Source organism: Rhipicephalus microplus, chromosome 7 (assembly GCF_043290135.1).
Source record: "Rhipicephalus microplus isolate Deutch F79 chromosome 7, USDA_Rmic, whole genome shotgun sequence".
In the NCBI taxonomy this organism is placed as follows: Eukaryota; Metazoa; Arthropoda; class Arachnida; order Ixodida; family Ixodidae; genus Rhipicephalus; species Rhipicephalus microplus.
The window spans coordinates 45749472-45821560 of record NC_134706.1 but is presented as its reverse complement, the minus strand read 5'-3'; the positions used below and the strand labels follow the sequence as shown (position 1 = coordinate 45821560).

Here is a 72089-nt window from a genome sequence, read left to right as displayed (position 1 = left end):
TTCCGTGCACGCCAAGGTGGGACAGTTCTCTTAGAATTCCACAATGCCATGTTAAATCATAAGCCTTTTCGATATCGAGAAACACAGAGGGAAAATATTGTTTATGGACGAAGGCGTCTCTGATCTGTGCCTCGATACGGACAAGGTGGTCTGTGGTGAATCTACTCTCTCAAAACCCGCACCGAAATGGGTCGAGCAAATTGTTTGTTTCAAGCAAATGTACAAGTCAGCAGTTTATCATTTTTCGGAAGACTTTGCACAAGCAGCTTGTGAGCGCAATAGACCTATACCTCGAAGGTAAAGAAGGGTCCTTGCCTTCTTTCAAAATGGGAATAATAATAGCCTCTTTCCAGGAGGTAGGGATAGTGCCAGAAAACCAGATAGCATTGTACAAACAAAGTAGGATTTTTCGTGTTTCGATTGGCAGGATTTTAACATTTCATACACCACACGGTCAGAACCTGGGGCAGAAGTACTGCAGGAGTTTAGAGACGTTCGTAGTTCAGCTAGACTGAAAGCTTAGCTATATGCCTCGTATCTAGTGCATTTGTATTCGAGTTTCTGCTTTTCTATTCTTGTTCTGTATTTTTGGAAAGTGTCAGTATAGTGGGATGAGCTGGACACTTGTTCCAAGTGTGCACCGAGGAAGTTTGCCTGATCTTCCAAGGTATCACCCTGAGTATTTACGAGTGGAAGTGTGTGTACTTGTTTTCCTGCTATCCTACCGACCATGTTCCAGACTTTAGCCTCCTGTGTGTATGAATTGATCCCTGACAAAAACTTCTGCCAGCTTTCTCTTCTGGCCTGCCGACGCATTCTCCTGCCTTGAGAATATTTTCTTGAAGGTGTCAAGATTTTCGGCTGTCGGTCAGTTCCGATGCAGCCTCCAAGCTCTGTTTTGCTGTATGCGCGCGTTTCGGCATTCAGAGTTCCACCATGGCACACGCCGTTTTCCAGGGTGTCCATTTGTTTGTGGGATGCATTTTGTTGCAGCATCAATCAAAAACGCTGTGAAGTAGTTGACAGCAACATCAATGTTCAAAGTACATATGTCCTTCCAACCTAGACGAGTGATGGTATAAAACAGTTCCCAGTCAGCTATATTTATGAGCCACTTGGAAACACGTGGTGGGCACTCAGTTACTGTAGTTGTGCTCAAAACTACGGGGAAGTGGTCACCTCCGTACAGTTTATTGACAACTTTACGCTGGAGTAGAGGCACAAGAGATGGAGATACTATGCTTAGGTCTATGGAGGAGTAGGTGTTATTAGCGATAATATAATAGGTTGGTTCTTTTCAATTCAGGAAACACGTGTTCGACGAGAGAAGGAACTGTTCGATCAGTCGAAGTCGCGCGTCATACCGAGAGTCACCCCATAGCCTGCTATGCGCATTAGAGTCTCTAAGGAGAACATAAGGCTCCGGAAGTTCATCAATTAAAGAGTGTAAATCACGTTTTTGCAGCTGATAGTTAGGAGGAATGTAAATAGTGCAGATTGTGATCAGTTTATCAAAGAGAACTGCTCGAACAGCCACTGCCTCAAGGGATGTTTCGAGTTGTAAGTGTGTGCATGCAATTCCTTGATTCACTATGATGGCAACACCTCCGGATGATGCCATGGCATCAACACGGTCCTTTCGGAAAATAACGCATTTACAAAGAAAAATTGTGTGTTTTGAATTAAGGTGTGTTTCTTGTACACACAGCACTTTTGGTGAGTTTTCGTGTAAGAGTTTTTCGATGTCGTCAAGGTTTCTGAGAAGGCCCCTGACGTTCCATTGTATAATTTGAGCATTCATGTTGAATGTAAAATAGTTCTGTGTGTACGAAAAGCGAGTGGCTGTTTAGACAGGGAGTTTGAGTTCACTTAACAGGGCTAACCGGGTTCACTTAACAGGCCCTGTTATCTGCTTTTTTGTTTTCTTGGCGCGCTCCAAGGAGCCGCGCCGCTCTTTCGGCACCAAGGGTACCGATGTATCCATTGCCTCCTCGGAGGCACTGGATGCCTGCACGTGCGGGCTGTTAGTTCGAATTTGGGGCCTCGCCTGGTGAGGTGAGGCCTTGAGACCCCAGGACTCTGGAGTCTCCGGTCTCTGTTTGGGAGTGGGCGGTGTAGCCTGGGCTACAGCCGCCTTGGGGGCAGGTGCCATAACTACTGGCTCGGTATGCGCGGGCCGAAGGAGTGGCGAGGGCTGGTGCGGTGGTGCCCCCTGACGCGCCGCATCAGCGTATGTAGGTCCATAGAATGCAGCGACTCTTCGCCGTGCTTCCTTAAATGTAATGTTCTCCTTCACCTTCAACGTAATTATTTCTTTTTCTTTTTTCCAATATGTGCAGGAGCGTGAATGTGCGGCATGGTTTCATTCGCAGTTTACACAGTGTGGCGGTTGTTTGCAGTTCTCAGACACGTGGCCTAGGACTCCACATTGTGCACAAGTCTGGCGACCACGACAGGTTTTAGAGCCTTGGCCATACCTCTGGCATTGGAAGCAACGACGAGGGTTTGGTATGTACGGCCTGATAGATGTCTTCGTGCACCCTGTTTGAATAGATTCCGGTAGTTTACTGGATGAAAACGTGAATATTAAGTGTTTTGTCAGTGTTTCCTTATTATCTCTTTTGATGATGATTCTCTGTACATTAGTGACATTTTGGCTCGTCCACCCCTCCAAAAGTTCAGTCTCAGTCAAGTCAATTAAGTCCATGTCAGATACCACTCCGCGAGTTGTGTTCATTGACCTATGTGGTGTTATGGTTATTGGTATGCCACCGAAATCTGAAAGACGGTCTAGCTTTTCAAATTGTTCTTGTCACGGATTTTGAGGAGAAGGTCTCCACTAGCCATCTTGGTTACCTCGTATCTTGTGGCAAGAGTTTCGGTAAAACATCTAGAAACTGGGAAAACAGAAACGGTCCTGGCTTCCTTTTCAGTTTTTTCACAGTGGATAACATGAAAGTGAGGATATGTTTTTTTTTTGGCTGGTTGAAAAAATTTATATCATCGGTGCGTACCCGCTTTAAGCCGGTACGATCAGACAGTAGGGGGAATGCTCTATGCATGCTTATCCTATTTTTGTTCAGCAGCGTTGGCGGCCACCCACCCCGGAGCCCAACGAGGGGACGCTAGAAGTTTGCGGATGCTGAAACCTGCAGACGCCAGCCGTACAACGCCACTATAGCCCAATGCGCCTAGACCAAGGTAGACTATTTGCACAGGGTTAACTCTAGTCGCCAGGAAGTTTGAAAGTAAACGGAAGAGAGTAGAAGACAGGACAGATAAATAGTAAGAGATAAAGACGAAGATGTAGGGAGGGAGAGATAGGAAAAGACGACGGCCGATTTTCCCTGGGTGGGTCAGCCCAGGGGTGCCATCTACGTGAAGCCGGGGCCAAAGGGGTGTGTTGCTTCTGCCGGGGGGCCTTAAAGGTCCAATCACCCAGCGTCGGCTCAACCCCCAGGATCCCTTTTTCCGCGGACACGGCAAAGCCACGCACGGATAGGCGTGGGAGGGAGTAGAAACTCCCCCGTTAGCTCGGGTGCGTGGTGTCGCTACACACCAAACGCCTACTTACGCAGGCACCCCTGCGGGGTACACACTGCAGTTGAATGAGGATATTGTAGGTGGCACTGTACTATTACTCTCCGATTTGCTGCAGCGCGGGCTGTGCCTGGGTACGCGGAGATCAAGTGCCTCTATCAGTCTCCTGGATGGTTGCCGTACGTTGCGGATAGTTGGTGGGGCATAGACAAAGAAGAGCCATGGGTGCATTGAAAATGCTTGCGCTAGGCTTGCTTGGCTCGCGCCTCGTTAGTGTTACCCGTGCGCCGTCTGCATTCTCGATTGCGATCGGACGCAAGGACGCATACACGGATGGGCGGACACAGGGACGGATGGATGAACGAACACGTTGCCCCGTTCATCATCATTCACTCCGTGAATGGGCTGTGATTTTTTTTGCTTTAGCAGTCACTTCTAGCGTAATTGAATCTGAGAATATTGAAATAAATGAATGTATAATTATCAGTATGATAATAAAAAAAATCGAGTTTGCACTAAGCAAATAAAAAGATTACACCATCTCCCACTAATAGAAACGATGTGTTGATGTAAAGCAGCCGGCGCTAACGCCTACACTCGCGGCGATATGACCCTGGCGCTCATCGCGTCATTGCGCAGAAGAGTGCAACGAGCTGTATAGAGAGACAAAGCTCTAGACGAGACGCTCGCGTTTCTGTACGGAAACCTGCGATGACTCAATCTTCATCGGGCAGTAACGAGGCCGCTTATGCAGTCACACAAAAAATGTATTTACAAAAGACATGAAAGGTCTAATAATGAATGAATATAACGTGCTTGGAATGCTGGTGTGAGAGTCACAAGGGCATAAAAACAGAAAGAGTTCACCAGAGAGGAAGGCGGTGGTCAAGTCCCGGTGGCAAACTCAGCGCTGGGAAGGGACGGCCGACGCTTGGGTAGCCTGGTAAGTCCAATGACAGCCGCGGCCAAGAACATGGCTCACTGCGGAGGTCGTTGACCTGGAGCACGCTTGGCGTTTGCCATGCCTATCTCGAACGCTGGCTGACGCTCGCTGCCGTAGGTGCCGGACTCGCCTGGCGGAAACGTCCTGGCGACGTTTCGCCCACGCCAGGCCCGAACTGCAAGGACGGCTGGTATGGCCCCACGTGGGAGCCTGCTGAGACCTCGAGTCCGCAAGCCGACGGGTCACTGCTCCCACGCCCTGGTTCGTTTGTTTGTTTGTTTGTATCCTCTAATCCATGGTTCATACCCACTCTGGGGGATCGGCCAAGAGAACATATAGTCTCATATGGACGATAACTGCATTATTGCTTACAACGAAAAAATAATAGGGGGGGGGGGTTGGGGGAGTTGTATAGTGAAGACAGTATGTTAAAAAAAGAAAGAAACCAAAGATTTAGATAGTGAGAAAAGAGAATCAACAACAAAGTAGACACTAATAGCTACAACTTGATTTTAGGAGCCGACCACACAGTTGGTTTTGCCAAACCCGATTAATTTGGTATGTCAGGTATTTATCCAGAATTGAAAATTACTTTTTGACCCGTTTTTTTTTGGGGGGGGGGGTATCTGTTAACGTGGGCTTTATGTTGAAAAGCGTTTAGAGTCTTGAATAAAATTACACACCGCATCGAATGCATCTCTGTGGCAATTTACCAAAACAGAAGCACCAAAACTTAGAACATTTTCTCTGGTTAAATTTAAACCTAGCTTCGCAAATGGAATATCTAAATGTCGTTTCCTAATTATTGCATAGTTACGACATGAGCCAAAATAATGTTCAATAGTTTCTGATTATTTGCAGAACGGACAAAGGGGGAAAGTGTCAGACCAGCTCTGTGTAAATAAAAATTTAATGGGGGGGACACGGCACCGGAATCTGGAGATTATAATTTCGAATTTTCTTGACGGACTCCACTGGGCTTTCCATGGAAATTTAAGGTGCTGATAATTTGTCCATTGTGTGATATTTTCTAAACTATCTGTAAAAATAGCGAATTTCCTATATCTAACCCCTGATAAGTATTCTAACTCTGGAAGTACTGAAATTACTGGTCCATCGAGTGATGCTCGTGCCAAAGCATCTGCCAATTCATTTACTTGTAATCCGCAGTGACTTGGGACCCACACTAATTTGAGGAGTTTTAAATGCGGCGTTGCTAATGTGTGGAACGCTACTAGGGCACGAGATTGTTCAGAGGTTGTCAGAGCTGCACACGCCGTAAGTGAGTCTGTTAGGATGATTGCACTGGTCTCGGTCGTAGGAATTTTACGAAGAGCTAAAATAATAGCTACTAGCTCGGCTTCAAATATAGGAGTTAAATCTGGAAGCCTCACTGAAAAAGACCAGCTTAGGAAATCAGACGCAATTCCTAAGCCTGCCTTTTTATTGTTGACAAAAGCATTTGTAGCTATTACATTTTTTGTTTCCGCATGTACCAAGTAATCGTTTAATGTAGTGGTCAAAAATATAAGAGATTGCAACTTGGCTTGTGGGGGAAGATTTCATCGTACTCTATTCTAGTGTTGATGGATGAGGAATTAGTTTCAATTACAGTGCTAATGTCTACATTTATGCAATCCAGTTTTTTATAACAAAAATTTTCTGAGGAGTATGAAATCGAGGCCAATGTGCAAGAAAGAAAGAGTCAGGGTCGCTGATAAATGCGTACTCTGATCTTCGCGCCGGTAAGCTGTAAAATTTTAACAAGGTTTGAACCGTTAGAATGCTGAATCGACAGAGAAGTTTATCGTGCTTCTTGATACAATACATTATTCGCCATGAACCTGGGAAGTCCCAGGCATATTCACAGGGCTTCTCGCTCTAACATTGCTAGCGGTTTAATTTTATAACCAGCGGCCCCCGAAAATGATACACACCCAAATTTCAATATTGGTCGCACATACATTTTATATATCATTAACATCGTGTGTCTGTGCAGCCCGTATTTTCTGTTGCTTAACCTGCGTAATAAACCTAACGCCCGTTGTGCCTTTGCTGTTATATATTCAATGTGTGGGCTCCAATTTAGCTTTTCATTATAAATCATTCCTGAGTACTTGACTGAATCAACTTGTGGAATAGGTTCCCGATTATACAATACAGAAATTGAAACTGTATCTGCTATAGGAAACACCAAGAGCACACTTTTACTGATGTTCAATGACAATAAAATGGATTGCAACCAAATTTCTAGTGTATTATTATATCTTTGCAGTTTTTGATATAGTGAGTAAATGTCGCTCTCTGCAGCAAAGAACGCAATATCATCTGCATAAATGTAGACAGTGACATCCTGAACAATTGGAATAGAGCTCATCAGTATATTGAATAATGCTGGAGATAGGACGGACCCTTGGGGAACACCACGTTTGTGTTTGAATTTATGCGAACAACAGCCATCCTTCACGCAGTACAATTCCCTTGATTTTAGGAATTCTGCTATTCACTCAATAATATACTGAGGAAACTTTAGATCCTGCAAGGTTTTCAGTAGAATAGAGTGCTCGAAACTGTCGTACGCTTTAGCTATGTCGAGAGTTACTAATGCGGCGTACTGTTTCCTATTACGAGCAAGCTGTATTTGACTCTCTAAATCCGCATGGGCGCACCAAATTGAGCATTCACAACAAAAACCAATTTGATTTGGCTTTAATATGACCTTATTCGTCATCCAGGAGTTTATTCGGCCCTTTAGAACCCTCTCTATGAGTTTCACTATGTTCGAAGTTAGCGAGATGGGTCTGATATTTTCTATGGTAAATCCTTGCTTTTTTAATAATTAGATTACCTTAGATATTTTCCAGTCATACGGTATCCAGGCATTCTTTAAAGAGTAGTTTATAAGATTGAAGACGTCGCCGGGGGATAGCTTGAATAAAATTTTAAACGTAGGAACTGTGATTCCATCTGGACTAGGAGCTGACGATGGTAGATCTCGAATGACTTTTGATGCTTCAGACAGCGTTACGTTTTCGAAGTCAGTGCTTATGCTAGACTTTTGCAAGTTGAAAGCCATAATCGAAGAAAATCTAATTTCTAGACCTCTGCCAATTGACTCTAAAGAGTTTTTCGTTTCTTGCAATGATAGTTTTTCATAATCAGTATTTAATGTAGAAGGCATTTCTTATTTTTGGATTTCGAGAGAAAATCGAAATGTCTTTTATCATAATCTTCTTTAGCTTGGGCCACCGTGTGTTTAAATACAGCGGCAAGAAATTTATAATCTGACCAGTTCTTAGGGGACTGATTATGTATTAGCTTCTTCCAAGCTGCCTCTCTTCGTCTGTGATCTCGTGAACAGTCGGAATTCCACCAGGGGCTATAGGGTATTCTCTTCGCCGATTAAACAGTAAATTCAGCGTTTTTGTATGCCCTTTTAATTACTGCGCTTATTTTCATAGCTTTAGTGTCATCTCCATCCAGAGAAAAAGCGTCTAAAGCAGTTTTTAGATCGTGTTGAAATTTTGCATAGTTTATATAGGTTTGGGCATGGAAGCATGATGGTTTGACGGGGCAAGCGATCTCGAACATTATTGGAAAGTGGTCACTGTTGGAGGCGCAATCAAGGGCTGTGTACGATGTACTAGCAATGGCCGAGCTTACAAAGCTTAAATCTAAGGCGGAGCGTGAATGACCTCGAATAAATGTGGGAGCTCTAGCGTTAAGGCACAATAGGTTGTTGTCTACCGACCAGTACCACAACCGTTGTCCACACTGATCTGTTCTAAAACCCCAGCAGGTATGGTGAGAGTTGAAGTCACCAACTATAATTTTTTCTTTACAGCCCGAATTAGCAGCCATATCTAACAGTCTCGTGTCTTGAACGCCTACAGGAAAGTAGACGTTTATTAGCGAGAAGGGCAAGTATCCTGGCAAGGTAATATCTAACGCGAAAATTTCGCATTCAGAAGACATACATTTGTATGAGTTTTTGCTTTTTAAACTAATTTTATTGTTTATAAAGAAAGCTAAACCTCCACCTTTGGATGGACGATCTAGACGAAAGGTTTGGAAGTTGGGTAGGTGAAATACATGATGTGTGGATAGCCAAGTTTTTTGTAATGCAATAATAGCCGGATCAAATTTGGAAGACAGGTATAACAGATGTGTTATGGCTGAGTGAAGAGATTGGCAATTCCAATGTGTAATTTTAAAAGACCCTATGATTTCGTTAAAATGGTTTCGGCAATCACCTTATCTAAAATAATTTCTTTTAGAAAATTGGTTTTTGAAAGGTTGTCTTGCTGGTATTTCTTGCTTTTTACATGTTTCGGCGAGCTAGGTTTTTTCGATGCAGGGGATCTAGAACACTTTAGGCATTTGAGATCTATGTCCATATCTTGTGTGTCCTGAGAAGCTTCCTGTGCACCCTCGCCTTGCCTCTGAACGCCTTCTCCAGAGGGCTCTGCAGACTGTGCATCTGGTGGAGTTATCTCAGATTCTGCCTCACTTGTCGGGTGTGCAGACTTAGCATTTTTTACAGCCGTACTTATATCTATCCATGCTCCATAGATAGACTTGTGCGATTTGGTTATTCACAATGTGCGACAGCGACTCACATAGGGTTGTAGCAAGGCGTTGCATAGCCTTATCCACAGCCTTCTCGATCATGTCCGCAATCGATAGGGAAAAGGATGCTTCCATTGCTTTGTTATGGCGGGCAGCTGCTCCGGCATATCCTTGAGTTCGGGCTTGGATTTCAGCAATGGCATCCTTTCGGGAGCATCGCCTTCTGTCTACAATTTCAAGTATTTGAATTTCACGTGGCTTGGCTGAGCAGTTTGGGTTATCAGCGCAGTGTGCTTCATGGCAAAAAGAGCACTTTTCTTCATTACTTTTACAGTCGTTGGAGTTGTGCGTCTCACCACAAATTCTGCATCTAGGTACTTACCTGCACCCTTTCAATGTGTGCCCATAACGCCAACACTTAATACAATGTAGGGGATGAGGTGATAGTGGCTCCACTCTGTATATTAAAGGCCACGCTTTGATTTCGGTTGGGCGATTTGACCCGGCAAGTGTAGCAATCACGGACTCCGTTGGGACCTTGTTCTTGTCCACAGCTCGACTACATCTATAGAAAGCGATCACACCTGCTTCTGAAAACATATCTAATATCTCAGTTGGGGTCAAGTTGACATCGACACCCCGAACGAGGCCTTTGACGCAAGCTAGGTGAGGTGGAATGAATGCGCTCACCGGGTTGGTAGCGAATACCGAGCATTTCAGTAGGTCTCGAACACAGAGCTGGTCAGACGAGAAGCAAAGAATGCCACCCTTGCCGAACTGCCTGACCTCTGTGATGCTTTGGTAGTGAGTTGCAGCAGCTCTCAACTCCGTCTGAATCATTTTTGTATTCTTCATCCGTATGATACCATCGTTTCTTGGGACCAATGCCACAGGAACGGATGAGATGCCATTGCGTAAAAACAAGTCCACAGGCAATTCCTGCGAAGGAAGAGAAGCAGACTAAAAGAAAGCCCCTGGTCCAGGTGAGAAAATGGCATCTGCCTGGTCGTACTATCTGAAAATACACTCGCTAATCAATAAGGACACTATAAAAACGCTTACGAAAAAAGAATAAATAAAATCAGTCACAACTATTGAATTCTTGGCCAAACCCTCAGAGCAGGCAAACGTCAGTCGCTGTTCGAAAGCTCGAAAAGCTTTCGTTCTTCAACCTTGCTTCTTCCTCCCAGCCACGTCTGCCTCACTCCTTCTTCTTCGCCCCACCACCTGCCCAGATTTTTTCCTGCGTCGTCTTCTTCGACTGTCTCTGTGGCGCGCACTTCAAACACAATTCTATCTTAACGATCACGCACGGCCACTTCACTCATCACAAAGAGAAGCCTGGCAAGCACAGAGCGCGCAGTGATAAACAGGTGTTTCTTACAGGAGGATGCTGATCGCCACTAATTGGCAGTGAGAGACAGAAGACTCCGACTGGACACAGAGACTGGCTGTCCACTTCGAGTTAACGCGCAGACAGCGAACTTTTTTTCTTCAAGAACACGCAGGAGAACTTCGAAAGAGTCGACTGTTAGGCGAGTTAGTGCTTTGACCTAGAAATCATCATGAGGGCGCAACTAAACGCAATACACAGGCAGATACAGACAAAGACAGGCACCTCTCCTCGTCTGTATCTTCCTGTGGGTTGTGTTTAGTTGCTCCCTAACGATGGTTTCTATGTCAAGGCGCAGGAAAAATCTTCCACCGGCACTACGTTGGAGTATAAGAACCAGTGCCTAAATACACGTGGTGGCCAGTGATCGGTTGTGCAGCGCGAACAGTCAATTTTTTTTCGATCAAGAAAGTCGCTATCAGATGCTAGCTGCTTCAGCGTTGCGAGCCGAGAGAAGGCAAACATAGGAGAGGAAAAAGCGGGGGGGGGGGGGGCTGCATGCTAAATGCGGGTGTAAACGCCACGGCGAGAAATTGCTATAGGAGAGGAGGGAGCGAGCGTAGGTTAGCATATGCTCCCGGCGGTGGCATTGCGACGTGAGAGGGACGAAAAGCAAGAGCATGTGGTAGAAAGAAGTAGAGAGAGTGAATGCAGCTGTTGGAGAGGGGAGGAGGAGAGTTGCCCATGCACAGTGTCAGTGCGGACGCCGACGCCGGCACGTGTGCTCAGATTTGGGCGCACGTGAAAGAACCCCGGGTAGTCGAAATTTCTGGAGTACTCCACTACGGCGTCTCTCATAAGCCGACGCCGGCATGTGTGCTCAGATTCGGGCGCACGTTAAAGAACCCCGGGTAGTCGAAATTTCTGGTGTACTCCACTACGTCGTCTCTCATAATCATATGGTGGTTTTGATACAATAAAGCACACATATCAATCAAATCAACTTCGCTTCGCATGCCTAGTTCAAAAGATAGCAATACATTAAAAAGCAGCACTAAAAAGACGCCTGACGAAAGCTGTGTTTTTTTTTGCGGAGGGGGGGGGAGGGTGAAGACATAGCTGCTAATGATTCGGATATAACCTTAAAATTGAAGAAATCGACCACAAAATTGAGCAAAATCCTCATGTTGTAAGCGACGCACACTGAGTGAAGCCAATAGGACGGCTTTACGCTCTCCCATAGTAAGAGTACCTCGTAATCTAAATCGTTATCCCCCTTTTTTAAACAAATATCTTATTGGCAGATGTAAATTAGGGAGGTCAATGTGTAGGGATTATGTTTTTTATGAAATAAATGTTGTCTCTTAACTATGCACTTTGGGTTAACCTGTACGTGGTACTAAGCCCTTATACTTCACTTTATGGCGGGAAATTTTTCCAAAAGTTCAACAATTTTCTCTGTTCATGTCATATTCTCAATAATAGCTTCGTTATTTTTGAATAAATCACTAAGGAACTTTGAAGTCCTCTTGTGCAACATCAGGACAGCATGAAAGCACATAAGAGCTGTAGTATCAAAACGTGTACATGCCGTTGTCTTCGAACACAATATGGACAAGAAAAATAGCACACCAATAATATTTACTCCAGTATCTCAGCTCCTTTGGGACATTAGTGCCTGAAAAATGTGACAGAAATACGACCGAATACGATCTAAGACCACATCTTTGACGGTGACACACTAGTTGTCTAATTATTTTGGTACCTGCACCGAAATAAAAATTGTGTTCAACAGAAATGCTCAATCAGTGAGATATATATATATATATATATATATATATATATATATATATATATATATATATATATATATATATATATATATATATATATAAACGTTTATTTGAAAAAAAACAAGGAAAAAATGGATACAGGGAGCATGTGGCTGGGGCCCCTATTCCAGGGCTCCACTGGCTTTAGCGGCCTGCTGCGCCTGGTCGTGGAGCACTAGTTGCACTCCCAGATCCTCGCTGGCGAGCAAAGTCTCCCACTGCTTCCTTGCGCAAATTTCGCCGGCTATCTGCGGCGAGTTAATTGTGGTTGTCCTTTTTCGACAATCCACGTTATGTGGGCGAGAGTGGGCCTGCCTCCACACCACGGACAACTATCGCTGTACATCGCAGGGTAAATAGCATGCTTCAACGAAAGATTTGGATATGTGTTAGTTTGTATACGGCGCCAGTCATAAGAGTTCCGGCCGGGTAAAGCTGTGTGTGGTACACTGTATCTTCGTCGCTCAAGCCATTGGTTTTCAAGGATATCTCGCAGTAAAAAGGGGCTGTCGTCGGATTGGTAGGCCACTCGGTTGGTTAAAGCACGAGCTGCGCAGTCCGCTCTCTCATTGTCATCGAGTCCTGCGTGACGCGGGCACCAGATGATAGCATGGTCCTGCGTTAGGTCTGGTCCTAATAGGCGAATGGTGTTGTGTGGTAGTCTTCCCGTGAGAAAGAGTCTATATGCGACCATGGAATCGGTGAGAACAAGGGACGATCGTCCCGAAATATCCATAGCTTTAATAGCAAGTGCGATAGCTAAAGCCTCAGCGTTATTCGCGGACGCGGCTCGTGCCGTGGCGCAAGTCATAAGGCCTTGACCTGGGGCCGCTCCTACGACTGTGGGCACGTACTTGTTCGTGTTACATAGGGTAACATCTGTGTACACCGTGTCCAGATTGTTCCCGAATCGCTGCTGTAACTTACGAGCTCGTGCACTCCTACGACCTTTGTGATATTGGGGGCTCATGTTTTTGGGGATAGGGGATACTACAATCTTTTCACGTAAATGTTTAGCCAAGGAATCCAGTTTCTCTCCCGCATACTGAGGACGTGCTGGGTAAGCTACACGGCGTAGCAATTTTCTCCCAGTAGTGGTTAAGTTAAGCCTCTCCCGTTGAGAAATGAGCACCGCTGCGCGTAACTCCTCATAATGATTGTGCATACCGAGGGCTTCGAGTCGTTCTGTGGACGTTCGAAGTGGTAGGCCGAGAGCCGCCTTGTACGATGTTCGTATCAACGCATCTAGGGCCTTTAAATCAGTTTTATTGTACTCCTGGAAAGGAAGACTATATGTTATACGACTGAGGACAAAAGCCTGAACCAGCCGGAGTGTCTCAGCTTCCTTGAAACCTTTTCGGTGATACGTGCCTCTATAAATCATACGGGAGATCTGCTTCACCGTTGTTCTGAGGGTTTTTATTGTGTGGTTCACTTGCTTGTTGCTTTGTAGCCACAGTCCGAGGACTCGCATTTTCTGTACCTCTTTTATCTTGTGGTCTCCTAGAAAGAGGTTGACAAGCTTTTGAATGCGGCGGCTTCTGCCTTGGATTCTAATAAATTTACATTTATCGCGAGCACAGCTCATTCCGCTCTGATAAACGAAGTCATCAACAGCAGTCACTGCGTCTTGTAGGATTTGCTCTTTTTGTCCCAAAGAGCCACTGTTGGCCCATAGGGTATGATCCGCATAGAACGCGTACCCTAGTCCTGAAACGCTGTCTAGTCTTCTTGCTAAGCACCGCATGTCGATGTTGGAGAGAAAGGGAGATAGTATCGCCCCTTGTGGTGTGCCTCTATTAGGCATAGGAAACGGATCTGAGCGTGTATTGCCTAGGCCTGTTGTAGCAGTGCGAGGGGTTAGTAAAGAGCGAACGTAGTCATATATATATTGCCCACAACTGATGTCATTTAGCTCAGATAAGATGAGCTCATGAGACATAGTGTCAAATGCACTTTTCAAATCAAGAGCTACGATGAGATGTTCTGCACCAACCATGCTATTGCAGAGTACCTCTTCCCGAAGTGGAAGGAAGACGTCCTGCGTTGACAAATGTTGGCGAAATCCAAACATGCTTGTTGGGAAAAGGTTCCGATCTTCAATGTAAGTCGTGAGACGTGTGTGAATCACCTTTTCGAATAATTTGCTAATACAGAATGTTAATGATATTTGTCTTAGATTTTGTAGGTTGGGTGTATTTTCTAACTTCGTAATGAGAATAAGTTTGGCTTCCTTCCAATGTTGAGGAACCACGCCCTTCTCCCATACCTGTTCATTCAAATACCGAGTAAGTTGTTGCAGGTGTTCATCTCTCAGATTCCGAATAATCACGTTTGTTAGCTGGTCAGGTGCGGGGATAGTATTGCACTTTGCTGCTTGCGCTGCCGCGAATAGTTCTGCCTTGGTGATCGGTGCGTCGAGCACTGCGTTTTCTTGGCCTTGGCATGCTGAAGTGCATGGGGGAGTTGTGAACGCGCGTATGTACTTGGTTCGGAGCTTAGCGAGGAGGGCGTCATCTGTTCCTCGGAATTCCCCAGCGAGCTTCTTAAGAGTTTGGCTTGCTGCCGTTTTGGTTTTACCAGGTTTAATTAGGCTGCACAGTATTGCCCTTGTGTAGGAAGCATGTAAGGTTCCTCGAAGTTAGTCGCGAAAATTCGCCCAGCTCGCCGTCTCCAACAGTTGCGCGTAAGCGTTTGCCCGCTCAGATATCTGAGCAATTCTATAGGGCAATTTTCTATTGAGTCGCTGTTGTTTCCATCGCTTGGTCAACCCTCTCCTGGATTCCCACATATGTATCAGATGGCTATCGACTACCGGGGTTTCCGCTGTGAGCGCAACCCGCATAAAAGTTGCTTTGTGAGCCTCTCGTATGTGCGTTGCCCAATCTTCAGCACTATCCAGTAAAAGTTCGGGCATTGGGACTTCACGATAAGTTAGTTAACCTGTTAATACAACATGGCCATGAGACTGCCGAATTTTGGGGGAGGCAATGGACACGCTCAAAATATAATGGTCACTGCCGAGATTCTCTTCTAGGTTGCTCCAGAACACCTCGTCAACATTATTTATGAATGCAAGATCAGGAAATGTGTCTGCGCTCACGCTGTTACCCAATCTTGTCGGGTGTTGCGGAAGTATACGAGAAGTTGGAGCTCATGCGCATCAACAACTCGCTCGAGTTCCCGGCCTTTTGGGGTATCTTTTCTGTACCCCCCGGTAGTGTTAGGGGCATTAAAGTCCCCGAGAAGCAGTAGTCGATCCTGGATGCTGGAATTACTTTCGGCATACCAAGTGAGCGCGTCAAAATCGGCCCTCTTTTCTTTAGGGGAGCTATACACGTTCGTAATTATGGTTTTGCCTTAGCTACGCTTGTGCGGTAGTATACTTATGATTTGGTGGTTAATGCTGCTAGTTACGAGATAATCTTTACTAGTCGCTATTTCCTTAAGAACCAACGTGGCGACTTTAGGGTAGTCTGGATTTGATATCGTGTAGTAGCCACTCAATTTGACTGGTTAATTACCAAGCTCTTTGTAGACAACTGACATGAGGTTTGACTGGCGCCGTATTAAGGAATTGTTGTAGAGCAGCCGCACGTTTGAGGAAGGTGGGGTGATTCCATTGCCAAATTTCGAGATATTCGGTGTGCGCTCGTGTTTTACTCGCCATGGATAGTGCTATCGCTGTCCAAGGGTGGGGTTGCTTCGGACGACGGATATATGGAGCACCCGGGCTGCTTTTAGGCCGTTTAAGAACAGTGGCTCTTATGATTGCAATAGATTCGTCGACATAACATTTTAGGTTCTGAAATTCGGTAAACATTTGCTGCTGAAAGCTTGGCATGCTTTGCAGTTGCTGTACTACTTGTTTAATGTACCTTCCATAGAATTAGGCTCAATCGTAACCTCGCCAGATGTTCCGGTTGCTTTATAAAGTGTTTTTGGCTCGATTCCGTACCGCGGTTTGCTTTGAGGGCGGCCAACTCTCGTTTTATTTCTGCCAAGCTCTCACGGAGGAGTTTGTTCTCGTTACTAATTTTTTGATAGTCTGAATTAGCCGTTATAGGAGCAGCGGGAGAAGCAACTCGTACATAGCTCACCTCGCCATGTTCGGGCGCTTGCTTGATCGCTGAGCGTGGAGCCCAGAATTTAGGTGACTTGTGTGAGTGAAATTGGGGTGGGGTCTTGTAAGTAGAGTCCTTCCGGTCCCGCGATCTCGATCTAGATCTGTATCTAGAGCCGAACCTTGAGCGAGTTTTTGGCGACTCCGGACAGTGGTCCAGAGCAGATTGTTCATCATCAGAACTGAACCAGCGGGGGCGTTGAGGTGACTTTGGTGAGGTGTCATTCAGAGTAGGCTGGTGCACAGTAGCCCTTGAGGTTTTTTTCTGTGGATAATTGAGTCGTTTTCTGCAACTTCGGTAGCCTGTCAAATGACCCTCACCACAAGCTACACACTTCGGAGAGCACTCATTTCCGGATTCAGGGTCCCGTTGTCGACAAACGTGACACACTTGAATGTCCGCTGGGGGCAAACGTCCGAACGGTGACCAACCTGATGGCACACTTCGCACACCCGGGTGGTAACCTTGTAGGGGTAGCAAGCAAGTTCTCCGCCGTTGTAATAGACGTACTGAGGTGTAATCCCTACAAAAATGTTATAACGGCCGTCTAGGTGCTTTTAAACATGCGTGCTTTTAAAATTTGACCACTTGTGTACGTATGCGGAGATTGCCTTTTAGCACTTCAGGCGTCGTGTGGAGGTCTAAGCCGTGAATGGCGCCCTTAGCTTTCCTTTCGCTTGTCGCTACATAGGCATTGACTAAGTGTGGCTGGCCTTTGATCTTTAGAGTGGTAATACGCCCCACGTGGTCCACCACTGTTTGGTGCGGCGTCAAAAAAATGAAGATGCTAGAACCTCGATTGATGTTGAGCGAAAATTCTTCACCAGATATTTGTTCGCTACAAGCTGCTATAACGGTATCTGCCAGTAGTGGGCTAGTCAGGTTCTTGACCGGTAGCCCTTTGTTTGGTCGCACCACTATCTTGAAGTAGTCTTTGGACATGTGGGGTAGCTGCGTGTATTGCTTCAGCAGTAGATACTTGTTAGTGGTTCGAGGTTGTCAAAAAATCCATAGATTTGGCCTTCTTCTCTTTTGCAAGAATTTTTTTCAGCCGCAGAGTGAGCACCATTTGCGAGGCTATCCGCTTCATTTTGGCTGTCAGTCCCGGCGTTCTGATCGCTAGGTCCATTTGGCGTTGATATGAGTGCGCATTTGATTTATACTCGTGTTTACTGTGCACTACATCTATTCGCCTTGCAACATTGTGCTGGTTTTAAAATGACATACCAACCTTCCTCATCCGTGCTTCGCATATCATCGATTCCCACTGTACCTGGGATCTGCCAATTTTTAGGTTACTATCTGCCTTATATTACATTTGTTACGAATCAAATTTTAAATCTGGTATTGTGCGTTTTTAGTGGAACATACCCTGTTAGGACTGCAAACTGCGAATTTTAATTACCACCTGTTTTCCAGTAGCAATAGGTGTAAATATAAGGGAAAAGTCTAGAAAACACGTGAGCAACATAAATACAGGTGTTCTTTCTCAATGTTTGTTGGCATTGGTTCTGAGTCAGTTAACTCATACTGTTAATGCTTTCACCAGTTAGAGCGTACGCCTACGTTGCATCTGTACTTTGTGTTCCTTATTAAAGAATTATTCTACAAAATCAGCCCATAGATATTTTTTATTTCTTCGTCTTTTTTTCGTCTTTCTTTAAATTTGGACAATCTTCAGTAACTAGCTTAACTTCAGGCTTTTCTGATCCGCATATCTTCTTATATTTTCTATCCAAAGCGGCCAAAAAAGAACTGTTTTTGAGTGCTTGTCTAACGGCGAAGCCTTGTACGTGGAGCTCGCACCAAGGTTCCGCTGCAACAGAAAAATAAAAAAAAGGTTTAGCCTCGTAACCTAGAGCCATTACACTGTTATTTCAGTACTTCGTCCGGACTGCCCTAATTGCAGTGATTTTAACCACGTGATCTGGAGATGCCTTTATTACTAGAAAACATCAAGAATTTTCCGAAAATGCATTTCGTTTTATGCTCACGAGTGCGGTCCTCATACAAGAACTCAAGGGTGTCCAGAAGGTTCATGATGCGGTAGTGAGGCTAGGCCTCCCTGTCCTATACGCCGGAGCCCCCTATAAAACGGGGGTGGAATCATTCAGGACCCCAATAAAATTTTTCATCCATCCACAAAGGAATGGACCCACGTTATACTACAGCCACGCTAGTCGCTAGTCGGGCTACTGTTATGTATAACATGCAACAGGGGTGATTTCGTAATACAGACATAATCGGGATGGATGTGCATTTTCTAAACTCATCTCCTTTTGATGCCTGCTTCTAGCGATTCTTCTGGCCGCTCCGATAGTTAAGTTTGTAAGGTAGAATGATGCAGTAGCAGATGAATGGTTTACGTCCCTTTAGTCATGCATTCTTCCGAAAAAAAACATGAACAAAAGAACCTTTTTAAATGCGAAGCGTTTCTTAGGGAACTTCAGCGACTTCGAGTGCGTCTATCTATCTATCTATCTATCTATCTATCTATCTATCTATCTATCTATCTATCTATCTATCTATCTATCTATCTATCTACCTATCTATCTATCTATCTATATATCTATCTATCTATCTATCTATCTATCTATCTATCTATCTATCTATCTGTCTGTCTGTCTGTCTGTCTGTCTGTCTATCTATCTATCTATCTATCTATCTATCTATCTATCTATCTATCTATCTATCTATCTATCTATCTGTCTGTCTGTCTGTCTGTCTGTCTGTCTGTCTGTCTGTCTGCCTGCCTGTCTGTCTGTCTGTCTGTCTGTCTATCTATCTATCTATCTATCTATCTATCTATCTATCTATCTATCTATCTATCTATCTATCTATCTATCTGGGTGCTTACGTTTGGGTGCTCTCGCAGACACCCCGTTAAATAGGCGTAAACCAAAACTAGCATAAAAGGGTAAGATAGTTTGACAAATATCACGCTCTGGTCAAGACATGAATTAAGTCACAATTTCGTCGCGTACGTTGTGAAACACTTCCAGAGGGACAGTGTTACATACCCGAATACCAGCGGCATATACTCGCCAATAAGTGTATGTGCCACAAGTGATTGACATTAAGTATCTACCCAGGAACGACGAAAACACACATGGGTATTATTATCGCACGAGCGTTAAGAAATACCCGACTTCGGTGGAAATTCAATTCGACAACATTTTTCCTAATAATGCCAAAGTACTTCTCCATAATATTTTGGATGGTTTACTACAAGATCACCTGCGCCGTATTACAACGAACGTTATTATTGCTACAGACGCATCGCAATACGACGAAAAATCAGGGGTTGGTAATTTCAGCCCAATTTTAAATTGAATTTATTCGCTTCGACTACCCAATTTCATACCCGTTTTTGTGGCTGAGTTTCTGGCAGTGGTGCTCGCCTTAAGTAAGTTAGATACAGCAATTACATCAGCTGTCATAATAGCAGATTCCCTATCTCTCTGTGCGGCACTTTCTGTTAGTTCTGATAATCACGTAACAAAGGCGTTCCGTGCACTAGTACCTGCGCATTTGAGAAAAGTACGATTAGTTTGGGTGCCTGGACGTAAAGGTGCAGGCACCCAAACCAGGCACCCAAAATAGCCGATTCCTTAGCTAAGTCGCTAATCAGCGAACCAATTGTACCGCTCTGTCCATCATCCGCTTATGTGACTGCTGCTCGATTCCGCAGACGTACGCTTATGCAAGTCTTTAAAGGTTCAGCACTAACAAACTCTACAGAATATCGCATTTATTATATCCCTGGCGAAGAGACTTTTGCTGCACTCGAAAACAAGAAGTAGCTATCAAAAGGCTGCGTTGCCGGGAACCAAATCTAAATTTCTATAAACACAGGTCTGCTCAGGCACTTTCGCCACTGTGTGCATTCTGTGATGAACTGGAAACAATAGACCATTTCGTTTTGACCTGCAGGCGGTTTAACACGTTAAAAAAACCCTATTCCACCTAACCCTAGTCCATACCTTTACTTGGTATAGGTATGGACTTATCTCTGCCTGTCATTTTGTCTTTTGGAGCTTCCATTTCTGATTTCTCTAATGCGACAGTATTCGCGGCCGTCCGGGACTATATTGATGAAACTAATAGGTTGACTAAATAACCAGTTTCATTATTCTAACAGGTCTACATATTTAAATACGTATAAAATCAGATTATTGCTCTATTCTAATAATAAATTCGTTTATGTAAATATTTGTATGCATAACATTAGGCACCACACTTTCCAAGGCTATCGGTAATATTTCTGTTAAACCTCCATCATTCCAAATCTGAGCAGTAAATTTTGAAACCACTCGATTCTTGGCCAATCCCCCACACTAGGTATGCGCCACTAACAATAGGGGAACAACAACAACAACAACAACAACAACAACAACGGTGGCGTCGACTCCACGAATGCAAAAAATAAATATCAGGGTGCCAGTTGCAATCAAACCCAAGCATTCTGCATGGAAACGAAGCATTTCACAGCAGAGCTACGCCAGGTCTCGAAACTACTTTTCAAATAGACGCTAATCTTCGTGAAACGTCAACAGTGGTTGCAGTGCTGCCTACCAAATTTTTTTAAACTGACATATGCACTGCTTTGATACAGTCGTCGCGTCAGGTTAACGTAAATTGTGGTTAGTTGCCATGCGCTGAAGTTGATTTGTGTAGCAGGGTACAAGGCTAGTGTCCTCGCGAGCATCAGCGCTTCTTATCAGCTTCTGGTGTTGCCAATATGCATGTTCCAGTTGGCATCGTTGCGCAAGTGCGGAGAACTGGTTATATAAACATCTACTGCTCTTCGACACATGTCTGTGCGTAAAACATTTGTACATACATTCAGCGTCATTTCATAAAGTGTCGCTCAATAAAAAATTTGGCCCCATACCTGCACCAGTATCATACCTTCGTCATCCATTCATGACCCGTAATACCAAATTCAGTATAAGTGAAGCTATCGAAACGGCCGCCAGCGCATTATGAGCGTGGCATGTAGTGAAGCTGTTACATTAATTGATTTGTGGGCTTTAACGTCCCAAAATCATCATATGATCATGAGAGACGCCGTAGTGGTGGTCCGCAAACTTTGTCCACCCGGGGTTCTTTAACGTGCGGCCGAATCTGAGCACATGGGCCTACGACATTTCCGCCTCCATAGGAAATGCAGCCACCGAAGCCGGGATTTGAACCCGCCACGTGCTGGTCAGCAGCCGAGTACCTTAGCCACTAGACCACTGCGGCGGGAAAAGCTGTTACATTACACGCATGTCTTGATTTTCATGATAGGGTCTGACGCTTGTGTTCGCTATGCAATCGGGTCATATCATACCAGTTTTACAACACGCCATGTCAACGAAAGCACCCCAAGAGCCGCAGGACCTTGAAATGTAAATCAATATATTCATGACACACTCGTGATGATTTTCATGTCATGACTAGTGAAACATGTTCTTCATACAGTCATGTTATGCCATAACAAATTTGGTACGAATACTAAATAGGAACGGCCAAGAGAGCTAAAAGTCGTAGGCAGCTTGATCGATAGATAGATAGATAGATAGATAGATAGATAGATAGATAGATAGATAAATAGATATATAGTTAGATAGACAGATAGATAGATAGATAGATAGATAGATAGATAGATAGATAGATAGATAGATAGATAGATAGATAGATAGATAGATAGATAGATAGATAGATAGATAGATAGATAGATTGATAGATAGATAGATAGATAGATAGATAGATAGATAGATAGATAGATAGATAGATAGATAGATAGATAGATAGATAGATAGATACGTTCGAAGTCGCCGAAATTATCTAAGAAATGCTTCGCATTTAAAATCGGTGAATGGTATTCTGGAGGTGCTGCGTTAGAGTGCCTCGAGCAGGCAGTGGAGGCAAGCGAGCGCATAAAGCCATAAAGCCACGTCAAATGTGAGAATGGGTGCTATCTGGTAGTTACACAGGAAAACGAAATGCGTGGCATGCGTGCCGGTCTCTGAAGTGATAAGGTGTAGAACGCGAAACAACGGGTTCTACACCACCATGTCATCTTAGCAAAGCATTGGAACCACTTGCGTAATTACTTATGTATGCCTCTTCAATTAACAGACACATACAGAATATTGACATCTTGTTATGGTGCCTCAGATATGCGCAATAATTGATTTTTAATTGACAATCCCACAAGTACGAGCGCTCAATCTTGAGCAATAGAGATAAGTGCTGCTGATGGGGTCGGCCGTTTGGAGTATCGTTTGGCCACTTTGAGACCGTTTAACATACTGTTTAGGTTGGAGAAACAGACCGAAATTTTTTCGTCCGATGTCCCCATAAAAGGCTATCATCTTTAAAAAAATTGGCTCCGTATCTGCATGTTACAATGCAAATGTTGTCGAAAGACGATAGTATTGCATCTGAAGAGAGTGAAAAAAACGTTTATTTGATGTTCTGCGCAAGAAAATCGATGAATGGTATTCTAGAGGCGCTGCGTTTGAGTGCCTCAAGCGTCCAGCGGAGGCGAACGAACGCATAAAGTCACGTCGCACGTGAGACATGAGCGCTATCTGGCACTTAACTTGGAAAACAAAGTGCGTGGCTCTGAGACGGGCGTGCGCGCCCGCGTCAAACGTTATAAGGTGTGGAACGCAAGGTGACCGGTAGGTGTCACCACCATGTAGATTTAGCAAAGCACTAAAAACACTTGAGTTTTCGTGCAAGCGTTCCGTGGTCAGTGCAGTGTAATAAACGCTACGATGCTTAGAATTACTTATGGATGCTTTTTCCAGTAAAAGCCGCACATACAGATTATATACCTGTTGTTATGTTGCCTCAGATATGCGCAGTAATTGTTTTTTAATTGACATTTGCAGAAGTATGAACGCTAAATCTTGAGCAATATTTGTGGGCGCTGCGAATAGGGTCGGCCGTTTGGGGTGTCGTCTGGTGCCTTTTAAGGTACCATGTACCGTTAAGAGTAGACAACAGACAAATGTACAGACAGACAGAGAGACAGACCAAAATTTTTGCGTCTAAGGTCACCAAGAAAGACTATCGTCTTTAAAATTGCAACACGGTTACCTTCCATCCGCATGTTTCGCATAACGCCGATTCACAGGTACGTGTTATCTCTGTCTTACCGGAGTCCTTCAACTGACAGTGATGGCTGTTGGCGCAAGTGCAGCGCTTCTCCTGTAGCGCAAAGGAACCGGGCTCGCTGCCTTCTTTATTTTCAACATTCAACATTGTTTATTTTGCAGGAGAAAAAATACAGCATTTTGTTCCTGCGGGATGCAAGGACTAAAGGCTAAAAGCCTGACGAGGTCTCACCCCCTATTATTTGTTTTCAAAAATAGTAAATAGGATATAAATATGAGGTCATTAGCAACTGATGACACGCACTATACTATGGCGCAATTTTCCAACAGGTCACCATCGTAGAGCACGTCTAAAGCGACACCATGCTTTTCCTAGCGTTGTTATCACCAATGCCGTCTTTAGAGCGAAATAAATATCGGCATATGGCTCCTAAAATCATTCATCGAGTCCGTGACCCTGTGCCGCCAAATTGCTAAGGGCCTAACACGCCTTTTGACATATCATGCTTTTTCGACGCAGCTGTCAAGGATGGGCGAGTCCTTCGAAGGCACGGCACTTCTCCGGCGGCTAAGGGCAAGAACTGGCTCACATTTCAACGCAGCACTGAACACATTTCAAAATTTAGGCTTGAAACTGCCTAAACGGCGCCATATGGACCCGCCATGCTCTTTTGTGGATGTTGCGTGTAACTTCAGCGTACCCACGCTACAAGCAAAGCGCACCATTTAGCAACAAGCAAAAAAGCGCACCACGCTACAAGCAAAGAGCACCAAGAGATGCTCAGGCGCAAAAATTGCCGGCCATTCAGGCCAAGCTAACCCCGCCTGCTGCAACACCGCCACCACCACCACCGCCTGCTAAGGGCTTGCGTCCTAGCACGCGATGCACTGTAGGTTTGTCGCAAGTTTGAACGCGTAATGATTCCTTTAGCATTCACTGCTGACTCGTGCAAAAATGCAACGCATGGCTCTTTTATGACATCAACGTGGAAAGTGTAAGCTGAGAATCACTGCAGTCTCGAAGGCGTCTTGGCTGCTGTAGGTACGTTGTCATTATTATCTTAACCCATTGCAATGCCAAATCCTTTTCTGAGGTTCTGCCAAGCAACCAGGTCCTGTGCTTGGTGTGACCACGTTATACCCAATTTCTGAACCTCATTGGCCCACATAATGTTCCGTCCTTGCTCACACGTTCCTGTTCTCTCGGAAACCACTCAGTAACTTTTATTGCCCAGCGTCCTCTACTTCCACTTCCGGGCAACGTGCTTGGCCAATGTTCAATTCTTCCTGATTTCAACGATCAGGTCTTTTACCCCCGTTTGTTACCTGACCCACCTTTTTCTGTTGCTGTCTGTTACACCTGTCAGTTTCTTTTCGATACTCTCTGCGCCGTCCCCTATTCACGTTGAACCTTCTCCGTCATACCTATACACGGGGCTTAAACTGGTGGCGTCACCAAATTTGTGGCATGCGTGTTCTTTGCTGTAAGCATCTCGCTTAGTTCCAGGAAATATGATACACACACCAAGATTCGTGTATTTTCGCTAAATAATTTATTAATGCTTTATTTATGTCGACAATTTTTGGTTTCGCTTTCGCGGTGCCGAATTGGGCAGTGACGTCGATGCATGGGTGGCTTGGTCACGTGAGAACACAAGGCTGTGACGCACATCGCGTTGAGTTTCGTCTGCTCTCATACACATGGACCACACCAAGCACCAGCGAAACAAACGCACTGACAGCTGCTATGGCCAGCTGCATTAGCATCGAGGCAGCGGCAAGGCAAAAGACAGCAAGAAGGAAACGAAGCGTTTATATTGTTACAAGAAGGAGATCGACTTGGAGGAGTAGGCACAGATGTATTCTCAGCCGGTTAAGCGAGCATCGCCAGCCACAGAGATTAGCTCGCGCCCGTCTATATGCTTTGTCTTCTTCATCTCTATGCATTGGCACGTCGCATCACCCCAGGTGGCGGAGGCAGCGTCTCAGTGCTTTAAAGGTCGTCATCTGATGCAATCTTGTAGGGCTTGATCCACCAGACGTGTACAATATCACTGGACCGCACAGCAGATGATGATGGATAGATGGGGCTGATCTCGTAGGTGACAGGTGTTACTTGACGCAATGTAAGGTAGGGTCCCGTGTAATGAGACAGAAGTTTTTCTGATAGACCCAGCTGGCGATGAAAGGACCAGAGTAAAACGAGGGTATCGGGAGCAAAATGTACGTCTTTATGTTCTGCATCGTACCGATGTCGTTGGTTGGGTTTCGACGCCATCAGCCGAGTGCGAGCGAGCTGATGGGCATGATCGGCTCGCGCAATCGCGTCGCGGGCATACCCACTGGTGGACGAGGTGTGAGCTGAGATGACTGTGTCCAGTGGCAAAGTCGGCTCTCTTCCGTACATTAAGTAAAACGGCGAATAGCCCGCTGTGTCGTGACGGGATGAATTATACGCGAAACTTGCGTAGGGTAAGGGAAGGTCCCTGTCTCGGCGGTCGGGCGACACCTACATAGCGAGCATATTTGTTAGAGTACGGTTAAATCATTCTGTGAAGCCGTTTGTTGGAGGGTGGTGAACGGTTGTCAGTGTGTGTTGCATGGAACGAGAACGCAGAATGTCGGCGATGACTTGGGATAGAAATGTACAGCCACGGTCTGTGAGAAGTTGTCTCGGAGCACCGTGAATCAATATAACATCCCGTAACAAGATGTCAGCGACGTCGGTTGCACAGCTGGTCATAGAGCTCGCATAATAGCGTAGCGGGTAGCGTAGTCTGTAATCACGGCTATCCAATTGTTTCCGAATGTTGATGCGGGTAAAAAACCAAGCAGGTCCAATTAAACACGGTAAAATGGTTCCCCGGGTAAGTCGATTGGTTGAAGATGGCCAGCGGGTAGCAGCGACGGTGTTTTACGACGTTGGAATAGATCACACGTGGCGGCGTATCGGCGTTACGAATGAGCAAGGCCTTGCCAGAAGAAACGGCACCGGACGCGCTCGTACGTGTGGGTTACGCCAAGGTGTCCAGTCGTGGAAGCGTCGAGAAGTTCGGGGAGAACACAGCGGCGCAAATGCTTAGGCACAACAATGAGAAAATCGGGCCCGTCTAGTCGGAAATTGCAGTGGTATAGCACACCCTTTTGAATGACAAAGTAGCGGATGGAAGCATCATTTGGGGAGGATTTCATGCGACTGATGATATCAAGCAGCACTGGATCGCGCTTCTGTTCTTCCCCATTGTTTAGGAAGTCGGACGCTGACAAGATAGAGTTCTCCGTGGGCTCGTCAGTGTCCTCAGCATCGTGGACAGGGTACCGGGAGAGGCAATCGGCATCGTTGCGTAGGCGGACAGATTTGTAGACCACCGAATGGGAAAACTCTTGCAGGCGCAAAACCCAGCGACCAAGGCGGCCTGATAGATCGTTCAGAGAGTTGAGCCAGCAGGTGGTCTGTAACTACCGAAAATGGGCGTCCATATAAATAAGGTCGAAATTTCGCCACCGCCCGTACAAGAGCCAAGCATGCACTCACGCTTTGTGACCAAATAGTTACGTTCAGAGGCGTATAGGAGGCGGCTGGCATATTCAATAACGCAATCATGTTCATGTTGTTTCTCAGCCAGCGCTGCACCAATCTAACGTCCACTTGCATCTCTACGAATTTCCGTAGGGGCAGCAGGGTTGAAGTGTACCAGATTCAGAAAAGTAGTGAGAAGAGCGATGAGAGTCGAGAACGCAGAAGCCTCTTCGGAGCCCCATGAAAACGGGACGTCTCTCTATAGGAGCTGCGTAAGCGGCCTCGCTACGTGCGCAAAATTTTTCATGCAGCGTCAGAAGTAGGAAGATAGTCTGAAAAAGCTGCGTGCATCCTTCGCAGATCATGGTACAGGCCAGTTTTTGATGGCGCTGGTTTTCGCCGGGTCTGGTTGTACACCGTTGGCGTCTACAAAATGGCCAAGTACTGTGATTTGATGGCGTCTGAAGTGACATTTGAACGAGTTGAGCTGCAGGCCAGTGCGACGAAAGATGCCTAAGATGGCTGAGAGGCACTCTATATGAGTTTCAAATGTTGGTGAAAAGACGATGACGTCGTCCAAGAAGCAAAAACAGGTTGACCATTTGAATCCTCTGAGCAGGGAGTCCATCATTCATTCGAAGGTGACTGGAGCATTACGAAGGCCGAAAGGCATGACCTTGAACTGATATAGGCCATCAGGAGTGATGAATGCCGTCTTTTCACGGTACATTTCATCTACCTCTATCTGCCAGTAGCCGGATTGAAGGTCTATGGAGGAAAAATAGTGGGACCCATAGAGGCAACCAAGCGCATCATCTATTCATGGCAGAGGGTACACGTATTTTTTGGTAATTTTGTTGATGTGTCGAAAATCAACGCAGAAACACCATGCACCACCTTTCCTGCAGACTAGCACTACAGGAGCAGCCCAAAGACTGCAAGATGGCTCAATGATGTCCTTGGTGAGCATTTTGTCGACCTCACTTCGGATCATGTGACGCTCGGCCGCCGACACCTGATATGGACGCCTGTGAATAGAATTCTCATTGCCAGTGTTTATGCGGTGGGTCATGTCAGTAGGCTTTCCCCAACGGACGGCCGCTGAGGTCAAAAACGTCGATGTAGGACAGCAGAACCCAATGGAGCTCGTCAGTTGCTGCGGCGTTAAGTTGGCAGTGATTATCGACGTAATAGCGCTGTCGGAGAAAGTGTCAGATTGATGTTGAGCGTGGGGGTCAGAAGGAGCGGCCATCGTGAAAACATCTACGGCATTGTATTCCGAGGTGCAGAGCAACGCCAAAGAGATCCCTTGTGGCAGCACTTGAGGTGTCAAGCTAAAGTTCACAACTGGGAGGCACGTAGAATTTCCGGCGACGGACAGAATGGCGTGCGGTAATGTAATGCCGCGGTTTATCAGGACATCGGCGATAGGGGTCAGAAAATAGTGACCGTCGGGAACTGGTGGTATTGAGACGAGCTCTACGTAGGCCAGTGTCCGTGGAGGGAGGCGCGCATGTCCGGTTGTGCGGAGGCAGCTCGGCCGTTGTGCAAGAGGTTCTTTGCGGGAAAGTGTAGACGGAAAATACTGGTAGAACAGTCTATGAGGGCAAAATGCGCCGACAGGAAGTCGAGGCCTAAAAATACGTCATGGGGGCATTTATTAAGACAGTGAAGAGAACAATATTTACAACATATGTACAGAACGTGGACGAGGAAGCCACCAGACGCTCGATGCGCCGGCCTTTTATTAGCGCCGAGATGCTGATGGAGGATAAGACAGCTCTGCTGTTGGACACGCACAGCGTCTCTGAACGACGCGTTGAGAGTTTTTTTCAAAGCACTCAGAGCCCTTGACGAACTCACAGTGTGTCTCAGCAAGGTACGCCAGAACACTCGTAACAGCAGGCATGCTAGTTATCTTCTTGTTCACAAAAGACGTTTCGGAGATGGCAGAGGTCACTCACGTCACTACAAATCTGGTGTGACGTTGCGGAAACTGCTGTTGCTTCTCCTATTCTGAGACGTCAGTGTTGCTGCGCAAGTGATTTGCCTAGATCGCGAGAGTGAGCATTCAGCTACACAATTAGAAGTGAATTAAAATATATTCGCGTTTTTTATGTCCGAGTCTTCGTTTGAAGAGTTCTTGAATACAGACGAAACTAACAACAGACTTGAAATAGCCGCGAATTGAGGTGTCACCACCCCTTTGAATTTTGAGGAGCCCGGCCACCACACGTACACAAGTCTTATATAATTCATGAAATCGGAAAAGCAAGAAAGGCAGCTTCAGTGTCATGAAGCGCACACAGTTTTTCATATACGTAATTCCAAAAGTAAGCCAAAGCTCACACTCTTTTCTTTCGGGCGCACAATTACATAAAAAATAAAATGACTGCGTTTTTTGGACATGCCTAAACACGGGCAGGCTACGCATTTCGGCGGGATAGATCAGCTACGACGTGAAAACCGAGGTACAGTTCTTGCAGAATATTACAGATTGTTTCAGCCTTACAGAAACGTATGATGCTGCAGCACGCAGGGTGTGATGGAACAGAGCATTCGACTTAGTTTGCCAGTGAGCATAGCGTCAAGGCTGAATATGTGGTACCGTACTGTACTCCATTGCTAAAAACCTCAAGGACTATAGATCATCAATGAAAGTAACTTGAAAAATGACAGGAACCACTCCACCAAATTTTCAGAAAATTTTCTTCTTAGTTAGGTGCTGTCTGTCTTTATATCTCTTAATTAAACGCGCAGTTTGCTCATGAATCTGAGGTTTAGAAAAGATCAGCTTCTTCACATTTCGGAATGACAAAGAAAATTGAACAATAACAGTCACGGCTGTGAATTCTAAGCTGTGGCTGTTATTGCTTTGCACACATTGCAAAGATCTTCTTTCAAGCGTTGATTAGGGCATAATATTAATAACAGAACTACAACTAGATAACGCAAAAATTAAAGGATAGAATCCCGAACGAGGCATGGAAGTCAAAAATAAATAAGGACGTAGCATGTTGGCACATAAGTGCGTTGGTGTTTAGACCACCAAAAACACCTGATTTGAACATTAGAATTGCCTCAAATCTAAGCTGCTAAATGGGTATTTGGGCTGCTGACGAAAGAGTGTATATGTTCAGTGCTGAAAAAAAAAACGCCACGCATGCGCGGTAGGCGCAGCATAGTCACAGCGATAGCTAGAAGAGCGGCCTTTAAGAGCCTTTTCAGAACACTCAATGGGTAACTACTGCAAATACACTTGCTTACCCACTAGGGAATTAATGAAAAACATTTGGGTAGTAGGCCGGCATTCGATATGCTATTTCTCATCGTTATTCTGAGAAGCGTAGTATCCGCTAAACACTTGCAGGGAATTTGGTGCCAATTGTCCATGCAGTGGCTGACGACGATGAAGAGTTATGGCTGAAGTGGGTATGCGCAACAGTTAATTGGGAAACAAGAACAAGCTTTCGTTATGGTTTGGAGCATTGGACAGCCCATTCATTACGCTATTCGCATTGTGCGATGACGTGTTGTTCTTTCGCTGTTGTAAAACGCTTTTTAAGTCGTATTAACGCGATTTCTTTCCCGACATCAAGCCTTCCTAAGGCAAGTTGACAAGTCACAAGCACTGGTGTAGCTCAGTGGTAGAATATTGGGCTGGCACCCAGAGGACCCTGGTTCTAGCCCCTCTGTGCCATTGGTGCTAGGTAATGCCTGCCTAAGGCAAGTTTGACAACAAGTTATAAACACCAGCGTAACTCAGTAGTAGAATATGGCCAGCACCTAGTGGGCCCGGGTTCAAGCCCCACTGCGTCATTTGTGCAAGGTTTTTTTTTAATTTTGCACGATGTGGCTACGGACACCAGCGGCGGCGGTGGCGGCAGACAACAACAACTGCGCGTGACCAGAAAATTGATCTCATAACATCTTTTGTTGTAAGAAATGAATCGGCTAGATGGGCCGGCTTGTTGAGAGCCCTTTAAAGCAATAAATACCTTTAGATACGAGACAGCAAGCGCTCCACCACACCTCACAAGAATGCCTTAGAGATTCTAATTATTTGGAAGTAACATCCAAGCCTTCTTTGCGGCCCGAAGAATCACCCAGAGTGAACTAACTCTAACTTTATATTAAAAACCTCTATTAGAAATTGATCTCAAGATCCTATTGGCCAAAGTACATTAGAGTGATAAGTGGGTACGTGTGAAGCCATCTACGGAATATTTATTGCCCATTACTCGCTGTGCAGGAAAATTTCTGAGCACTCATTTTGAGTTCTCACTCTTTTCCTACACTCCAGTGAGCACTTAGTTTCTGTCTTTAAGGGTTAAATTAGCTTTGAAGAGATAAATAATTTTCGCAGGTAAGGTTATGTTCCGAAGTAAATTAGTTTGTCTTACATAAACGGTTAAATAGTCTTCAAGGCATGCTGTGCTACTTACTTGTACTATACAACGAAAGGCGCTTTATAATATTCAAGGTATACTTGCAATTTTCGGCGTCGACAAGGCGCACCAGAAAAATGGCAAGCCAAAAAAATCTATTATAGTACTTGAGTTCTTTTATTACGTGTTCCCCTGAAAAATGTCAGAAGATACAGCCTGTTAGTATTACCAGAGCATATCTTGGGCCATACCAAGGTGACCTGTCACTGTGGCCACCGGTTTCTATTAATTGTAAGAAGACGTAACGGAGACTCAAACTCACTGGCGACAAAGACTGCGGAACACAGTGCTAGAGCACCGGTCGCGCTATTTGAAGGTTGCTGGCTTGGTTTCTTCCAGCGTAAAGTTAGAGAGCTTTACGCTGCACTTTTCCTATATTTTACATTTGCCTTTAATTTTTTTTTCTAAAAACATTCCCTACTTTTGTCTTGGCATCTCTCTCTTAGTATCGAATAATACTGCGACTAACAAAGAAAATCAAGCCTTCAAACTGACGCTTTTTTGCTTCACACATCTATCTATCTATCTATCTATCTATCTATCTATCTATCTATCTATCTATCTATCTATCTATCTATCTATCTATCTATCGATCTATCGATCTATCGATCTATCTATCTATCTATCTATCTATCTATCTATCTATCTATCGATCTATCTATCTATCTATCTATCTATCTATCTATATATCTATCTATCTATCTTTTGCAAAAAACTATAGTAATAGGGACACATTTAGCCAGCATAAAGATAACAGCAGTCGTTAGCAGTAATTAAAACACGTACACTCATGTAAAGAAGTATTTGTTTAAACAGCAAGCTCGGTATATAAGTACGTGGAACCACTCAAACGTTGTTGACGCGCCGTTGCCACGCTTCTACGTGGTTTCTCCTTTGTACTCACACGGCCATTCAATGGTGCAGGAGGCGCACGTGCAAAACAAGCTTCACCTTCAGGATTTGAACGCGATACCAATATCCACGCACAAAGACACACGTCACACTATTGCCTTGCGAATGGCTAACCTGCCTTTAGTTCTGGGTGAAGACGTAAAGCTGAAGTGCAAGCACCGTATAGCTCCTTATACCTTTCATTGCATCTATGTCGAATTTTCGCTCGCAGTAAACGCAGGTTTTTGCTGTCTAGCGAAGACCACTGACACAGGAATATCTGCGAAACGAAAGCTTTGATGCTGACGTGTCATAAAAAGCTGAGAAGGCAAGGCCTCTGAGACTCTGCCTGCCAGCGCACAATCACCGAGGCTTTCAATGTGCAGCGCTGGTGCAGCACATGAACAGGAGATGGCATTGTCACAACTGAGTTCAATTCCTTTCTTTGGCGAGAGCTAATCAACTCGCATCGAAGTGCATGCAAGTGCAATCATTTTACGGCTGAAAGTGTTGGGCTCTCGATGCAAATAAAGTATTGCCGTTGAGCGCCTAAACGTTTACGTATTTAGCAATACTGCGCGTGTTTATCATCAATGATTGGGTGCGTACACACATCGCACGTCGGTACGCTTAGGTCAATGTATACCACGTATACGTCGGTGATGGTGGATCGTCTTGGCTCCATCCCTAAGACGCACAGCATTTTCTGAGCAGGACAGCGAGCTCGTGCCTTGGATGAAACTGTTGCCGCAGCAGATACCACACTTCAGTCAGTTGACGGATATTGTCAAATCGCCTGATTTACGTTAATGCCTGATGAATGTTATGCACGTAAGAGTGCTTGGGCAGCGAGTTGAAACCGCAGGGAGGGAATGCAACGAAAGCGTCTGATGCTAAGGTATGCCTTGTGACAGTATCTCTGCTTTCTGTGATGTCAGTTGTACACTTCTATTGAGCAGTTGCCGCATGTGTTGATACGTAAATGAGAGGAAAAATTCGCATTGCTTTACGCGGGTTTGTGCTTCTGTCACACAAAAATCGTGTCGTTCCACCGTTCTTTCTTTTGCTATATATAGTGCGTGCACATCGCTTCGAGCACCTTCTATGATAGCTTGTGGCTGTACAAGGCATCTGCTTTTAGACATGCTGTACACTTATTTTCATCTGTTTAGCTGAAATGCAGCAGGCGTTGTAGTTACGTAAGCAGAATTATAAAAAAAATTACCAGGCCTGCGCGGTAGGCACGGCACAGTCACCGCGAAAGCTATAAGAGCGGCCTTTCAGTGCCCTTCAAAACACCAATTGGGAACTAATTCAAGCACACTTTCTTGGTACCCATTGGGGCATTAGTAATAAAATTTTTGGGTAGTAGGCCGGCATTCCTCAAGCTGTTTTTCGTCATACTTCTGAGAAGCGTGATATCCTCTAAACAATTGCTAGGAGTTTCGTGCCAATTGTTCATACAGTGGCTGACGGCTGAAGTGGGTATGCGCCATAGTTCATAGTGAAACAAGAACAAGATTTTTTGATGGGTTGGAGCATTGGATGGCCCACTCATTACGCTAATGGCATTTTGCGACGACTGGTTGTTCTTTCGCTGCTGTAAAACGCTATATAAGTCGCTGTAATGCGATTGCTTTCCCGACATGAAGCCTGCCTAAGGCAAGTTTGACAACCAGTTACAAGCACCGGCGTAACTCAGTGGTAGAATATTGGGCTTACACCAAGCGCACCAGGGTTCAAGCCCCACTGTGTCATTGGGGCAAGGTTTTTTTTTTCTAATTTCACGTGATGTGGTTATGGACACCGGCGTCGGTGGTGGCGGACAAGATGCAACTGCGCATGACTCTAGTTGTGATCTCATAACAGCTTTCGCTGTAAAACAGGGTACAAATAAACTACATAATTCTGACTGCGACGCTGCAGAAAGACCCACAATTTCCTTTCACGCACAAGCTATGCTGCCCAGTGGCATATGTGTGTCTGGTTACGTTGCTTTCTATGATGATGAGCTCTTTACTGCAGATGATTGGCATCATTGCTAACTTGTAAAAATTTCTATCTCACTGCGTAGTGTAGTCGTTCGTAGCTTTTCTTTGTGTAAACGAAGCTCGCTGAACCTAACGAAACTGGGTAAAACACCTTTCGTACAAGAAGCAAAGGGATATAAACAAATGAAGCAAGCGCAATCTTAATTCGTTGGAAGTAGCACAGCAAGTATGCATAAGTTATCAATGGCATACGTAAGTTTGTTTCAGGTATGATACGCGAATGCGTGTTCTAGTTCTTGCTCTACTGGTGTGAAAATGGAGGTTAAATAGTTCTCCTGCCACTCTATGTTTTTTATTTTAGTCAACTGTACGTGTTCTTTCCTAATAAAACTCTTAACATTGATAAAGATAAAGCAATGAATGAAAAGAAAAACGCAGGCTGATTAACCTGGTAGAAGTACTCGTTCGCTACCGTATACGCAGGGGTGCGAAAATATAGGCTGTAAAGAACACATAAATGTTGTTGTGAATCAACGGAGTTGCAACATTGCTGCAAAAAAAAAAAACTTGTTGCGAAAGCACCTATTCTTAACTGGTTGAAGGTGTACTAGTACAAATAACACAGCTTGATTGTGCGGTACTGTAAAGTTTACACAATTCTTTGCGCTTTACTAAATGCGTTACAAGGCTGGTATTACTCGTATGCTTGGAGTTGAAGCTAGATATATACGAGGCATATTTATTAGGTAGAAAACATTGTTTTAAAGAAAATTGTTTTTTTATTTCACTTATCACAAATCGGTTTTAAATTAATCCCTATCATCTTTCTTTATTTTTACGTCATCTTTTGGCACCTTTACCCAAAAAGCCACAAAAGAAAACTCGACTAGATTAAAACGAAAGCTTTGAAAGTTTCTTTGGGTATAGGTGGAGACGAATTGCGCCCCGTAACTTGACTCTTGGTTTCTGTTTTTGCACTGGTTCAGTATGTCATCTCGTTGTCCGTGAAAAAACGAAGTCGTTTTTGTTTTGTTGATAGCAGTGCACCTGTAATGCTTTTCACTCTTTGTTCGCCGGTAATAGTTCTCCGTATTTCTTGCATGCATACAATTAGCTGCAGGCCAAGTAATGCCGATATAGCCGTATTCTTCACCAAAACATGACAAAATTTCGAAATCAGCCGTTTCGTCAGAATTAGTTGCCAGGTGGTAGAGTTCAGGGCAGAATAAATAAAGAAAGTGGCACAACGTAAAAAAAAAGTGTTCAAATGCACAAATGAAGAAAATAAAGAATGTCAGTGTTGCCTGTTTGGCGTCACTTAGCCATGATCTCGTTGTGGCAGACTTCATGACCTGAAACGGTATGCAAGGATTACTCGCCAGCTGCCTTATCATAATAGGTTCACGTACGAAGCGACACCAAACAGGCAAAAATGTGTGATGCACATTCGCCGTTATAGCTACAGCAGCTGCTGACTGACATGCTTAAGTAAAAATTGCACATAAATACCCTGTAGAGTGTACGGGGAAAGGACCGCCCCCACACATTCGCGGTATAGCATCAGACGCGTTATTCGAAGGTCGCAGGTTTAATCCCTGCCGGTGTTAAGTTATCTTTTCGTTCACTTTTCTTCACGTTTACACTACAACTATTTCTGAAAACACCGCCTATGCTTTTACTAGCAATATGGTTGGTTAGTAATGAGTAGTATAGTTCTTTTACAAAAAATTGGGCCCTTAAATTTACACTTTCTGTCTCTTTGTTACCACTGGGGTAATTCGCAAATTAGCTTGCATTCAACTGTATGACCATATAGAATGCTATAAGACTGCGTATCCCCACTCTTCTTTAGCGTACATAACAATACTCAACATTGGAGTGCCTCGATGCCCGCTCCTCGCGCGCATAGAGGCGCCCTACCCAACATTCAGTCATGCGGTTTTCGAAAACCGCCGCCGCTACAAGGTTTAGTTCGCTGGCACCTGTGCTTACGCATGCACAGAATGTTAGAAGGCCAGAAAGAGCCCACGTGTACTACTACTGTATCGCAGGTAAATCACACAGGCGCAGTGAATCTTGACGAAATTCTCAAACGCTCACCTGCATAACTTAGTTCTCCATCGCAAGCTTTGTTTTCTGTCAGGAATATATTGAGCCGAGTGGAATATATTGAGCCGCAGGCGGCACGGCCGTGGCTCAATATAATCCAGCCGCCTGTGGCCTGCAATAGCTTTCACAAATAAATACTCTATTTCTATTGGAATGCCCAGCGCCACTACGTGCAAAAAGTGCAGCTACTATGAAACTATCATCAATCTTCTGTGTGAGCGCACTAGTTTCGTTGCATCAAGACGATAACTATGTGATGCACTCGATGGATTGGATTATCGCCGTTTATTAGACCAAATGATTCAGGGCCACTGGCAGAGCCCATTCTGAATTTTTAGGGTTTTGAATGTGTTATTACGTTTTTTTGCGGATAATGTGCCTTAGTAAAACTTTCAGCGGTACTGTAATCTTCTTTCCTTTCTTTTTCGTCATCTTGCTGTCCTTTCCTTGCTTACTTTCTTTGTGTGAAGTCTTTTTTGTATCATCTTTTACTACCCTTACCACTTTCCCTAGTACTGGGTAGCCAGATAGTCTAAGAATTGGCCATGGGAGCCAGCAGGACAATGTTTTGTAGGGTGCAAGACCACGTTGCATTGTGGGTGGTAGTGGGGAAACACTGGTACATCTTGGGTGTGGGCAAGTGCTACTGTTGTCTCGAGAGGGAAGTGCCTCTTTGCACCACCCCTGCCTACGTCCATGGAACTGGCTAGCCTTCCTGTCCTTCCACTTGTTTATTTGTTACTCCTTCATCCTTACATGTGCCATTCGAATGTTGTAAGATATCTTTCATTACCCCCTCCCCCCCTAATCAAGTGCGTTCGAACAAAGAACACCTTGTCCAAATGACTCTTATATGACATAGCTTGTGGTGTATGCCCTCTCATTCATATACGTCCTCGCTGGTAGTCATATCATAGGGTTTAAAAAATAAAAGGTGTAGAAGGAGTCGTTTGGTTAAGGTGTTTTTGCAACACCATGTGCTTGTTTTATATGTACGCAATTAATGAAAGGCTGTTCAAAAGCACGTTTTCTCAAAGATGCTTATTGTACATTCTTAGAGTGTCTTCCGTGAGAAAAGGTTATTTGCACGTTATGGGGTACAAAATTTTTGCAGGGACGTAAGGCAAAAGAAATACAAAAATGGTGAAAGAGATGAAGACTGAAACATGAAAATTGAGAAAAAGTGTAAGAAGATGGCGAACATTAAAAAGCAACCCGAACGGCAATCTGCAAATCGTATCACTTGCTTGCCAGCTTCACTGTTTCTTCAAATTGTCCAGGCGTGAAACTGGCGTTAGTTTTTCTTCAGTTAACCCAACATTCAGTTTTGGGTTACATGAATTTAAAAACCCATGCATTGCTGCATTATCATTGTTGATGTTTCGACATCCTTTTCAGAAAAAATTGAGTTAGGTCATGTGAAACCTTCCACGAGCCTAGTATCATCAGTAGCAGGCGCCATAAAATGAAAAGAGACTGAATGCTTAGTTGGATACGGCAGTTCGCGTGGTGTTGCCCAACTATATAGGGGTGCGACTAAGCACACAGCAATATTTTCAACGTGTAATGCCTCTGCTCCTGGTGTTCCTTGGTGTCCCATTTATTCGAATATCATGCCATACGTGCACTCGCGTGTAGAAGTCACCGAAAGAAAATATTTTATCATATTCACCATTCCAGTCTATCATCTTCATGCTGGGGGCTGGTTCCTTTAGCAGTTGAGCCTCTACAGTAATATTTTTATGCCTGAAAAACCCATGAATAAATGAACAATATACCAGCGTTTGAGTCACTAACGCCCAACCTTTATATTCACACTATTGAGAGCATTCAAGCCCATTCTCTTAAAATGTACATGGGCTTACCTATTAGGGCATTGAAGAGATACTATATCAGAATCTAAAATTTCACAAATATGCAGCGAATGAATTCGCGGTTTGCGAATGAATCAAAAATAAATCTTCATTGATGGAATTATATGCGGGCACTCTTACTTTGGCATTTTGGTAAGCATGCACCCAACCTCTCCGCCAAAGTGAGTTGGAAGGTGTGATGTCACAACACCCTTGTTTGAAGCCAGCGGCTGGCTGCTGCGTTTTGATTTGGCTGCAGCAGCACAACGACACCGCATGCATTTGTGCCATCTTTCCACTAACGGTGTTAAGTTCACATGTAATGGTGGAGATCATAACAGCGTGCCAATAATGTAGGATTACGAACCCTTTGTGAGAAGCAACGCTGAGGAACGGAAGGCTGCGGACATGCCAGTCAGGCAGTCCATGCCAGCAACATTGTCGAACGTGCAACTGTAGCATCAAAAAAAGCTCAATGGATAAAATATGTTGTTTCATCAACTTTGTTGAGGCAGAGAGGCAGGTTTTACGCCTCACTAAAGTCATTGTAGTTCGTCGCTTTCGTTTATCTATGCTGTCAGCATTCAGCCGCATTGCTGTTAATTTTTCGTGAGGAGGTTACACTAGATATCTCTAAAACTAGTTAATATCTAGTCTAACTAAAACTAGTAATATCTAGTGTAACTAAAGTTTTTCTGGCAGAGCCAGTGCTCTCTCTTCTCTCTGTTACGGCATTTGTTGCTGCAACAAGGTGCAGAAATTATGTATTATCTGTCTTCGCTGCAAGTCTCGATTCATTACCGGAATTTCTACACTTACAGTTCCCTTGGAGAAGGAGATGATGTGCAGCAAGACGAGCTGAAGTTGTAATAACCAAAATGCGTTTTAGAATTTCAAATCTAACGTTTTGCATGCACAGAGCAGATTTGGCAATCTCCTCTTTTTTCTCCCATTGCAACGAACTCGAAAATATCGACCACTTTTTGCTGAGCTGCCGACACTTTTCCTCACACCGAAAACTTATTACCGAAATTATATTGCGGCAATTTGGTCTACCGGTTACATCGGCCGTTCTGCTAACATTTGCGGCCTTCGCGCTGGGACACTCGGACAGGAATATTTTCAAAGCTGCCGAAAAGTTTATATGTGACTCAAATAGATTTGGTAGGTGTATCAAGTACTAACGATTCTTCATCTAGCCTTCCTAGTCCAAATATCTTCAGTCTCTGGAACATTAGGCAAAATACTGCAACCTAAAATTAGTTATTTACAATTAACGTAACAATAAAAATCATCTCAAAATTACTTATCTCCTACTAAATATTATACATAAATCTGGTATGTACAATCTGCCCGACTCATTGCCGAGTCCCCAGAGTTGGTAGGTGCTACAAGGAGCAACATCATCATCATCATCATCATCATCTCTATATATAGTCTGTTATTCTAGCTAGTATTCTTTTTTTCCAAAAGTTTCCTTAGGCATGAGGTAAGGGCGATCGGTAGGGGTACTTATATCTCCTGGCTTCCCTGGTTTTAATATTAGGATTCTCTAAGAGTCCTTCCTGTAGTCGCCTCTATCTACCCATACATTTTTATTAAAGAAATCCATAATTTATCACAGGGCCGCATCACTAAGATTTCTGAGCATGGTGTTTGTTATATTGCCTCGTCCTGAAGCGGTATTCTTTGTTAGAGACTGAGCTGAAGCATGAACCTCTTCAAATATTCTGGGTGCATCTAACTCCAGTTGTTCTTTCCCTGCATATTTGTCGTGCATCACTTCGCATGTGTCCTGTCCGACATATATATTCTTGACTTCATTGGTAAGTACATCTTCGTTACTCTCAAATTCATTCTCTAAAATCTTTAAAGCCCTGCTCGTCATTGTTTTTGTTTCCCCTAGATTGATGATACTGCTGAGGATATGTCATGACTTTTGGGTGCCTAACGTCCCTCTCAGTGAGTCACTAAACTGCCTCTAGTTACTGTTATTTAAGGGACATGCGTAGTCGTTGGCTTCCTGGAACAACTGAGCTATCCTTATCTTCAATTTATGATTAGGCTTTTGTTTCCCCCATCTTCTTGTGAGGCTTCTCTTCGCGTCCCACAAATGTAGCAGGTGTTTGTTGACTGCTGGGATTTCCACGCATGCTTCTAGCTTCTTCGTCATTTTCATGTGCGCCTCCTTTATATGTGTTAGTTAGTTATGATACTTCCTATGTGTGATTTAACGTCCCGAAACCACTCTATGATTATGGGAGACGCCGTAGTGAAACACTTCAGAAATTTTGACCTTCTGGGGTTCTTTAACGTGCACATAAATCTAAGCATACGGGCCTACAACATTTGCGCCTCCATCGGAAATGCAGCTACCACAGCAGTGATTCGATCCCGCGACCTGTGGGTCAGCAGCCGCGTACCATAGCCACTAGACCACCGCGGCGGGGCATGTTACACAGTTACAAAGATTTCTTATTTCTCTGTGGTCTCCCAAGTTCTCCTTAAATTTATTCCAGTCAGATATTGTGGCTTTACCGATTCGTCTTGTAGCGGTGGCAATAATTGTTATTCCTAGAGTGTATTGGTCGCTTCCCAAGTTTTCTCCGAGTTGTGCCCATACGGCGTTTTCTCCAGTATTTCTAATAGTCTAGTGACATGTCTTTAGTTAGACTGTTCCTGACCCGTGTCGGTAGTTCTCGTTGTGTGAGTTGACAGAGATCATACCTTTCAACAAGGTCAACAAGAAGCTTGCCCTTTGGGCTGTCCTGCTGATATCCCCCATTTATGTGTGGTGCATTGATTGATTGATATGTGGGGTTTAACGTCCCACGTGTGTGGTGCATTAAAATCCCCCATAATAAGAAGCCTGTCTCTCTTTTTCAATAAACCCATTGCATGCGCTATGATGTTCTCAAAGTCAGCTAGTCTGTCTTTAAGTGGGCTATCTATACTAACCCCCACTGTTTTTGGACCTCCATGTGTTTTGGGCTACATCGTTATTATCTGGTGTTGCACTGCTTCATTGCTACCGTAGCTTATGCTTAACGCTATATCAATTTTGGTAATTTTTTTATATATATAGACGGACGGACGGCCGGACGGACAGAAAGGCAGACAGACAGACAGACAGACAGATCCAAGTCAAGTCAAGTCAAGTCAAGTTTAATAAATAGTTCAGTTGAGTGACATGGTTAGCGTTATTACAGCAGGAGGTCCCCAATGTCACCACTTATGGGCGTTTCGGGTTATTATATTGTATGTACCCTCTCAGAATTATCTTAAGCTCACCTAATTCGTAAAGGCAGATTATATCAGAGGGGATTTGAGATACTTCACTAAATTCCTTGAAATTTTCTACTTTTTTAATAAAAAGCATTTCCACTGCCATATCTTTATTTGTTCGGTCTTTTTACTATTATAATGTCTAGCCATTATTAATATTATTGATATCTGGTATTCCAATTTCCTTAGGTTGTCTGGTGAAAGCACCCAGGCTGTGACAAGATCTCTTGCGAAGATACTGCGCCTGGCTCATGTGGCTTAAGGTGCGTTACATGTGACCTAGTTAGGTAAAAACAAGCTGGATTTTCTGAACTAAGAGCGCTATTGACGGTGTTTGTGGCTGTTGCGTTTCCACGGGCTGCGCAGCGGTCTGCGAGCTTACAGGTTAGTTCGGCAGGCTTTGTGTGTTACTCCACTAGTTTAGTAGTGACTCCAGGGGCGCCATTCTACGCCTAATGACCTGTAGTTCTTTTTTGAGGTGTCTGTTTTTAGCTACGACTTTTTTGTATTCCGGGTGTGCTTTGATAGGTGGTGTAACTGGTTTATGCTTGGCAGTGGGAGATAAGGCTTGCGCAAAGCTTGCCGCGTCCGCGGGTGGCTTACTTCTCGGCTGGGCTTGTGCGTTCGTATTGTCCTGGGAGTTGCTTTCGGCAATGATGTCAAACTTGAATGCCACTGTCCGGGTTGCAGTGTCTCCATAGCACAATTTTTCGACGGCGCAGCGCGTTCTGGAACCATTCTTTCTGTCGCTTCTCGTCCGTACATAAATTCATATTCCTTTTCCTCAGACTGAAACCAGCGATGGGTTGGTTTGTATGGTTTGTTGGGAGGGTTCAGTGCTTGCTACGAACAGGCTTGCAGCGTTTCAGACAACTGTGCTCTCTAGTGACATGGTTTTCCGAGCAAATTGCGCATGTCGGAGAGCAGTTGTGGTTTACTTTTGGGTTACGCATTTCGCAGGTACAACACACGGGTGAGTCTGACTGTGGGCACACGTCGGTGCGGTGGCAAACTTCCCCACACACTCAGCGAAATTGGGCGCTGTTACGAAAAGGAATACGCTCCTTCTCACCTTCTCTGCAGTACACATATCTCGGAAGAACGTCCCAGAAGAAAGTCAAGATCTCACTGTGAAAGTCTCCTAACATCCGAGCGTAGACCAGCGTTACGCCTTGCGAGAGGAAACGGATGCTCGCTTTGATGGTCTCAAATGGGGTGTGCGGCTCTATGCCATGATAACACCCTTTTTTGTTCCTTAACCTGCCATAACATAGACGTTGACCGGGTGTGGTCTTCCACTGCTATTCAAAGACGTGACACATCTCATCGCCATCGCGACGGCCTGGTCTGGAGACGACGCTAGTGCTATGTTGGAGCCTGGTCGGATGCTGAGAATAAATTGATCCCACCTGATTGTTCCTTTGCAAGCCTCCACTATAGCATTGGAGATCGCTTGGGAGGTTACATTTTTCAGAGGTAGTGCCTAGTGAGGTCGAAAGACAACTTCCAGATCGTCTTTGGGTAGTGCGGGAGGTCTCCGTCTTATAGGTCGGCCCCGGCGCTTTGGCTGGTTGTTCGTGGGAAGTTTGCTGTCTGCGGAGAAGTCCCCTTTTTGTTGAAATTTGTACTACCTAGCCTGTTTCTCCTTCAGTTTCAGCGATTGGGATATTTGTCATCCCTCCTCAGGGTGGTCCGTGTCAGTTGCAACAGTAAATTTTACGTCGATGTGCGCGGACGCCACGTTGAAATTCCCAGGCAGTGCTGCTTCATCCCGGTTTTGCATGGAAAAGCACGTGACTTCTTCACCAAAACCTCTTTTGAATGGTCATTCGGATGCTGTCTGTGACTCCTCAGTCGAGTCCATAGCCGTCAGCAACCACGGCAAGGCTGTGGTTGTCGTCTTCGGGCGAGCGTCTACCGGCGTCACCACCGTTTCACTGCCGTTCCTCTGCTAGACGCTAGAGGTAGCGAAGCCTCTGTGGGTGGAAGAAAAAGTGTTCGTAAAAACGAAAGCCCTAATTTAATTGAAACTGGTGTCCACTGATGCTGGAGCACGTTCACTACACGCTTGTAGCGAATTCTGGATGGTTCAATGGGATAGACGACACAGAAAATACGAGAACATGCGGAGATCGATGTGCGCGCATCTGCACTCATCGGCGTCCAAGCAACGTCACCGGTGTCTTAAGAACGTGTTTTGTTTTGCGCCGCATCTCGCTTTCAGTTTTCCGCCTTTCGCGAAAAGGGCGAGTTTCAACGAGAAAGCTTGAGTTTCACTGATCTTCATTAGATGCAAAGTAGCTCTTTCAATATACCGTGTAACGCTGTCCCTTCGTACACCCCTACTGCGCATGTCTGTGTCCCACGTCTTGTGTCGCATGCTCGCGTCCCGAAACGCAATCATGCGCGTCTCATGCGGGCCCAGGAGGACACCCGGAAAACTGTCGTTTCTCTTCCCCTCTCTTGCCTTTAAAGGCTGACGCTGGCAGTGCCCGCAAGTAAAAAAAATTTCCCCCACCACCCCATAGCAATCACGAGGAATCTCCAATGCTTTCCTTGTGCCGAGAGTACATGGCGTGTAATTTTAATGGTGTAAATTGATTATGAGACCATTATTTGTACCATAACCTTATATTTACTTATTAGAGGCCAAGGAGCTCTTTGACTTGCCTGTGTTACACTGTCCCTTCATCCGCACCGCTCCCCTAGCCGTAGGTGTTGGCGTGGTGCCAAGTAGCTCAAGCCCTCCTAACAGTGTGTGAGGACGTACTAGTAGTTAAACCATTTATCTGTTTCATAACACATATTTGTCAGTTTTCGCAGTTAAAGCTATTTCTCTGCTTCCTAACACGACCCGCAATGTTATCGTTCCGCACACTTTCAAGAGATCAGATCGATGCCCTGGTATGTCTTGAAGAGCACTTTTTTTTAAGGTATGTCTCCGAAAATCCGGAAATATGGGAAAAGCTTCCAGTCAGCCACGCACGCAACAACAAAACTGGGTGATTCCGAAGGCTAATCTGGTTGTTTTTAGGCTGTTTCAAGATCTTTTATAGTTCATGCATGTTGTTACTGGGCCACTGCTAGGCTCTACCTAGTTTATGTTCGGTTATGTCGGCAATGTTTCTAAGCGCACATTGGTTTGAGGTAAACTACAGTCCATCACAGACACAATTTGGATGCCCAAACTCCGGCAACACAGGTACGAGTACGCTCGAAAAAGAATGTGCAAGCAGACGTACCAGCGCAGGAATCTGGAACTTCAGAATAATACCTGTAACCGCAAATGGTACTTTCAATATATGATGAATAAATAGTCACAGTCCCTATTTTGACCGTAACAAAAATATTCGATATACAAAAACAAAATATACCGTAAAATTGACCTTAAGCAAGCAAAAATAAGAAATTCACGGGTGGAGAATCCAAATATTTCATCCCTGCCAGAAGGTGAATTTTGTGCGGGAAGGTCAAGCAAGCTTTAATACAAAACAACGAATACAACAAGGAGACATGCAAAAGCTCATGCTTTTTACGTCCCAAAGCTTACGCACAGTGTCTCATTCCAGACGGCCTGGTAGAGCAAGGAGACGCTGCTGTCGGTTAGGTTCCTCGTTCTATAGTAGATGCATGTCGCATTGTAGTCTTCGCAGGTTAGTGGTTTAGATGATGCGAGCAGCCAGATCCTACGGGTCGTGCGCAAAAACTGAAAATAATTTTTTTCTTTAGTATAATGAGGATTTTTTGCAAAAACCTTCATAAAGAAGGTGCCTGAATAAAAATTGATGAATTAGAACTTTACTCCGACTATTGTTGTGTGGGTGTGTGTGAGCTGCTTGGCAGTGGGTGGGTGTGTGTTTTAGTTTGTGTGCAAGAGAGAGCATTAGAGAGAGAGAAATGTAACATAGAAATGTACATATTTCGGCTAATTGGTAGCCCATTATTACTACTTTAGCATAGGCTTCCTTCGTCACTTGTCTGAAGTTAGCGTGGCAGTACTACAAATTGAAAAAGAGGATCGTATTGTGAGGTTATTTTGACACATCGTAGCGATCGTGACGTTGTCAAAATAAGGCATCCATACATTGTCCATGGCTTACACACAGGTCTGTACTATCAGCGATGTTTTTAATAGCACTACCTAGAAATACTCTGCATGAAGGTTTTAGCTTCCGGGTATGTCAAGAAGATACATAAGATCCTTAACATGTGGTAGAATAAAGGATATGCATGGTATCGTGTATCTAGTCTAGTCGGCTCAGTTGTGGTGGCTTCGCCAACTCTTCGCTAAGCGATATGCATCTGTAGCCTGTTCACTCTGTTCTCCATGTGAAATTCTTATAGTGCACGATGTGAGCCAACCGGAATTAGTTTGTGCGATTTCAGGTGCGGCTTTTCGTTCAGTCTTTGGTCAGAGTGATCACGTTATTTTATTTACAAATACATGTCGCCTCAACCTCCTCTTTTCATTGTAGAAGCACATCGACGCAGAAAAGTTTGTGTGATTGAGCACCTCTGTTCACACTTCTCTAAATCTGGCACTGATCTGTAAGTTTTCAACAAACCAGTAAGTTTTAATGAAATAGGTACGGCCGACATTTAAATTGAGCTTCATATTATGTACTTGCCACATATGTTGCAACCTTTGTGTATCATATGCCTTAGTTTCTAGTTATTTTATCACCCTTCCAGCCGATGTTCATGCAAACTTTATGGTAACATCAGAGAGTGTTGGTCCCTGTTGGTGAAAGTGAAGTGAAAGAAACATACATAAGGCAGCATTTTTCAAGGAATACATACTGCCAAAGAAAAACGCGAATAGTGAAAGCCGAAAGTTGATTAAAATTGTCCATTTCAATGTTCATTATTAGGATGCCAGTATGAAAGATGCCAATGTTCTGAGACTTGCTCTGAGATGGCAATGTTCTGAGACGCTGCCAACTTATTGAAATATTTCCCAGAAACAAAACTGCCAAGGTATTGGGATGTTACTGGGACAAGAAAGCATAAGCGATATCTCTTGTTTCTTTCATTACATGATATTTATTTTACTCGTAGACTTAAAAGAAACTGCATAAATATTGAGGCACACCAAACACTTCTACGTTGCTTCCAACTACATTCTATAGGTATTGAAACATTGTGATCTTTAAGGCACTCGTCGTAAAGTCATCCTTAATTTGTCCAAAAATAAAGAAAGTCACAATCGCTGCAACACTAAAGCATTGTATGTGTTAGGAAGACATCGGAATGTCACACGCAATCAGCTCGATACTTGCAGCTTTTTGTTAAAACACAAAGATGGATGCTCAAAAAGAACACACAGATGTACATCGATTAGGTGTGAACTAACATTTGCCACAGTTGTTATTCCTTTGTGTCCTGCAAGTGTCGACCACGTAGAACCCGAAACTTGCAGGTGTTTCACTTCCTTTTAAAGTGCGGTACTTGCAGTGACCTCTCTTTGTCCCCTGCCATGCAGTGGCGTCTGACACAAGGCTTACGCAATGTTGTATTTTTTGGTTCGTGCTACATTACAGATGGGCAAAGAGACGGACCACTTTTTGTGTGCTTGTAAAGAATAGTTTTAGATTGAAAGAAAATCTACGAGTGGGCCTGATAGAAAACATGATGAATCTGTGCACCACTTTTGGCAACAGGTGTATTTATATAACTCGGCATTATTGTGCCGGTAAATGCATGGAGCGTGGCCGAGTAGTCGCAGCGGCACGCTGCGTAGTGCGAGGTCACACTGCTTCTTTGAGTCTTTGATGCGGCGCGTCTGCCAATCTTCATCAACCCTATCTTATTTTACGTTTTCTCTCTCTCTCTCTTTCTATCTCTCTCCCTCTCTATATATATATATGTATATAAATATATATATAAATATTGATATAGATATATATATATATATATATTATAAAAATAGAGAGAGAGAGTGCTTACATATTCGAGATAGCACCATTTGAGAAACCAATCGGCCCAGTGCAAATAGAATTTGACGATATCTTCCCAAAGAATGCTAAGCACTTGCCCTTTAAATATTTGATTGGCTTATTAGAAGAACACCTGTCTCAATTAGGTACTAATATAGTAATTGCAACAGATGCATCCAGGAATGGTGCGAAGGCAGGTATTGGTATTTTTTCTCTCTCATTATTATGGTCATTTTTATTACGCCTCGCAGATTATACGCCAATATTTGAAGCGGAATTAACGGCCGTTATACTATCTCTTCGTAAAATTACTGCGACTAAATCGACAGCTGTGATAGTTACTGACTCGTATTTCGTATGTTCCTTTTTATAATCGTCGTTTGCATTAGCGGTACTAGAAACTTTTAAATCATTAATCCCACAAACATTCGTCTAATGTGAATATTATGGGTGGCAGGCCATCGTAGTATATTTATGAATGTGGTGGCTTACACCCTCGCACGAGCATTCCTTGATTTTCTCATTGTCCCAACCATGCCTCTTACAGCTTATGTAACAGCAGTGAGGTTCAGAAAACTTTCCCTTCTTGAAGACTGAGCAAAAATAACAATACCAAATCCAAATTTCTCGCACCTGCACTTCGCATAACATAATAAATGGTGTCCCACGCGTGAATTGGAAGTCTCTATAACAAAATTACGTTGCTGTGTACCTCCTCTTAAATACTACTTAAACAGGTCTGATCTGGTGCCATCGCTTCTGTGCTCAAGCTGTAATGAACCCAAACACATCGACCATTTTCTTCTCACATGTCGCCGTTTCAAGAATTAAATATTGTTTCGAAATTTATTTTAAAAACTGGGAATATCACTTACTACTCCTAATATTTGGTCTTTTGGGCCACTTCATTACGACACAGCGACAGGAACATCTGCGGCGCTCTCTGCAAATTCCTATGTAACACAAGAAGATTACCTTGCTGTGCCATTAATCAGCTCTTGATTTTTACTAGCCAATCTAACATTTATTATTTAGCTATTACACTGTAATGATTTAACCTTCAGAAGAGTTTCATATAACGATTACACCTCAGTTATTCAACAAATGCGATAATTTCTTTTCTTTCTGTTTTTCCCATTGTGCCATTTTCACAGTCAAAACCAAGTAATCCTGTTCCCCTAGCCTGGAAAACCTCAAAGTATTGACTTGCATTACCCACCGGACCGGCTTCCTGGCCAATCTCCCTTAGTGGGTGGGAGCCACAAAAGAAAAGATCAATCAAGCAAGCAAGCAAGATCTCTCTTGAATTCTGCTCCTGTACGGCTCGTCATTCGAACTGTGTACCAGTAAACCCCCAACGCCTACTGAGGACGTAGCATAGTGGTGAAAGTGCTGGGGTATAACAGCCAACCATGGGAACCCTACTCCTCAGATTTCGCTGGTGTCGTCACCTCGTCGGCCTATCTCCTTCCTTGCCCATCATGCCTGACGAAGCAGAAGCTCGAGAACCAGCCCCCAGCTGCTCTTGGCCGTATTCCAAAGAGCCACGAACCTTCCCTGGAAAGGCCAACGACGACGAGGACACATGGCTTAAGCATAAAAGCGATTAATCCATACTAACAAATGGGATGCTGCCTCCCAACTATCACGTGTGGTTTTCTACCTAACTGATACTGCCCTTGTCTGGTAAGAAAACTTTGAGGATATTCTGGCAACATCGAAATGCTTTGTTGAGGAAATCAAGAAGTGTGTCGGCAACTCAGCTGCAAAAAAGAAGCTCACCGAGCAGAGCCTTGCATGGAAAGCCCAGCTACCCGATGAGGCCTGCACTGCGTATACGGAAGAGATTTTAGGCTGCGTAGAGATGCCGATTTCAGAATGTCGGAAGAGGACAAGGTGGGGCCATATGCTGAAGCGAATTGCAAAAGATGTGTGCAACTTCCGTATTAGCAGGAAAAGCCTGACTTACGTTTCTGACGTTGCACGGCACTGTCGTACGGTCGAAACCCTGAAGCAGCGCAGAATAGCGCCGAAGTTTGGTCGTCTGGCAAATGTTACCTCAGCAGCCAGCATAGAAGCAGCCTCAACAGTTGACCTTTCAGCAACCATTCATCAGATCATTCGGGAAGAGTTGCTCAGACATCTAGAAATGACACGTGAACAGGCTGCCGCCACGTCTCTATCCTATTTCCCGCAGGACACCACTGCCCCATAGCTTACGGTTTGTGAACATCCATCTATCGACGCAGCGGAGGTTGCAAAGCCTCGGTGTATTCAGCAGTCAAGTCCGGCTTTTCACGAGCGATCACAGTATCCTCAGCATTTTCGTTCCGAACGCTCTTACCATACACCGACCACGAATGTAATTGAATCTCGGGCTTACGCGAATGCTCGCAGATGAGCCAGCAAGCCTGAACACTTCGAAGAACAGCGGTGACATTGTCCAGGGCCTGTGTGCAACAGCTGTGGTCTGACTGGTCAAATATCGAGGTATTGCGATCGTTCGCACATACCACTCTATGATCAGTGATTACGCTTGGCTGATAAACCTGCTGTCTTTCTAGGACACTGGCACACCGACTCAAGGTATGATACCAGCTTTTGGCGCAGACACTGGCGCAACCACTCTCCTACATCTGATCGAAGTGTTACGCCACCTCCAGCACCTTGATCTCACCGGTTTCCATCGCCCCGGCGCTACCCATTGTCACCACACAAGGAAAACTAAGTAACATGGCCGATTGGGGGTGAGGTCACTGGTGACTTGCTGCAAAACGAAATACCTCCGCCTTTGTTGACGATCAAGAACAAGGTAGAAGTTTTTGTTGATAGTGTGCGTGAGATGGCCTTGGTGGACACTGGTGGTACGGTTTCGGTTATGAGTGCTACTTTTCAGGATCATTTAGGACAGAAGGTGACGTTTTTGTGGGAGAAGGCGACAAGATTCTGCGCTGTTGGTGGTAACTCAGTGCGTCTCTTGGTGTCTGTACCGCAGAAGTGTTCCTGTGTGATAATGGGTTTGTGACAGGGTTTACAATTCTTCTAAGGATCTCACACGACATAATCCTGGGGATTGATGTCCTTCGAATGTTCGGCGCCACTGTTGATTGTAGAAATGAAGAGGTGTACATATGTGATGCTGCCCCTGGAGAACTGTAGGAGAATTTGGACAGGGAGCACGGCGCGCCCCGGGTCTGTGAATATAGCGTGTTCCCGGCATTCTCTGCAGTATGTGTTGCTGTATACTCTTCACACATCGAAGACGATGACAGCGTGTTCGACGCATTGGTGAAGCCCTTTCATCTCAGTTCCATTAAGAAGAAGACATTGGTGCCCCGCTGCTTAGTTTCACTCGTTCAAGAACGCACAGGACTATGAGCGGTAAACTGTTCAGCTGAATCGGTGGTTCTACAAGGAGGACTGAAGCTTGACATGTTCAAAACATACTCTTCGATGACAATGGCTGCTCTAAGTGATGCTCCTGGTGGGGCCTCAGCCAATACTTGTGGAGCCGATTCGAAATCGCACCTATGATAGATAGATCACTTAATACAGACAAACGCCGCGTGCTTCAGGACGCCCTTTTAAAATACGTGGTGGTATTTTATTTTTCCCATGACCATGCGCCCTCGATTTCTGCGTCTCAGACCTTCCACACCATAAAGACGGAACAGCGCAGCCCATTCGTCGAAAACCCTAACGAGTGTCGCTGTCCAAGCACAAGATAGTTGACGAACAAGTGCGTGATATGCTGCAGAAGGGTGTCATTCGAGAATCACCGATTCCTTGGGTGGTTCCCGTGATTCCAGTCAAAAAGAAGGATGGTAGCTGGAGATTCTGTGTGGACTATCACTGTATAAACTTCATCACAAATAGAGGTGTCTACGCTCTCTTACACATTGATGACGCTCTAGACTGTCTCCATTCAGCATTCTACTTTTCTTCCATAGACTTACGCTCAGGCTTCTAGCAAATACTTGTGCATCCAATGGGCAAAGAAAAGAAGGCCTTCGTTACTCAGGACGGACTATAGGAATTCAACGCGATGCCTTTTGGTCTATGTAACACGCCCGCTACATTTGAAAGGTTCAAGGACACCATTCTGGGCAGCCTGAAGTGGAACATCTCTATGTGTTATCTTGATGTTGTGGTGTTCTGGCGTACATTCGGTGAGCATAACGAACGGATAGATGAGGTGTTAGAATGTAGCTAACGTGGTTGCTTGGACGAGTCGGTAAAACATGATTCACATAAAAAACAGCGCCAATAACGAGGGACAAGAAAAGAAGAAAGAGAGCAAAACTGACTATTGGAATGTTTTGGAATGCATTGGAAATGTTGGCTTGGTTCTCAATGCGAAGAAGTGTCGTTTCGGAGCTCGACAAACACAGGTACTGGGACACTTTGTCAACAAGAGTAGCATTAGGCTTGACCCGAATAAGACAGCGGCTATTTGAGCTTTTAAACCACCTGGCTAGGTAAATGAGCTTCGCAGCTTCTTGGGTCTGTGCTCTTACTTTCGCTGATTTATTTCCGCCTTTACTGATGTTCCTATTCTCCTGACCTGTCTTCTCCGTCAAGGTGCTATTCTAGAATGGCCTCCTGATTGTGAATACCTGTGCATCCAATGGACAAGTAAGAGACCGGCCTTCGTTACTCCGGATAGACTATATGAATTCAACATGATGCCCTTTGGCCCATGTAACGTGCCCACTACATTTGAAAGGTTCATGAGCATTATTCTTGGCGTCCTGAAAAAGAACATCTGTATGTGTTATCTTGACGACGTTGTGGTCTTCTGGCGTACATTCATTGAGCATAACGAACGGGTAGAGAAGGTTTTGGATTGTATTGGAAATGCTTGCTTGGTTCTCAATGCGAAGAAGTGTCGTTTCGGTGCTCGACAAACACTGGTGCTGGGACACCTCGTCTACAAGGATGGTATCAGGCCCGACCCGAATAGGACAGCGGTTATTAGAGCTCTTAAAACACCTGGCCAGGTGAAGAAGCTTCGGAGCTTCTTGGTTCTTTGCTCTTACTTTCGCAGATTTATTGCTGCCTTTACTGAAGTTGCCATTTACCTGACCTGTCTTCTCCGCCAAGGTGCTTGTTTGGAATGAACTCCTTATTGTGAAATTTCTTTCAACCTACTGAAGTTCTTGTTCACGTCACAGCCTATCCTTCGGCACTTCGATCCTTCTGCGGCGACTGAAGTTCACACCAATGCAAGCGGCATTGGCATTGGTGTGGTCCTGCTACAGCGATTTAACAAAATGGAACATCTGATCGCATATGCCAGTCGTACATTTAGTAAGCCGGAACGCAATAACACTGTGACCGAGCAAAATTGTCTCGCACTCGTCTTCGCTGTGCAGCGATTCCCCTCATACCTGTACGGTCGTCCTTTCCAAGAAGTTACGGATCATCATTCTTTGTGCTGGCTTATCAACCGTCGAGATTCGTCAGGCCATCTAGCACGCTGGGCCCTCCGGCTGCTAGAGTAGAACTTCAAGGTATATTGCAAGAGCGGCAGGAAACATGCCAACGCGCCCTGCCTTTCGTGGTGCCCCTTGATGACGCAGTTTGTGACGCTCACAATTTTGATCATCTGACAGCGTCTGTGGCACCAACGTTCTCGGATAAGGCCATTTTCGAAACTGAGCAGCGGAAGGGAGCGAGCTTGAATCCGTAATTCGTGATCGCACAAGCATTGACCCCGGAAGGCCGCTGTTGCGTTCGCGATTGTTTACTGTACAAGAAAACCATCTCAGGCACCGGTGCCCGCTTCCTGCTGGTGGTTCCAGAGGTACTATGTTCATATGTTTTAAACGCCATGCATGATGACGCCACTTCAGGTCACGTGGAAACGACACGAACTCTTCATCGTACGCAGTAAAGCATCTACTGGCCACGTATGCACCAGTCAGTTGAGTTGTACGTGGCCAGTTGTACGCAATGCCAGGCGCACAAATATCTCTCAGCAGCTACGGCCGGACATCTACAACCTGTGGCACATCCCAGTTCTCCGTTCGGACAAATTGGCATTGACCTGGTGGGGCCTCTTTTCGCGTTCACCGAAAGCCAACAGATGAATTGTGGTATGTACTCGGTACCGCGAGACGGCTGCCCTGCCATCCGCGACTGCTGGTGAAGTGTCGTCCTTCCTTCTCCATTCCATTACACTGCGTCATGGGCCTCCCCGCGTCATCATAAGTGACCGCGGACGTCAATTCACGGCAGACGTTGTCGAACAACTTCTCCGTATGTGTGGCTCAGAGCTCAGACACTCGGCGCTATCACCCGCAGACGTATGGTCTCACTGAGCGAACAATTCGAACATCGGTGAATATGCTTTATATGTACATCGCTTCAAATCATAAGAACTGGGATGATGTCTAACCGTTCGCCACATACGCATTCAATACTGCCCTATATGAGATCACCGGCTACAGCCTCTTCTTTCTCCTCTATGTTCGACTCTCACGTTATAATCTGGATACAATATTTTTCCTGTCTGATCGCGACCAAGCAGAAATCTCCCTAGCAGAAACTCTTTGTCTCTCCAAAGTAGCTACCTCGCCGTGGCAGTGTAGCGGCTAAAGTACTCAGCTGCCGACCCGCAGGTCACGGGATGGAATCCCGGCTGCAGCGGCTGCATTTTCGATGGAGGCGAAAATGTTGTAGGCCCGTGCGCTCAGATTTAGGTGCACGTTAAAGAACCCCAGCTGGTCGAAATTTCTGGAGCAGCCCTCCACTACGGCGTCTCTCACACGGTGGTTTTGAGATGTCGAACCCCACATATCAATCAATCATCATCGCCGAAGAAGCTCGTCGCCTTCCCATTTACGCACAATAGCTTCGCAAGACAGATTGAAACTCCGTGTGCACCTCCGTTGGCGCCGTAGCGTCGCAGTGGCGTAAAATGGGAGGAGACGTCAACAAATGGTGACCTTCAACGCGCCGAAAAAGCCCGACAACTTGCACGTCTCCGTATAAAGAATCAACAAACGACCGACAGCCGCCGTTGCAATCTCCGACGACGCTTCGTGGAATACCAGCCCGGTGAACGTGTTTGGGAGTGGACGCCGATACGCCGGCGTGGACTAAGTGAAAAGCTCCTGCGACGGTACTTCGGACCGTGCAGGGTGGTTCTACGTCTCGGCCCACTTGATTACGAGGTTGTCCCCGACGGAATCACGAACTCTCAACGACGCTGATCGCGACCAAAAGTCGTCGATGTCGCGAGCCTGGAGCCGTTTGATGCGCGTTAACAAACTAAAACAGTGGTTTTTGTATCATTGCTGGATCGTAATTTATTTATTGTACTTTCTTGCATTATTTTTGTACCTTCATCTATGGTTTAAGCATCGGGACGATGCCTTTTCCAGAGGGGGCAGTGCCACGTTTCATTTCTCAAGTTTTGTTATCGCCCCAATACACTACACAACTCTCAGTGCAAACCGCGCCTCCAATTTTTGAGAAGCTTCAGGAGTGTAGTAGACCATTTTGATAAGATCACGCTCACTCTGCGAACTGCACAGAATATTCTGGAACCTACGTCAACGCCAGCGATAAAGCTAGAACATTTGATGGCAAGAGTATAACTGCCGACGCACTTCATCGCTTGTCAGTAGTTGATCGACAGCCGACGCTCCGTTCACTGCTATCTGTGCAAGACTGCTAGTGTAATCAGACTTTTCGTTTACCAGGCACAGATTCGCTCAAATAAACAGTTATATCCCAACACAGTCTACAGTCTTTGGTCACGTCAAGACCTCGTGGCAATATCTTACTCCAACGCAAACTAATTACTTAATGGCCCTTTTATCGAAACGCCAGACTTGTTTTGACGTTTGTTCGGATGGCTTTGGTTAAATTACGGCGGCCACTCATCGCATTGCTACAGACTAGTCTCGTATCATTCGCCGTCGCCCTTACCGTGTGTCGTCTTCAGAACGCAAGGTTATCGAAAGACATGTTAATGACATGCTTGGACGTAACTTTATGAGGCCTTCAGCAAGCCCTTGGTTTTCTCCTGTTGTCCTAGTTAAAAATTGCCCGCAGCTTCCCTCGGGGGAACACTGAGGAGGATGCGGAGGATATAATTGGTTAACGGGGTGTTAAAGTGCGACTTACTTGGGTCGATGGCTAAATTGGTTAACGTGGTTGTGAAATGGGGTGTTAAATTGCGACTTACTTGGGTCGATGGCTAAATTGATTAACGTGGTTGTAGGAGGGGATGTTAAATGAGTGAACACGTACACACGTATGCGAAAGGGCGGCGCTGGTCGAAGGGACGTCGATCATTGTGTTTGTGGATTCGTTGGAATCCATTTCACCGCGATCTTGGACGTCGACGCGCCGTACAAACCAACCGACGAGCGGCAACTGAGCGAGCGAGCGCCGACCTTGAGTATATATACAGCGCCACGGCGCATCAACTGTTAGCTGTTGAATGTTCTCGAAGCGCGACGCCACATGCGCGTCCACTGGAGAATCAGGAGAATTGTAGATGTCGAACGCGGTGTGTAGAGGAGGAAGGGTGCACAGATGGTGGAGGAGTGAAGCGCGCGTGGTGTGTAGAGGAGGAAGGGATGCACAGATGGTGGAAGAGTGGGCGACGGCGCGACGGCGCATGCGCGCGCGTCAGCTGTCGAATGTTCGAGAAGCGGTGCGGACGGCGCACTACAAGGCGCGAGTATAAGATGCTTCCGCATCTAAAAATGACAGGTCAGTGCAACTTTGCGTTGACTACAGAGTACTAAACAAAATTGCCAGAAAGGGTGTATATTCTGTGCCCCTAATTGACGATGCCCTTGTCACCTTACAGGGCGCAGAATACTTTTCAAGCCTCCACCTACAATCTGGCTATGGGCAGATCCCGATGCATTAGCCTGATTAAGAGAAGACAGCAAATGCTACTCCTGATGGCCTTTTCGAATTCCTGATGCCTTTCGGGCTGTGTAATGCCCTAGCCACATTTGAGCGAATGATCGATACGGTGCTGTGGGACCTAAAATAAAAGACCTGTCTTAGTTACCAGGACGACATCGTCATCTTTTCATCCAGCTTCTCGCAACACCTAGAACGTCTAGACGAGGTGCTCACATGTCTAGCCAAAGCTGGTCTACAGCTAAATACCAAGAAGTGTCTGTTTGCGAGCCGCAGCATCAAAGTGTTAGGCCACGTTGTCAGCAAGCTTGGCATTGAACCTGATCCAGACAAGGTGGCCGCTGTGTTGCACTTTCCTAAGCCAACCTCGCTAAAAGACCTTCGCAGCTTCCTCAGCTTAGCCTCTTACTTCCACTGGTTTGTCTGTGATTTCACCAGTATCGCGACTCCTCTTCAAAACCTCCTGACCACAAGTGCATCATTTATTTGGACAGACGACTGTGAAGCTGCTTTCCAGGCCCTGAAACGATGCCTCACGTCAGGCCAGTTTCTTGTCATTTTGATCACACTGTCCAAACTATATTACACGCTGAAGAAAGTGGGCAACGATTTGGCGCTGTCCTGCTGCAGCGTTACCAGGCTTCGCAAGAGCAAGTTGTGGCTGACGCGAGCCGTACTCTCACTCCAACGGAACAGAATTACAGCATCACTGAACAAGAATGTCCGGCTATCGTGTGGTTCGTGCAAAAATTTCGCCCCTAATTTTATGGCCGCCGATTCACGATCGCCACGGGTCATCATGCGCTCTGTTGGTTGTCCTGCTTAAAGAACTTGTCAGGACGCCTCGGTGGTTCGGTGCGCTGACTGCAAGAGTATAACTAGAGCGTCACAAACTGGTCAGGTTGAAAACACTTAGATGCCGACGCATTCTCACGCTGTCCACTGTTGCAAAATCCTGACGCATCTATCTGCTACGCAGCACCTCCCAGCCAAGAGACCACGCAGATTACCAGTCTTAATCCTGTTGAGATCACTGCACCGGATGACCTCCTTCGATCCGCAGACTTCACCTCGCTCGAACGTGCAGACACATACTTCCGTACAATCATTGATCGGCTCACCGGCTTCTCCCATGCTCCCAACAGCCGTTTACGACGGCAACTCATGCGTTTCAAACTTCATGATGGGGCACTCCTTCGGCTAATTACCATTCTCTCGGTAGCCGATAGTTCCCGGTCATAACTCGTTCACTTCGACTCCAAGTTGTAGAAGCCTTTCATGACGACCTGACGGCTGGCCACTTGGGTTTCCATGAAACCTACAATCGCATCAAGACTCGCTGCTTCTGGCCTGGCCTCGCTACTAGTGTTTCCTAGTATGTAACTTCCTGTTCGTCATGTCAGCACCGAAAACGTTGGACATTTCTTCCCGCCAGCCCTCTACAACCTCTCCCGTGCCCGTCCGCTCCATTTGACTTTCCTTGGCCTTATTGTGTGTTAGATCTCAATATTTTGTGTAAAAACACGGAAAAGCGAACCCTTAGGTATACACTTCTTTTCATATATATATATTGTCACGGGGTCGTGACGTCGAGTTGACAAAGAAGCAGAGAGTACGTTGAAGATTAAATTGTTCATATGGGCGAACCTGTGCCCGGTAAACGGAGAGTCGGATCACTGTAGCAGGCTTGCACTGATAGCGGCGAACGAAGCTTCGGCCGCCGATAAACTACTGACAAGTGGCGAAGTGCGTTGGGATTTATAGTTTTGCCGTCGAATGTTCTAGCGTTATCGCTGGCGGTGACGTAGGTTATAGAATATTCTGTACAGTTCGCGGAGTGGGCGTGATCTTATCGAAATGATCTAGTACAGCCCTGAAGCTTCTCAAAAACTGCCGGCGCGGTTTGCGCTGAGAGTTGTGTAATGTATTGGGGCGATAACAAAACTTGACAAATGGGACGTGGCAATTTATACTGTCACTCTTCAGCCATCACTTAGCCTTTGCGTCAATAAGCACCATGTATCATTACCACAATGTGATTGCTGGCCACTAGGGGGGGGGGGGTTAGGGGAGATTGAAAGGTGAAAGTGCAAAGGAAAGCCGGGTGCTTCGATTAAGGTGCACAGTAAAGAACATCAGGTGGTAAAAATTTGTGCTAAGCCCCCGACGGCCACGTGGTTCTTGTTACTATGTTAGCATTGGCACGCAAAAGTTTAGCAAATAATATAAGCACTGATGCAGCGCGAAAGTCGCTGAAAGTGACAAATGAACATGCCATTGTAGGAGATCAGCCGCTTAAGTTACGGAAGTCATTCCGTATTTTTCTACATCACCATTGACCGTCTTGTAAGGTTCATTTTATCCAATGGTTGAAAGGTTAGAGTGGCGCAAACAACCAACTAACCTTTTCCCATTAACGTGGAAGGTTCTACTTATATTAGCCTATTCAAACAGATAGAACCACTGTCCAATGCTTTATTTTTTTTTAACTGAATAGCTTTGTGCTTGACTGGTGCGAAGTTATCTCACACAACGATACAAAACTTCGAGAATGCACACCATAGAAACATCTTTAATGTAGAGATTCGTGTTAATGTCTGTAAAAGGCTATTCAATACAGCTGGAGACAGCTTTGCTCTGAAAAATTGAAGAAAGACAGGCTGCTTATTATCTAGGCACTTCACATTTTCTCTGTCGTTGATCGCTTTCTTCGGAAAAAATAAACAACTTGCGTGGCAGTTTAATAGGGGCTGAACCTTTCAGCAGGCGGTTGACACATCGTTTCGGCCAACACTTTTTCAATACATTATGTTTTGTCATTACGTAAGGTTGCATCAAGCAGTAATGACCGAACTTCCCTACTGACCATTCAGCACCCTCTACACCCATGCTTACCGAGGCTGATAGACGTCAATAAGCAGGGGCGTATGAAGAAAAAAATTGGGGCCGCGGGAGGGCATTTCCCTGGTTTTGGAAGAGGCACCCCCTTTAAATATGCCATGGCGTATGCCATGACATATGGCACCCCCTGAAATATGGCACCCCCTTGCATGACACCCCTTGAAATATGGCACCCCCTTGAATATGGCACCTTCTTGCACCCCCTTGAAATATGGCACCCCCTTGCATGGCACACCCATGGCACCCCATTCAAATATCCCATGGCGGAAGAGGCACCCCCTCTGTATGCCATGGCGCAAAAATTTAAGGGATGGAGGGCACGCCGGGTGTGTCACTCCTCGTTCGACGCCCCACTTGGTAAGCAATAAAAACTTAACACTATTCACCATTACCGCTGCGTCTCTTTGATGCGGTTATTCTCACATACAGGATGATTATCTCCAAAGTGTACAAATACAATCACAACTATATAAAGTTCATCTGAGCTTCCTCAGTACCAGAAAACAAAAATGCAAAGTGGAGAGAACAATAAAAAATACTCTTACTTCTTCTAGTTCCCAAAAGTGTATGGTAGCGCTAGTAAGCCCTTTAGAACTTACGAAGGCGAGGAAAAAAATTGCTACAAGAAAGGTATGCATTCGCCTTCGATTGACTTCACGACATGCAAACTCCTATATTGTATAAATACTCCAATCCCTTATATATAACACCTGAATGGTAGATAAGCAATATTTTTCGTTAATTTTTGTTCCTTTGTGCTGTCACCATCTTAGCGCATCCATCGTATTATGTGTTTCAAAAGAGCACATGGAAAACAATTGAAAGAAGGGTATTTGCTTCAGGTGGTACTATTACAAAAACAACACCCATTTACGACAATGGGTGAGTGTGAACGAAAGATAGAAAAATGAAATTTAAGCAGGTTCATGTAACGTGAAAACTTTAGAAAGTGTGCCGCAGTATTTTGCCTGCCCTTCAGAGACTCAGAGCGGTTTGAGACTATAAATAGTGGCCTTGGCAATCAGCCAGGTCGGGGTTAGGCAACATGACATCGCTGCATCTAATGGCAGATGGTACTGCCAATGTCCCCATCACCAAGGCACGTGATGGAAAATGACACAGCAATCTATTTTCTGTTCCTCCAGCACGTAATGCTGATTTCGGTGACACTTAAAGCCGATCGTGTTATACTCGGCCATAGCATTATGCATGATACATTATGCTTGGCTACGGGCTGCGGCGTACTTCTTGTCGGCCGGCGCTTCAGCGCCGGGCCCTGTGTTCTCTGCGCGGCGCGTCCACCGTACAGTATACAGAATACACCAAAGTCCTATATTCGATAGTAATATACACAACCTTCTTTCCCTCACTTTTCTTTCCCTTGATAAACTTTAAACACAAGGCTTGCTATGTTGGTACACCCTCTCTACATCAACGGCCTCCTTGTAACCTTCTAGTGACTCCTCGTCACCTTTAATTTTTTTTTACCACACCATGAAGCTGTACCATGCTCGGCCTACTCCCTGCTATTTTCCTTTCTCTTTTACCTAACTTATTTTTAAGCACCCCCTTACTTTATAGTACTATACACAGCTATGCTTTCCACTACACACCCCTTCGTCCTTTACAGCCACTTGAAATGCAACAGTACGTAAAACTATTCTATACGCTGCCGGCTATACTATGGTTTGCCTTCTACTTGTGGAAAAACATCGTTGGCGTAAACTTGAAAGAAGAGAAAAGAAAAGACTCGGAAAAGCACAAACTCGCAACTGACTGAGTGGGCGCTTTTCCGACTCTCTTCTTTTGTCTTCTTGCAAGTTTGCGCCAACGATGTTTTACACAGCATTCGTTACTGTGCCTTCTACTTATTTCTACCCTTCTCACCCTCACTACCCTCTACCACCCCTTTGATCTGCTTACTAGTCATGGCTATGTTATACAAGGCTGCGCTATCTATTGTTTTCGTTGCGTGATGCATTACACCGCTATGTTATACATAGTGGTGTATCGCACATGTGTTCCAACGGCTGTGCGATATGAGGTCTTTGTAAGACCGTACATGAATTTATTATTGAGAACTGACAGACAACCACATCAAAGAAAGTATAGGGTATGTTTTCAGAAGTAATGAAATACAGTTCTGAAAAAAGAAAAGTGGGTGAAAAGATAACTTGTCGGGAGTATGCACCAAACCTGCGACCTAAGATGGACGCGTCCAACGCTCTACCAATGGAAGTACTACGGCGGCTATCCCCCTGTCCACTTTATGGGGTATGCACTTGTTTTTAAGAGAGGGAGTAGGATGCCTCGATGTGTTGCTCCAGAACAAAGTGGAGCCACTTCTCTTGTGGACATCTAGTTGGTTCAAATGGAATCGCCTGGCATACAGAAAGCGATCGCTTTCAGCAAAACACGCGATATTTTGGCTTGGTGGATGCCTTAAGGCGTAGGGCTTGCCCATAATAGTGGTAACATATAGATTAGGCACTAATTATTACAGAAGAAACATTTGGTTGTGAAAGAAAGGTAATTCATGCCTATTTATAGGTTTGTTTATCTCACTGGTTGCGTAGATCTCGTCTTCTCACGGCCAATCAGGTTGACGAGTGCCAAAATCGACTTGGTATGACAAGAGCAAGTGAAAAACATTAACGATTGCTCACAACATGAAAATCTTGACATGTCCTTAATGTACGTGACGAAATACGTGACATAGTCGAGGAGCTACAACAGCCGTTCGGTGATATTCATGTCCACCAAAATTAACGGGGTATGATAAGAGCTTGAAAATATACATGACTGGTCATAACACGAAAACTATGTCATGCATGTTATATATAGGCCATGACACACAAGACCCGTCATGGAGTTCTCAGGCCTGCTTTATTAACTTGATGTGTACGACATAATAGCAGCAAATGGCAAACATAAATAGTAGGTCATAACAGGCAAACGATCTAAAGTGATTTCTTGGCCGAGTTGGTACGACATTATTAACATAAAAACAGCGTACGGAGGACAAGAAAAATAGGAGAAAAACAGCGTCATTGAGACAATAATGCCATGCATGTCATGTGCGCCATGTCACGCATGACACACAATGTTTGAACAGCACTTTTATCAAGTTGTTAGGTACCAAGGTATACATGGCAAGATAATACCGTATGCCTAACATAAATAGCATGCAGATTGCAAGGCAATCTCACTCCTAATCTGCTTGCTTGTAATTAGTTTATCGTGGATTAGCTTAATCCAACATATCCAAACTGTTTTGTGGTCATACGCTATAATCAATTTGACTAGGCAAACAATATACTCCAATGACCGGTTCAGAGTTACAAAAGTCTGAATTAACTTAACCTAGGTTTGTTTAATCCAGGTAATATCTATTATCTCATTGTGGCTATGCTATGTCATTAAAATGGCTATAGAACTTCAAGTAACAGATAAGACATTTGATCCTGATTAGCTTAATTTGGATTACCTTAATCTGTCTTTATCCGAATGGGCTTAATATAAACCTGGAGTATCCAGGCTATTATATATCTCTACAATGAAAGCCTCCCGTTTAGCATTTTTCATTGCTGGGGCTTTTGTGATTGCCATTCACTTCAATATACTAGAAAATGTAGGAAACATCAAAATAAAGTTTTTTCGAGGCATTGTCATGACGGTGACAATGTGAATAAGCCTTCGTGTTTAGAAATAGTGGGTGTAACGATTTAAGTCTTCGTTAACCCTTTCGGTAAACGCCACGTAACGCTGCGTGTGTAAAACCACGCCGCTCGTTGATTTCACTTAAGGAGGGGTGTTCCTAACACCGGCCTCCAACTCCTAGACGTCTGTACATGTCGATATTCATTAGATCAGCAATCTTTTCCACTTTATCGTTTCTTCTATTTTTGTACTTTGTGCAAAAGCCAAAAACCATTAACATAGTACCTGTCGGTCTAACGTGTAAACTGTTTCTGTTTATCTTATTTCTTTGTTTGCTTACTCATTTTGCGTATGTACAAGATACGCAAGCATAAAATGTACCTTCATGACTCGAGACACACTCGCACAGGAAATTGTTGTATTCGACGCAGTAATTATGTAACATAAATGGTAATGTGTCGCAGTGTTTCACATGGTATATCCTGCTGTAATGTAGACCGTCCGGGAACTATAAAATCACTCGCAGGAAGTACAACGTTCGCATTTCATTGCAAGCACAGAGGCTCGCTTACATCGAGGTGTAAAATGTATGACTGCTACATTCTTATTGACGCGATAGCATTAAAGAGCTCGTCTTGAGGAAATTCTGGCGTCGGCACTGTTTGTCGTGAAAGAAAAATCACCAACATGTGTGTGACCGAAAATGAGGAAAGGTAAAAATGAAATGAATTACAAAATCTCGCAACCGAGTGGGAAATAAACCCAATCGGTTTGCATGACCAGCAGCTGTTCTACCTCACAGCAAAAAAAAATCTGTTTTGAAATACAGCTAATATAATTTTATTTCCTTGGAAATGCAGTAAAAAATAACATTCATGCTTTAAAAGCACACAAGCCCAGTATACAAGCTCTACAAGACAACATGTAATATCTCAAGATTGTCCGGTAAACGCATAGATTGTCAACTGCCATCAGACCTTGCGACTATCATAACGACTTCGGGGTTTATCGCTGGTCAATCATTGCAAAGGCACACACGTTACTGCGGGTGTAAGCTTAAGGCCACATGGTGTGTTCCATAACGTTTTATACAATACTACCTAGAGGATAATCTGGCGCTATAGTGTCTACGCGGGCTCCTTTAGCGGTATTTGTACACCAATGGGAAATATGAAAAGTACAGGCTTCGTATCTACTTCAAATGGATCGCGTTCTTAAGATTCACGATGCTTGTTTGCCAAGTGTAAAACAAAGCGATATGAGGACATACTTAAATTAAGCTTGCTTCATTCTTCTTTACGTAAATTGTATTGAGAAAATTCTTGGCGCTATGTGGTAACAGTGAGGCCTCGACAAATATAACCACCAGTGTATGCATTGCTTCGCCACTTCATTCCGGATTTGGAATCAATATATAATCAATTGTCTTTTACAACATTTAAAAACAATCAATCTTGTTTTGCTCCTAAACGTATGTACTATCTATTTATAGAAATAACTGAACAGTTTTAAGTGAGGAACACTTAAGGTTTCGTCTTCTGCTATTCCAGGTACATCTGTCCAAGTGGTCTGTCGCCAACGCACCTCTCGTTTTGCTGTGAAGTCAAGTCAGAGCAGCGTGACGGTGCGTTTCCTTAGCTTCCCTATCGTTAAGCAGCTGATTTGGACAAGCTTGGTAAGATGCACTTACGGAAAAACGTGTACTTGTGAAAATATTCTGCACTGGCGTGAGACGCTACATCTATGCGCAGAGCCTGCACTTCCCAAAGTGTCGTTTTTTTGTAGAGTCAATTTTCTAACACCTCTAGACACAGCAGTATTTTAGTGAAGTATACCAGGATATAACATCCATGTTTAGGGTGCAGTAGTATAAACATTATTGAGTCCGAATGGGTTGAACTGGAAGATCATGCTGATGTGGCTACTCCCATGTCAGAGCAAAATTCTGAACCTAATGTCGATCACCTGATGAGCTTCGTCGCATCAATTGCTATTTTCCTTCAGTATTTTCCTTCTCCCTCATAGCGCAGACCACCACAGTGTGTTTTCAAGACCGAGGTTGTCAATCCATGCTTACTTGATTCATTTTATTTTACCATACAACGACAGTGCGTCGCTATTGTCCGTTTTTTCGTCTCGTGGATAACGACAGAATCTTTGCTCGTACTTGTCAGTAAGCATACATATTACGTCACGTTCCATTCTCGGCTGCCGTTCTTCGTCGTTTTGCCAACTTTGGCTCTAATTCCGATGCCCTTTTGGACACAGTGATTATAATAGTAACAGTGTAGTTGCATGTCTGAAAAAAAGAAGAATTAGACGAGTTATTGTCATTATTTTCAACTCCTATATGGTAAACTGAAAGTATCTAAACTGTAACACCCGTGCCACACGGGCAGAAGAAATGGCGTTTACCTCCAAATGCCTTCAAATTTATTGCCATTCGCGTGATGCCACACAGACGAACGAATTGGCAATCGCCTAAATGCCATTCCTCACCTAATCTTCTTCTACTAAGAAATGCATACTCTCGACTGCGCAGCTTACGAAGTAATTATATAAAAGGACATTTTATTCGGCCGGAAGGAATTTTTTGGCGCCTTTTATTTACACAAATCACCTAAACAAGGGCTTAAAAACTTATCTTCAGCTGCTAGACGCTGTAAAATAAATGCGACAGGCGCCAATTTCTTTTTACGTTGTGTATTTGACTAGCTTTGGCGTAAGTTGCTTCATGGTCGCTTGCAACGTCGTGAAACCTAGTAACAAACTTAATCTAATGGCAGTGCAATGTCAAAATTTCTACATTTATTTCTTCTCAAATATAGATGTACCTTGTGAACGCACGTTTATGTTTTTATTACTACTATACAATTGCTTACTACAGAACTTGGTGTGATCGACATCATCCTAGTCAAATGTCATTCATTTTGGAAGTGTAGCAACTCTGCTACAAAAAAAATGGTCCCGGATCTGCATGTTACTTTGCAAATTACGCCGAAAGACGATAGTCTAGCGTCTGGAGAGAGTGAACAAAACATTTATGTGATGTTCTGTGCAAGAAAATCGGTGAAAGGTATTCTGGAGGCGCTGCGTCAGAGTGCCTCGAGCGTGCAGCGGAGGCGAACGAGCGCATCGAGGCACGTTAGATGCGAGCGCCATCTGCCAGTTATCTTCGAAAACGAAGGAAAGCATGCACGCCTGCTGAGAAAAGTGCGTGTCATTCTCGGAGGCGATAAGGTGTATAACGAAAAGCGACGGGGAGGTGCCACCACCGTGTCGTTTCCGAAAGCGTTGGTAACACTTGCCTTTTTGAGCACCACGTTGCTCTGTCAGCTCAGCGTGTTTAACGCTACGGTCCTTAAAATTACTTGTCTGTGCCTTCTCTAGTATAAGGGCACACATGCAAAACATCGAAGTGTTTTTAAGGTACCTCAGATATGCGCAATTATTGCTTTTATTGACAATCTCACAAGTGTGAATGCTGAATTTCGAGCAATACTAGGGGGTGTTGCCAATGGGGTTGGCCGTTTGTGATATCATTAAGGACGGACAAACAGACAAATGTACATACAGACAGATACACCAAAATGTTTTTGTCGACGGTCCCCAAGAAAGACTATCGTATTTAAAAATGTCATTCGGGACCTGATTGCCTTCACAACCAAATGTTATTTCCCGTGCCCGTGTGGTACGGGTATAAGAGAGTCGCGGAATCCTTTAACATTCATCTAGAATGCCTTGCAAGCGATAAAAAAAATCTAATATGGCTTTTTCATTTTGCGCTTCATAATATTAAACAGCAATTTTTGTTTGTGCTTTCAGCTGCACAGACACTGCAATATTTGTGTCAAAAGGCACTTCGTGCAAGCTGAGCCACGCTTGCCACACTTGCTCATGCCAATCGTACTACATTTTCTTTCATGATCACATCCAAATAATACATCAAGGTAGGGGGCTTCATAAAGGGTTCAATCACAAAATATATATATGCACGTCCGACCAGGTCGCATAAAATAGCAATAGCTTTAATTGACGCGAGTGTTGCTGGTTTTACTTTGTCATCTTTACTACATGTTTCAAAAGCTGTAACAAAATCGTGGCTACCAGAACTCCGATTCGTGCACACTAGCCAGAACAGAAGACCGGCTCGCGTCTATGATACCATCTTGAATACGGAATGATTACTTATCTCCACTTCTCTGCCGTAGGTCACGTGTTAAACTCCGGGTGCAGCGGTCGCATCTCGATGGAGGTAAAATGCTGTAGGGCAGTGCATGTTGACGAACAGCCCACAATGAACGCTTCCGAAGCGCTCCACTTTTAAGGTCCAATATTGTGGTTTTGGGACGTAAAACCGGAAGTATCATTACTAGTATCCTAATACGGACTATTATGAGTCTAAAAAGCTCACAAATATTGCAGTACACGTTTGAATACAGCATAATCAGTGCAACATTATCCTTAAAACCCCGACCCAAATCAACTACATGAGAACGGTCTTATCAAGGATAACAAGTAACTTATTCCTTATTTCACTTTTTCCAGCATTAGTCCACGCACCAAGGTTAGCATTTCGTACGAGCAACCAGTTTCTTGGCGACAGGGTAAATTCGCTTGATTTTCGCACTTTCGGACGCATACGAGTTATTATAATTAACCACCTCTTGTACGTTTTAGGGCGTACCTTTCTAGAATCGCCAAAAAGTGCTTTTCGATATGTTAACAACAATATTGACAACCCTATTGTTCTTTTGTAAAAACACATTTTTTTGTAAATACAATGTAATCAGTGACATGCAGTACGGTTTTCAGAAAACGAAATCTTGTGAAGGAGCTCTTAATAATAAACATGAAATTATATCAAATATTGAAAATGTAATGTACACATTAGGTCTATTTGTTGATTTCAGAGAAGCATTTGACTCCCTTTGCCACAACTTATTATTTGCTAAACTTGAAAATTATGGTAAACGGGGTAACCAACTCAAACTATTGCGTAATTACCTAACAAAGCAATATCTGTACGTCAGCATAAATAATGATGTTTCGTCTTACGCGGAAATCATTACGGGTGTCCTACAAGATCAAATACTTCGACCTCTGATGTTCATCATGTATGTCAATGACTTGTGTGATATGCCCGAGTCGCTACAATGAGTTATGTACGCTGACGATAATAACATTCTCTTTAAAGCAGCCACTATGCCAGATCTCGAGACAAAGGTGAACTACTATATGAAGCAACTCTCTTCATGGTTACGGCTGAACAAATTACAAATGAACACTTCTAAAACAAAATATATAATGTTTGCCCCGACTAATAAACCGCGAAACTGTAACGCGACTATTGTTTTTGATGGAAGAATAATTGAGAAGGTTAAATGTCACAAATTTCTAGGAGTGTGGTTTCAGGAAAATCTGGCCTGGCACATGTAGACAAAATTGTGACAGAATTAGGTAAAACTGTTGGCTGCTTATACAGATTGAGTATTCTGGTTGCTTCTTGACTGAAAATTTCGTTGTATTACGCACTATTTCAATCATAACTAGCATGCCGCATAATAATCTGGGGCATGACCACACAAAAAAACTATAGTAAGCTGATTGTGCTACAAAAAAGAGTCCTACAGGCGTTTGAGGGTTACCATGGACCTTTACAAAATTTTAAAACAGAGCCTTTTTTTATCAAGTACTCTATGTTAAAGGCGAATCAGGTGTACTATTACAGGTTAATGCAACATATCAAACAAAACAGGACACACTATATTACGGATGCACTCACAAACCCGCGTTACAGCTTTCGGCAACATTATCTGAAAACACCAAAAATAAGAACAAATTATGGCAAACAGTTAAGGTTACCAAGCACCTTCACTACTCAATAGAATACATGAATTTCAAGCGTCAAGTGAATCATTTAAAACATTGCCCATTTCACAATATATTGAGATTGTCTGACGAAGCTGCTGTATGTATTTTCCAGTTCCGTGTCTTAATTGCAAATTTTAGTTGTTGACTTGGGCAAAATCACCTATCAGTAACATTTTTGTTGTTGTTTCTTTGCAGACATAACGTGTTTATTCTCGCTTTTCCACTTTTTGTACACATGTTCTTTTAATTTCGTGACTATACAGTGCAATATGTCGGTACAGTATACTTTCTATTGACTTGCGCTATGTATTGTCTGCGTGCCGAACTGTCGTAGGAAGCAGAAGCCATTGTCAGGCCACTTGGCCTTTAGCTTCTGCTTCCTTTCTGTTATAAACAGAAGAAATAAAGTCGATTCAATTCAAGTCTTTTTTCTGAAACGCTTTTTATTCGCATGCCAAAGTGGTAAACGGTGCAAGGTGGCTCAGCGATCTTACTTCGCACCTAAACAATGGCCAGCCATTCCTAATTTTGAGCGAGGTGAGGTACCTCGTTTGCACATGTTTTCTTACTAACCCACAATAAAACTTCCCAAGAGCAGATTAGCATGGAGGACATGTATTTGATATCATTTTGTTTCATTTTTTTGTTGGTTATTCCGTATCAATATTCTCGGATCTCCATGGGACTATTGCCTACGCATCACCGCACAGATATGTGTGTGTGTGTGTGTGTGTGTGTGTGTGTGTGTGTGAAAAGCAAAAAGAGAGAAAAGATAACTTACAGTAGTACCTGGTTTGCTACAATGCACAGCCGTAGGCCATATATATATATATATATATATATATATATATATATATATATATATATATATATATATATATATATATATATATATATATAACGAAAACATGGGTGATCCATTTGTTATAAGGGTAGGTTATAAGGGAACTGTTAAACTGAACACACCCGCGTTGATGATTAGTGATCACATCTTCATTCCGACGACAAACGTCGATAATCATATTTGAGTCACATGACAGGGTGAACCCCCCAAAGAAATGTGCAGTTCTAATACCGAAAAAAAAAACGCCTGGCCTGCGCGGCACGCCCAGCAGAGTCACAGCGAAAGCTGGAAGAGCGGCCTTTCAGCGTCTTTTAAAAGCTCTTTTTGGGCAGCTGATGTCCCTTTCTGGGTGCCCACTACGCTATAAATAATGATAATATTGATGTAGTAGGCCCGCAATCACTATGCTATTTTTTGTGACTCTCCAGTGAAGCATGGTATCCGCTACACACATGCTAAGAATGTTGTGGAATACTTTTCTGCAATGGCTGACGACGATAAAGAATTATGCCTGAAGCAGATGTGCGCCAAAGTAAATAGGTTATAGGTTGGACCATTGGGTGACCCAATAGGTTGAAGCATTGGACGACCTACCCATTACGCAATTCGAATTGTGTGACGCCTGGCTCTTCCTTTGATGTTCTAAAACGCTTTATTATTCCTGACAACGCGATTCCTTTGCCGACATCAAGCCTCTCTAAGACCAGTTTCGAAACGAGTTTCAAACATTGGCATGGTTAAGTGATAAAACACTGGGCTGGCACGCACTGCACTCGAATTCGAATGCTATTGTGTCGTTGGTGTTTTTCATTTGCTGAGTCTTTTGATTATTTATTGCAATACTAGTTACGGACACCGGCAGCGGTGACGGCGGTGGTGGCTGGTGGGCTCCGCATTTGACCAATGTTGTGATCTCCTAACAACTTTCCCTGTAAACTTCACTGTGCTGTGAAAACTATTGTAGTCTAGTGTGGGCAGATACATCTAAAGCGAATCGGAACAAAATATTTTTACTGCAGAAAAAAGCGATTCGTCATATTGCAAACGTACCATACGACGCACATACAAGTCATTTATTCAGAGAATATAAGATTTTACCGATCGATCACATACACAGTTTCAACCTTATTATGAAATACAAACAAAGCTTGCTATCAAACAATGCTTGTTTTCTTAAACTGTGTAACCTCAGGAAAAATACACAATCCTATTATGACATTCGGAAAAGGCCTTCCTGGTTTGTTCCTTATTCGCGAACTAATCACGGTTTGAGAAGACTTGAACACTGTATTCCAGCTTGTTTTAACTTGTTTGAAAATAAAAACATCGACATCTTTAATATACATAAAAAACAACTTAAGAACCTTCTCATCCAAAATGGCGCCGTGTAGTTTAGCATCTTCTAGTTGTCCGGCTACAGTACTATATGTAAAAGAAACACCCTATAATAGTGCTTGTGTAACATGGCATCGTATAATGTTTGCTTTCTTTGACATTTTTTTTCGTTGCTTTTTTTACGAGTAAAACATACAACATTTCACTCGTCAGTGTTTCCCTTGTGCATTAAAACTCGTGCTTTTCGCATACCCAGTGTTGTAAACGTTGTATAATCATTTTGTAATGCTTTGGTAGCCGTTTAGCAACGTGTGCATTGTTTCATGATTGGCCGCACGCTGTTTTCTTTTGTTTTTTGTTGTTTTTCTCTCTATGTGGTTTGCTTATTTTATGTAAACCTCAAACTGATGTAATTTTGATGCATTTTCTTTTTATTTATTGAAGTTTTGAAAATCGACGTCAAATTGTTTTTTCATGTTTTGTGCTCTGCTGATTTTGTATTGCCAAGTGAAAAGGGGTAGGAGCCTCGTCAAGCTGCTAATATAGCAGCTTTTTGCTCCTATCCTTGCGTTTTCTTTTTCGCAACTCTGTGAAGAAAATGCTCAATAAAACTGAAACTGAACTGAAACTGAAAAGAACAAGCCTGTGGAAGCCCGACGTCGAGCGGCCGCTCTGAGTAGTCTAAATGCAACGCCAAATTGAACCGCGCGCCTTCTGGCGTAAACAGTATGCGTGCGTAAATCTTCAGTTTTTTTCTGAGATAGCGCTTTTATGAAATTTTCAAACCTAATGAACATAGAAAAAGAAGTATCGATTCAATTTTGATGAAACGTTGTATGCATAAGTTACAGTAAGTTGGAAACAATCCAAACTAAAAAAATTATCGATTTTGTAAACAGTACGTTAATCTTTAAAAACATCACACAGCAATACGTACCCTCTGTGGCTTTGTGAATGCAGTAAAGATATATTTTTTTTCACAAGAACTTCAGAAAGAATCTTCACTTTTTTCTTATTTTGAATATAAGCTATGCGTCTCTAAATTACACGGCTGAACATCATTACGTTCCTTCCGGTAGTTGCAAGAAAAAGATATA

The 72089-nt window shown here is 44.2% G+C and overlaps 1 long non-coding RNA gene across 1 annotated transcript; it reads right to left on the bottom strand.

Moving 5' to 3' along the window:
- Window positions 1-17954: 17954 nt before the first annotated feature.
- Window positions 17955-59955, bottom strand: LOC142766921 (uncharacterized). Its single transcript, XR_012884663.1, has 5 exons — window positions 59825-59955; window positions 45105-45256; window positions 38085-38158; window positions 31467-31553; window positions 17955-18157 (listed from the first exon to the last, which is right to left on the bottom strand). It is a non-coding gene; the product is annotated as an uncharacterized LOC142766921 (long non-coding RNA).
- Between the last annotated feature and the right edge of the window lie 12134 nt (window positions 59956-72089).